The sequence below is a fragment of the Tenrec ecaudatus genome, chromosome 4, assembly GCF_050624435.1.
Source record: "Tenrec ecaudatus isolate mTenEca1 chromosome 4, mTenEca1.hap1, whole genome shotgun sequence".
Classification (NCBI taxonomy): Eukaryota; Metazoa; Chordata; class Mammalia; order Afrosoricida; family Tenrecidae; genus Tenrec; species Tenrec ecaudatus.
This window is the reverse complement of record NC_134533.1, coordinates 149,409,875-149,481,963: the sequence shown is the minus strand read 5'-3', so window position 1 is coordinate 149,481,963 and position 72,089 is coordinate 149,409,875. Positions and strand designations below refer to the sequence as shown.

Here is a 72,089-nt window from a genome sequence, read left to right as displayed (position 1 = left end):
CTTCAATGTGTAATGAAATAGTAGCGATAATCAAAAGTCAATATGGTGTATTTACTATAATAGAAAGATCCTGAAGTAGTTGTAAGTGCTGTTGTGTTGGTTCTGTGGTGATGATTTATTTTAGAATAATTAATACCAGACTAAGCCCAAGGAGCTGGAGATTAAGATGTGCCAAATATCCAGCTATTCCACTCAATTTCCCCTACCTACCTACAGCCCCCCTCCCACAAATATACAAGGGAGTACCCAAAAAACCTGATGCCCATTTGTTTTTCTGATGTGTGGGGTATTTAACTTTGGAGTTTGTTCCACCAGGTCAGACTGTTAAGCTTTCTATTTAGAGGTTCTGAAAAGATTGCATAACAGTGTATGACAAAAAGGCCTGATTTGTGGCAGACAGGGGACTGGTTTTGCCACCATGACAATGCACCTGCTCACACAGCCATCTCAATGCCTCACTTTATGGCAAAAAACCAGCATGCCTGTCTTGCCCTATGCACCTCACTCACCTGACCTCACTCCATCAGACTTCTTTTTGTTTCCTTGAATGAAAATGGATGGAAAGGACAGCAATTTGACAATGATATAGAAGAACTGAAGTAAAAAATGTGGGAGGTGCTGTCAGCCATCAAACAGATGAGTTTGAAAAATGTTTCCAAGAATGGAATCGCAGATTTGACAAATTTATTAAGTAAGCATAATGGAGAGTATTTTGAAGGTGATAAGGGATTTAAAAATATTTAAATGCATCGCTATGAAAAAAAGTCCATTGTGGTGGGGGAGGGTTGTGAACTGCAACATTTCTCAGAAACTTATGAAACTTTAAGGAGAGGTCTGGTGTGGTTGCGAATGCTGTTAAGTTCCAAATCAGAAGGCCAGAGGTGAGCCAAGTGCAGAGGCGAGGGCCAGAGCCAAATATGTCCGAAAGTCAGAGCAGGTCTTCTTGTTTTGACCAAAGCTAAATCCAAAAACAGAGGTCACGGTCGGCTTTGATGGAAACCATTTTTACAATTTTTCAGTCTACCAAGTCCCCAGAGAAAGCAAACAATGGTTGACTATGTCATACCCCCCAGCAAAGCAGGGTCTAAGGTATGTCCCACCCTAATCTTATACCAGAGAAGCCCTCCAAAACACAGTCCAGAATCTACAACACATCGCAAAATGGCTGCTAGCAAATGAGAATGTGACAAGAATCCCGTCGCCCAACTACATCTTAATTTCCAACTCAGAGCCACGCCAAGTACCACGGAAGGAAGGAGCACTGGCCTGTCCTGCACCGGTGTCCGTTGTAGCCACTGTCAATCCATCTCATTGAGAATCTTCTTTTCTATTTTGCAATGTTTCCTTTTACTAAGCTACTGGTACTTTTTTCTACTTTACCGCCTAAAGCAGATGGCACAAATGAAGCAGAGCCTGCGAAAAGAAAGGAAGCGTAGCTCGTGTGACCATGGTCAAGAGGATATTTTGCAGGATTCGTGGAGAGAAGAGGACGTCTGTGAAACACTAGGACAGGAGCGAACACTTCAGGGCAAGAATAAGCTGTTCTAGCTATAATTTCAGAAGGAAAAGCAAATCAAAGCAGTTGCCTTGTAGCTGTGTAGTTTATGGCTCCTGTGTGTGCAGAGTTGAACTGTGATCCACGAGGCTTTCAAGGTTCTGGACTTTCAGAAGCAGGTCACTGGTCCTTTCTTCAGAGAAACTTCTGGTTAGAGTTGGCCGTTTCCTGAGCAGTTGAGAGGTTAATCCGTGATTCTTACCAAACTAAAATCCCAAACCTGTTGCCATGTAGTTGATTCTGACTTATAGCTAACTTACAGGACAGAGTACAACTGTTACATAGGAATTTCAGAGTTGTAATCATTATGGACACAGACTGACCTACAGAAAGTCTGAGTAGTGCCCATGGTCATTCCTTTTAAATTGCTGAATGATCGCTCTTCGCTGGTGATGGAAATTGTGATGGTCAATGAAAACGAACCCTTGGTAACTCGCAGATGTGCCCAGGGCACATGCCATAGCTGTCAGGTTTCAGATCCACCTCCGCTGCATCATCTTTCTCCCTACGTGTGGCCAATAGGTTAGAACTACATGGAAGAAAGAAGAGGCTTTTGGCTCCCATAAGCATTTACAGTTTCAGAAAGCCCAGAGAGGAGTTCTAGTCTACCACACAAGGCTACTGAGTCAGAATCATTTCAATGGCAGTGGGTGGGTGGATGCGTGGGTAGATTTAGAGATGATAGAAATTCCAAAACTCATAGCTGTTTTGTGAAATATCAGTTTTCTAGGATAGAGTAGACTGCCCTATCGATTTTGTAAGAGGGTATCGTCTTTATGGGAAGAATCCCTGGGGGTTCAGTAGGTTACTTAGGCTGCTGACTTCAAGCCTGGCAGTTCAAACCCACCTGTGCCTTGGTAGAGAGAGGAGACTGCTGCATACTACTGAGACTTCTATAGTCTCAGTCACCCTAGAGGAAGTTTTATTCTCTCCGACGGAGTTCCTATAGAATCGAATCCTTGGAAGTGGGTAAAATGTATGGGAACTGATATTTTTTCCTCCAGTGGAGCCTCTGGTGGGTTTCAGGTGCTGGCTTTTCAGTTAGCACTGAACTAACAGGGCCCAGAGATTCTTCATACCCAAGGAATGAATGAGATGTACAATAGGCTGAAGTGAGATATACAACAGCGGAAAAAAGAGGGGAAGGAGAGAGGGAGGGGGAGAGAGAGAGAGAGAGAGAGAGAGAGAGAGAGAAAGAGAGAGAGAGAGAGAGAGAGAGAGAGAGAGAGAGAGAGATCATAGTAGCAGCTATGTGGAAGGGAGAGCAGGTAAGAGGATAACCAGCAATACCTTTGTGTGTGGCGTGTCTCTGTGGCTCCAGTAGATTAAATATTAGGACAGGTGTGCAATATGACTTTGTAGAGATTATCAGGCAGTTTATTAACTTGGATATTCACTTTGTTCTTTGTACTACCTGCCACACACACAATTTTATGGTGTCAGAATAATTAAGCAATGATTATTTTAAAAGACAACCGTACCTCTGAAGAAAGTACAGACAATTAATTCTTGTTAACTGGATATCTGAAATGTCTACATCTCTTTCTTTTTTTTTAAAACGTAGAAAATAACACCAGAAAAATCTACTGTTGATTTAGAAACGCACGCACCCTCCTAAAAGGATATTACATTGAGGAATTCGCCAACAGAATTGTGTTCATTTTGACCTCTGTAGATATTCTGGGAAACCTTGCCTTAGCGCCTAGTCCTTTTTTCAGCTCAAGAAATAGTTTTCCTTCTGTGTTCCTGAAAGCAGATGAGGGGAAGGAAGCAAATGGAGGAGGAGGAGAAAAACAATGAAACACTAGTTTAAAACATTCTCAGTTGGTTCTTGAAATTTGTGCGGTGGTTGTGTCGAGTACACGCCAGGAATCAATTACCTCTTAGATGAAATAGGATTCTTGCTAAAGTCATGAAAATTTTTCAAACCTTTTTCTTTTCACTTTTGAGTCTCATTTATGAAGTTGTCAAGAATGTAAGAAAAGAGTTCTCTTGTTCCTCAGTTCAGTTTTAATTATTGACACTGCTATTACATGAGCAGAAAGTAATATCTGAAACATTATATTGAAAAGAAGAGTATAAGTTAAAAGAAGACCTTACTCTACACTGGCATTTAAGTCCAAGTTCTGTCTCAAGCAATTATTTAACTCCACTAATTTAGATGACCTAACTAGATTTCAGTGTTTTAATCTGAAGAATGATGATCCTTATATTGTGTGATCTCTATGTTTTCCTTCAATGTTAGTATTGTATATATAAACTATCAAATTATTAAAAGAATCTGACCACAAAAATAACAGGATTAAAGGACACACAGTCATAGAAACATGACTGGAGCCAGGTCAGTTAAAAAGGCCTTCAGCACAAGTCCCTCTTTCGGTTGAGCGACCAGAGAAATTGACTCTCTTTCCCCCGTTTGTACCTGAGGAAGGCCGATCCCTGTAAAAGTTTGTCTGAGAGTGGGATCAGCACTAAGTTAGCAAAACTCAAGAATGAACTCCAGTAAACTTTGGGTAAGGTTTCATCTAAATCTATCCTTGAACTGCTCAGTACTTACATTAATCAATTTTGTTCTTTTTCCTCTCGCATGATATTCCCCATGGATAGGACTTTATATTATTTACAACTGAGTACACAGTGTAAATATCCTTACACAATGTTGTCACTAGACACAGGAAACCAAACCGATTCCTGGACACAGGATGATGAGTGTGTAAGGCACAAGAAGTCACACCCATCCAGGGTCCTAATCCATTTCAAGCGTTCTTTCTAGGATACAAGGCTCTGGAATTTCTTTAGAAATAATCCTGATTCCAGGCCCTGCACAGGCTGCTTCCCCAAGTCTGTTCTTCACTGCTGTGCATTTGCTTGGACATGGCAAGAGGTCGTCACCGTATGCCTACTAAAGCAACATGAGAGGTGGTTGGATGTGCAAACGGGGGTATTTACATGAATGTCAGATGCACTCATGTGCTGGATGGAGCTAAATGGAAAGGAAATGGTGGTGGGCTGTGAGCACCTCTATGTTTCTGCTATATTCATTGTGCCAAATACTGTTCCTAGATCAATCCAAATGTATTTTTTTTCTGATTGTCATTCATTAGTGGGGAGAGCTTCATAGCGGAAGCCATAAAAATATCTAGACCATGTAAATATCTGTGTAGGACTTTTCAAACCTAGCTAGTTCCTCAGTGCTGCATGAAAAGGTCCTTCCTCACACATTAAACCTAGTTTATTCCACAGAGCCGTGTTTTTAAGCAGGATGTGCCCTCCTGATGGGTGACACACCTTCCTCGTTTACATCAGAAGGTGGCTTTTGACTCTATATCCTTTCTCATCTTAGTTAGCATATCTTTTTAAAAATCATTTTATTGGGGGCTCATACAACTCTCATCACAACCCATACATCCATCCATTATGTCGAGCACATTTGCACATTTTTTGCCATTATCATTCTCAAAACATCTGCTTTCCACTTCAGCCCCTGGTATCAGCTGTGCATTTTTTCCTCCTCCCTTCCCATTCCCCCCTCCCTTGATAATTTTCTTAGCATATCTTATTTAGTCTTTTATCCTCCTTCAGAATTTCAAATACTCTTCAAGGTAATTGAGGAGATGTGTGACTTCTACTGCTAACATTTGTTAACTATGATATTTCATAGGTTGCTAATTCCTGAATGTTAACTTCCCCCTGCATACATATGATAGTTAATAATAGTAGTTACCATGTGTTGGTTAGAGAACTTAAAGAGAGAATTATTAAATGTCATTAAAGTATTTGACATGCACCCCCCCCTCAAAATCCTTAATACTCGTTAGCTTACAACTCTAATGCAAAAACATATTGAGGAAAACTTTTAACTGTATGTTCTGAATCAGTACCACCATTTGGTCAGAGCAAGTAGTCATGCTCAGAACCAATGCTTAATATTTCAGTGACTTAAAACGTTTTGGTTAAGTACCCTTGCTTGTCAGGGAAGCTTATAGGACTGTGTCTACTCTGCTTAGACACCATCTAGTCCTTTATCTCCTGGCCTATGGCTTATGGTTGCAGAAGTAGAGCAGAAAATAATCTCAGGGCTTAAACTTCTACTATCTTGAGGTTGTATGAGCGAGAGGTATAGAAAGGGACTTGTGGGTAGTATTCTTGGTTCCAGTTCAAATTCTCATACAGGAAATCATATATCCTTGATTGTGTCTGAATACGGTACACATGCCTTCATTATTTAGAGAAGATTCTAGGTTGAAGGCTGTTAGCTGAGATCTTGTACGTACCAAGGCCCTCTGCTTTGGGCAATGTTCTGGACTCAAGGGGTGGTATTTAGGAGAAACTGAATTATCTCCTGATTTGCTTCACTCTGCCAGCTCCGGCTGCCTTGTCCAGGTCCAAGAAGCTTATTGGAAATGCAGGTACAGTTTTTTAAGGAAAATGAAATCAGTTCAGCCTTTAAAAAAAAACCAACACCACTATGGTGTGCACAGCAGGAACAGAAAATAAAAAGGGAATTGAAAAAGGCTCTTCTGATTTAGAAGTAGAAGTTCTAGAAAAATGGAAGCTGAGGCTTACATAAGAAAGTTCATAAATATCCTCAATAGTTTTATTCAAATAAAGGATATCAAGAGCTATGTAACCCAAAGATAAGACTCTTATGATAAAGGGAGCATGTGACTATTGCATGTTGTTTCTTATAAATCATACAGAGACAGTTCAATTCAGGAACAGCTGCTATGTAAAGTATTGGTTTTGAAATTGATATCCAAATACATTGTGGCTCACATTGCATTCACTCCATCTTTTTCTTCTCTTCCTATTCAATGTCAGTAATTAAATTCCAGAAAGCAGTAAAGAAAAAGAGGTAGGATGAAGACACTTGTAGGGCAATTTTCCTCTTATAAAGAATTCAGAAAGAATGATGTAGGCCAATATGCTGTGCCTTAAGAGGCCCATGAAAAACATAAGCTGCCTGCCTTATTGGACCTTAGGGCTCTTTCAGGACCTAGAAGAACCTTTTGGAAATGAAGATAAAAGACATTTCATTCTGTTATGGATTTTTTAAGAGTATATTTGATACAGTGATAATAGAGGAGATTAAAAATAAATGTATTTTCTTTAAAGTAAAAAACCCTAAATATAGGTTGAACAGCAACATACCGGGAACTCTCAGAATATAAACGCTTACTTGAAAATTATTCCTATTTCAAGAAAAAATTGATAAAGATTCCCATGCCCAGATCTTTGGATGAATTTAGTTGACAAAAACATGCAATTAATTGGCATATTGAGCAACGAAAAGATAATTTAAAATATTTTTATAGGGTTAAGATTTCTATGAACTCAAATTAAAAGAGATATATTTTTTAAAACAAAGTTTTTGATGATTTGGGCAATTTATTTTGAGTGTATATGATACTCAAAGGGAAACAAAACATGGAATAAAGTTAATGATAACATTATTAATACTAATTACCTAGAATAAGATTGTACAGATGTATTTTCAATTATATGTGTTCGCATTGTTACTTTTTAAAAATGAATGATTTACAATAATATATGGTAGTTATACAGTTAAATATCTTTCTTCAGTACATATATATGTTATATAATACTAATTTACTTAAAATTTTCTGCTCAGGTTAGATAAAAAGAAATCTCTTTCAGATAAAAATAGTTGTATATACATATGCTGTTGATTCAGAAAACATTTTGTAAAACACGTTCTAAAACAAGCACAAATGATTGACTGACCAAGGCATTTTACCATGACAGAAAAAATTTAGCAATGATTATCAGAGTTTTGCTCTTCTTTAACTGTTTGAATAATTAATCAATAGAAACCCATTAGGCTGAGATCTTGATTCAAGTTGTTTACAAGATATTTTCTGAGCTAAAATTATTGAAAATACAAAATCAAAGTATAAATGAATCACACTTTTTCTATTAAAAAAACCTTTCAAACACCTGCTATAAAGGTCTGAATTCTCAAAACAGAAGCATATTATTTTATAAATGCATGTAATATTAAACTTAAATTTACATTAAGTTTAAGTACATGCATTAAACAATCTGATTTCTATCACAAAAACGAATTATATGACTATGAATCTACTTGTATTTACCTAAAATATGAAATTTGATTCACTGAGCGAATAAATCTAGAAAGCAATTAAGCTATCACAGCTATAGTTGAGCATTTTAGCCCTGTATTGACCAAAGCAATAATTAGGAAACTTTTACCACCAGTAGTTTTATTTAACTATTAATTCCATCTTCCCTAAACAGTTTTCTTTTCTTCCCTTTTGTATTGCTCCTTCCTTTTTTCTCTCATTTCCGCCTCCCTTCCTCACCTACCTGTTTTTCTTTCACTCTTCGTCTCTCCTTCACTCCTTCCTTTTTGATTCACTCCTTCATTCCTTATAACTTTCTCCTTTTTCTCCTCTTCTCTCTTTGTGCAGTACTTATAACTTGCCATTAAATAGACTGCAAGTTCCTTTTTTATGTTTAACACATTTCATTTTGAGACATAGAAATATTATAGCTAAACAAAGAAGTGGTTTCATACTCATCGGGTCAAACTTCGATGTGTTTGACCAACAGTAATGTGGGTTTAAAGTAATTTTTCTTAGTAAGGTTAAAAATAACATACATTATAAATGGCCTGGACTCCGGGAAGATGGCTGCCAGATAGGTACCTCACGCCCCGAGCTCTTAGGAGATCGGTGAGTGGGGAGAGTTGGGGACGGAGTAAGGGTATCAAATCTGTTGTTCCATTCCCAAGACCACTCAGAGCATCTCTCTGACCCAGAGTTGGAACCCCACCTGATCGCCAGGGCTCCACCGACACTCGTGGGCGCCTGCTCTGCGGGGACTAACGCCACAGGGCAGCCAGGTGCACGGCGGAGGCTGCGCCCACCCCTGCGCTCTGCACAAAACCTCCAGTCAGTAACCCCATCCTGCCTCAGGGTGCCCGGGTCCGTGTGTGCGCCAGGCGGCATACCCCACCCCCTACAGATTCGGGATCTACCGGGCACCCCTTGCTGTTCAGCGGGCCAGACTCTCCCACCTTCTCCTGAGCCAGGTGGAAGGAGAGGCTGCTGCCTTTGTGCTCCCCGCGAATTGCCAATCGGAGCTGCCGCAAGCTCAGAGGTCTCAGCCCAGAGGTGCCCGCCCACAGCGGTCCTTGCAGATCTGCCAGCCAGCCCCCTCCCTAGGCTTCCCACACCCCCATCCCTCGCCGCACACCCTTGCACTGGGACACACACAGCGATTTCCATCCTGCTACACCGCTCCAGGGCTGTCAGGTAGAGGACCCAAGTCTGGCAGAGGTTTTTACAGCTGTGTCATAAGAACCCCACGCCATTGGGGCTTGCTCACTGCATTCGCCCTTCTCCCTACTCACTTTGTCCCACCCTTTGGGCTCCAAGCAGTGTATTTGCACACCAGTCGTGGCCCCTGCTCACCTGCCTACCTGAAGGAAGTGCCCCTAGCCAGAAATAGAGCACCCAACCCCCAACCCATCCCCTAAATATGCTCCCCTGCACTGGGACCAATACTTTCTTTCAGACCGCAGCGTGCACAGCTGCAAACAGCCCCTAAGGGGAACTAAAGGTTACTGCAGTACAAACCATGGGCCAAGGCGAGAGGGAATCCCCAGCAGGACAAAGGTGAAACACCAGCACCAACTTCACAAAGAGAGAGCCCAGGACTCTGCGACACCCAGGAAAATGGCATCAATTTCCAACAAATCGAACCAAAAACAGCAAGCTGCTTCCACAGTTTCAACAAGAAAAGAGAAACAAAATCCAATGCCAGAGGAACACCTGGACCTAACAATAGTCATAGAAAAGGCAGAGGTTGACCTCCCACAGAAATAAATCTTCAAAATGCTACTTGCAGACAGGACATGAGGGAAGCATTACAGAAAAAGGATGAAATGATAGAGCAATTAAAAGCCCTGCACCAAAGGGAAATACAGGAGTTAAAGGGTGAGATTAAAAAAAAAAAAAAACTAATAGCAAGCTCACAGACATCGCCCGGAGAATGGAGGAGGCAGAGAACCACAACAGTGACCTAGAGGATTCGCAAGCAGAAATTAATAAAAGTGAAAAAAAAGTCTAACAAGTCCATCAGAGAAGCTAAAGAAGACCTCAGAGATATGCCTGATGCTATGAGAAGGAACCACATCAGAATTATTGGCCTGCCAGAGGAATGACATAAAGGAAACCAGCATCCAAAATAGTGATGGAATGCTTGGAGGAAAACTTCTCTAACTTAATGAATGAAAACCAGGTAACTATCCAGGAGGCCGAAAGAACGCCAGCAAGACTGAATCTCCAGAAGAAGTCACCGAGACATATAGTTGTTAAACTATCCAACTTTGAGGAACAGGAGAACATTATGAGAGCAGTTAGGGAAAAAATGGGCAACCACATATAAAGGCAAGCAGATAAGAATATGCTCAGACCTTTCAGCAGATACTATGAAGAAGAGGAGACAGTGGAGCAGCATATTCCGAAAATTGCAGGAAAATAAAGCAAACCCAAGAATACTCTATCTGGCCAAATTATCTATCAAAATTGAGGGAGAAGTGAGAGTCTTCCCGGACAAGGAAAGCCTTAAAGAACATGCTAAAAGGCATCAGCACTACAAAAGATCCTCACTGACCCAGTATGGGCAGAAGAACAACACTCACCAAGCACATAAAAGAGACTGCCACACAAAACAACTCCACCCAGAGACCATCAAAGGGAAAACAGCCCCCAAGGTAGAACTGGCTCAACGATGGAAAGAAGGCAAGAATGAACCACAAACGCACATATGCACAACCCACAGAAAAGAAAGGGAGGTAGGAAAACACCCAACAAAAGAGAGATTAAATGGCATTACAGGGTCCACAGATAGATGTAATATCCCTGAATATTAATGGTTTGAACTCTGGCCTTAAGAGACAGAGGCTAATAGAGTGGCTTGGAAAACACAAACCCTCAATCTGCTGCCTACAGGAGACACATCTCAACTTTACAGATAAAATCAGGCTGAGAATCAAGGGATGGAGACAATATCAGGCAAACTCTAATTCAAAAAATTCAGGGGTTGCCATCCTAATCTCAGATAAAATTGACCTCAAGTGCAAACCATAAAAAGAGATAATGATGGACACTATATAATGCTTAAGGGAGCATTGCATAAAGAACCAATAAGCATTCTAAACATTTACTCGCCAAACAAGCATCCAGCAGAATATGTCAAGCAAACACTGCAAAGGATGAAGAAAGAAATCACAGCCTCAACAATTATAGTAGGTAACTTCTATACACCGCTCTCTGAGAAAGACAGATCACTCGGAAAGAGCTAAACACTACAATTAGACAACTTGACCTGATAGATATCTACAGAGCTCTCCACCCAAACAAAAAAGAATTCTCATTCTATTCAAGTCCACATGGTACATTTACAAAAATAGACCACATGCTAGGGTATAAGTTGAATCTACATAAATTCAAGCACATTGATATCTTAAGGACCTCTCTCTCTGACCACTGTGCCATAAGATTGGAAATAAACAAAAGGAAGATAAAGAAATCAAGGGCAAACCATTGGAGAATGAATAACTCTCTATTGCAAAAGGAGAGTGTACTGGCTCAGATCAGAGATGAAATTAGGAAATTTCTAGAAACCAACAAGAATGAAAACATGACATAGCAAAACTGGGGCGCAGCAAAGACAGTCATCAGAGGAAGTCTCATAGCATTACATGCACACATAAAGAAGGAGGAGAGGTTTATGATTGATACACTGGCACAAAATTACAGCAACTAAAGCAGAGTCAGCAAGAAAATCCAACTAACAGAAAAAGAAAAAAAAATAATAAGAATTAGATCTGAGATTCAGGAAAGAGAAAATTAGAAAACTATGGAAAAAATCAATGCTGCTAAAAGCTGGTTCTTCGAACGGATAAACAGAAACAACAAACCTCTCACTAATTTGACCAAAGAAAGGAAGGAACACATCTCAATAACAAGGATGAGGTATTAAAGAGGGAATATTACAGTGGACCATAGTGAAATCAAAAGGACAATTATACAATACTATGAAGGATTGTACTCCAATTAATTAAAAAACTTGGAAGACATGGATGAATTCTTGGAAAAACAATCCCTCCCTCGATTATCCCCAATGGCCATCAAGAACCCCAATAGACCCATATCAATAGAAGAAATAGACAAGGCTATCAAATAATTAGTAACCAAGAAGGCACCAGGACCAGACGAATTCACTGGTGAATTCTATCAAGCATTCAGGGAAGAACTGACACCAATCCTACACAAACTCTTCCAGACCATAGAAAAGATGGCAAACTTCCAAATTCCTCTATCAAGCTAGTATAACTCTAATACGTAAACCGGGCAAGGATTCCACAAGAATTGAGAACTACAGACCAATTTCCCTAATGAATATCGATGCAAAAATCGTTGACAAAATACTAGCCAAGAGAATACAAAAACATATAAAACAAAGAATTCACCATGACAAAGTGGGAGTCATACCAGGGATGCAGGGATGGTTCAACATACGAAAGACCATTAGTATTATTCGTCACATTGAAACGAAGAAAAATAAGAACACATGTTATCTCAATAGATGCAGAAAAAGCACTTAACAATATCCAACACCAACTCAAGAAGATAGGTATGGAAGGAAAATTCCTCAGCATAATACAAGCTATATATGAAAAACCAACAGCCAATGTGGTAGTCAGTGGAGAAAAGACGAGATCAATTCTTGTGAAAAAGGAGACTAGACAAGGATGTCCCCTTGTCCCCACTCCTATTTAACATCGTGCTGCAGGTCCTGGCTAACAATATAAGGCAAAGAAAGGACATCAAAGGTATTCGTCTGGGGAAGGAAGAAGTGAAACTATCATTATTCGCAGATGATATAATGTTATATATAGCAAAACCTAAATGTTCCACAAGAGGAGTACTGGAAGCAATAGAGGAATATGGCAGGGTACCAGGTTACAAGATCAACAAACAGAAGTCTATTGCACTACTATACACATCGGGCAAGGACACAGAAGAGGAGATCAAAAAGGGGTACCCTTGACAATAGTCAAACACAAATTGAAATATCTAGGGATATACCTGACTCAAAAACAAAAGATCTGTACGAGGAAAACTACAAAACACTATTAAAAGAAACCAAGAATGACTTCAACAAATGAAAGGAGATCCCGTGCTCATGGATTGGCAGACTCAATATTGTAAAGATGTCAATTCTACCTAAGGCACTATATAAGTTCAATGCTATCCTGATCCAAATTCCAGCAACTTTCTTCAAAGAGTTGGAAAAACAGATTACCAACTTCATATGGAGAGGGAAGAAACCGAGAATTAGCAGAGAACTCCTCAAGAAGAAGGACCAAGTAGGAGGGCTTGCTTTATCCAACTTTAGCACCTACTACACAGCCACAGTGGTCAAAACAGTGTGGTATTGGTATAACAATAGATATTCAGACCAATAGAAAAGGATTGAAAACCCAGAAATAAAATCATCAGCATACAGACAACTGATCTTTGATAAGGGGCCCAAATGTATCAGATGGGAAGCAGATGCCCTCTTCAGTTCATGGTGCTGGAAAAAATGGATATGTAGCTGCAGAAGAATGAAGCAAGACCTTTACCTAACTCCATGCATAAGAATAAACTCAACGTGGATCACAGACCTCGAGGTGAAACCCCAAACTATTAGGGCCATCAATGAGGGAATTGGGACAAACCTGAGAACCTTGGCACAGGGATTGCATAGGCTATCAGAAATCGGGAAGGACAACAACACAGAGGAGGCACAAATTGACCAATGGGACATACTAAAAATAAAACACTTATATACATCGAAAGAATTCACCAAGAGAGTAATAAGAGAGACGACAGAATGGGAAAACATCTTTAGCAATGACACATCAGACAAAGGCTCTATTACTAAAATCTACAATACATTGCTAAACTACAACAAGAAAAAAAACAATTGTCCACTCAGGAGGTGGGCAAAGGACCTGCCCAGGAGTTTCACAAGGGCAGAAATCCAAATGGCCAATAAATATATGAGAAAATGTTCCAGATATCTAGCCATAAGAGAAATGCAAATTAAAACAACTATGAGATAGCACCTAACACCCTCAAAGATAGCCCAACTCAAGAAATCAGAAACTAACAAGTGTTGGAGGGGATGTGGAGAGATGGGAACTCTTGTCCACTGCTGGTGAACCTGTAGGTATGTACAACCATTATGGAAATCGATTTGGTGATATCTGAAACAGTGGGAAATTGATCTACCTTTTGATCAAGCAATCCCCCTACTGGGCATATACCCAGAAGAGACAAAAAACAAACCACGGCCAGACATCTGTGCCCCAATGTTCATCGCGGCACAGTTCACAATTGCAAGGAGTGGGAAACAGCCCAAATTCCCATCAACAGATGAATGGATTAAAAAACTCTGGTACATATATACAATGGAGTATTAGGCACTCCTAAAAAGCAATGATGAATTCATGAAGCACATCGCTGCATGGGAAGAACTGGAGGAAATTATGCTAAGTGAAGTAAGTCAAGCTAAAAAGGACAAGTACTACATGAATCCACTGAGGTAAGCACACACACACACACAGAAAAAAAAATCAAAAAGGGCATAGGAAAGAAGATGTTGTACACATACATCCCTGGGATGAGGCCCAGGTAATATGGCAGGGGCAGACTAAACCCAGGGATACATATGGGATACATATGGTAGCCCATTAAAAGGGAGGATAGAAAAAAGTATGGGTAGCCGGGGGGACGGGGCGCTAACCCACACAGGGAAAGAGAGACAAGACTTCAACCTGGAGCTCCAAGACAAGAACGCAACACATTGGCATGAAGCAGGGAACTGATGGAGAGGCCTGAGGGGCCAGCCACATTATCAACTGGACAGCACCACCCTCCCCCCATGAAGTATTCACTTCAGAGGACAGCACTGACGCTACAGCTCAAGAAGAGGGGAAGAGGAACTGGTCTGGTCAGAGCACACAGGAGACAACAGGGGGACATAGGGGAAAAAAAGAAAAGAAAAGAGTGATGCCCATCCTGGCTCACCAAGCCTGAGGACAATGTTCCTGCCCAGAAAAGCAATGCAGAGATGACCACAGAGTCGGCCCCACCTTGGGACACAGTGTTCCTCATTGACCCATAGCACCATTGGGACAACACTAGAGACACACAGAGGAAATTGTGCTTGCCATGAGCTCACCTCGCTGAAGCCAGCCTCTGGGGGCATGCAGCAGAGCAGCGGGGGAAGCAGAGCAATGAAGTCCCCGAGGGATAGAGGCTGTGCCAGGGCATGGCACCCCATGAGACTTGACTGGAAAGCACCTGTGAAGGAAAACAAACAGACCCTGAATTATTCATACATTTATGTATGTATGTGTGTGTGTTGTTGTTGTTGTGGCTATTGTTTTACTTTCTGTTAGTGCTTCGTGGTACTCAGTCTTGTGATAGTACATAGCATGTCTACCTGGAAGGGATAGGAGGAATAAACAAGCCAGAAGAGAGAACAATAGGACGACAGTTCCAGAGGGACATGAGGGAAGGGGTGGCAGGGGAAAGGAAAAGGATGTTAACATGTCCAGGGACAAGAGAATAACAAGTGATCCAAAATCAGTCTCAAGGAGGGTGTGGGAGGTCTGGCAGGGCTGAATCAAGGGCAATGTAACCGAGAGGAACTCCTAAAACCCAAATGAAGGCAGAACATGATAGTGGGACAAGAGGAAAGTACAAAGAAACAGAGGAAAGAACTAGGAGGCAAGGGGTAGTCATAGAGATTTAAAAACAGACATATAAAGATGTAAATATACTTATATACGACGAGGGGGAATAGATATATGTACATATATTTATAGGTTGAGTATTAAGGAAACAGATGGACAGTGGGCCCCTGCTCAAGTACTCCCTCAACATAAGAACACTTTGTTCTAACAATTCGGCAGTCTGAGATGCTCACATGCCTGGCATGATTGCTGATGACAATGGGTGCACAGGCAAACGTGGTGAAGAAAGCTGATCGTGCCTGGCTACCAAAATATATAGCACCTGAAGTAGCTGAAGACAATGGGTGCACAGCAATTTTGGTGAAGAAAGCTGATAGTGCCCAGCTACCAAAAGATATAGTACCCGAAGTCTTAAAGACCTGAAGAGAAACAAGTAGCCATCTAGCTGAGAGACAACAAAACCCACATGAAAGAAGCACACCGGCCTGTCCCAACTAGACCATTGGGGACAAAGTGAGTGCATAAGCAAAAGTTGTGAACAAAGCTGATGGTGCCTGGCTATCAAATGATATAGCATCAGGGATCTTGAAGGCTTGAAGACAATCAGGCGGCCATCTAACTAAGAAACAACAAAGCCCATAAGGAAGAATCACACCAGTCTACCCCGACACGAATGCTGAGGACAAAGCGGGTGCAAGTGCAGTGAAGAAAACTGATGGTGCCCAGTTGTCAAAATATATAGAATCTGGGGTCTCATAGTCTGGAAGATAAACAAGGGGCCATCTAACTGAAAAACAACAAAGCCCACATGGAAAATGCACACCAGCCTGTGAGATGACAAAGCATCGAAAGGATCCGGTATCAGGCATCAAAGACAATAATAATAATAATAAATCATAGCATTGTGAATGAGGAGTGCAGAGTGGAACCCAGGGCCCATCTAGGGGAAATTGGACATCCCCTTGCAGAATGGTTGTGGGGAGGTGACGAACCATTCAAAGTGTAGTGTAGCAACAATGAAACATACAATTTTCCTCTAGTTCTTGAATGCTTCCTTCCCCCTACTATCATGATCCCAATTCTACCTTACATAACCTGGACTGGGAGATGTACACTGGCATGGATAGGAACTGGAAATACGGGGAATCCATGACAGATGAGCCCCTCAGGAACAGTGATGAGAGTGGCGATATCGGGGCGGTGGAGGGAGGGTGAGGGAGAAATGGGAAACCGATGACAAAGTCTACATGTAACCTCCTCCCTGGAGGATGAACAGCGGAGAACTGGGTGAGAAAGACATCGGATGGTGTAAGATATGATAAAATAATAATTACTTATAAATTATCAAGGGTTCGTGGGGAGAGAGAAGCGGGGAGGGAGGAGAAAATGAGGAGCTGATGTCAAGGGCTTAGGTGGAGAGTGGGTGTTTTGAGAATGATGGCAACATATGTACAAATGGGCTGGACACAAATGATGTATGTCTGGATTGTAAAGGATTGTATAAGCCCTTAATAAAATGATTTAAATAAAATAAATAAATGGCCTAACTTCTATAGATTTCACTGTCTTTTTGTTTTTCGAAGTGTATTATCTAAACTGTTATGTTTCTAAGATTTGTAGGTACTTTCTTATATTAGCTTACTCTCAAGTACCCATATTTAGCAGAATGTAGCTAAAAATCACGTTAAATACTTTTTAAAGAGAGAGAAAGGACCAAGATGTGAATGAACTTGAAAATCCCTTTATCTTTCAATTTCATTTTCCACAAACTTGCAGATGTCTCCTTATGTGTTATAAATAATTGCCCTAATGGCCTCAGAATAGCTGTTGACTTAATCATATTTCAGAATCAACAAATATTACTGTGCTATAATTTCATGAACATAAAGTAAAACCTTATTTTGTCACTCAATTACAAAGGTTTTAAGCATAAAAGGGAGTGAAATCTTAATTTAATTCTTTTTTTTCAAATAAGCATCCAATAAAGTAATCAGTTTTTAATGTTCCTTTAGCTTCTGTATGTGTTGAATGCCATCTAATGATTCTAATCTGTAGTTACCCTATGGGACAGATTGGAACTGTCACATGGGATGTCCTCCGCATGTCCTAGGCTATAATCTTTATGAGAACAGATTACATAATCTTTCTTCCCTCAGAGCCACTGGGTGGCTTGGAGTCACAGACCACTCATTGAACAACTGAGTGCTGTAACCATTGCTCCACTGGGCTCCTTATTAATACACCAAATGTTGATGATTGCTATGTTTGTGGTAATTTGTTATTAGTAATATGTGTATTCAAATATATTTAATGATATTATTTAATAAATGTAGCATTCATATGATATAAATTTGTATCCTAATGTTTGAATTAAGATATACCATTATTACCAATAGTTACATTTTAGTCTATCACACACATATATTAAAATCAGTCAAAATAATGTTTTTCCATATAACTTATAGTTCAAAGTTTGCAGGCATTTTTACAGTTACCTGTTTTCAATGATTAGAATTAGGAGTTTTTAGTGAGCATTAAAAACCAAATAGAATTTAAAAATTGCTTTGTAAAGGAAGAGTGAAAATCCAAACAAAATCTTCAGAATGATGTCTTCTATCTAGTGATTGGCTCAATCTGGAAGTCTTGTTAGAAAATAACTATTGGTCCCTTCTTAAGAAATTATTTTGTTAGTAATCAAGGCATTTAAAATAGAATTGGTGATAAAAATTAACACCAGGCTGAAATTTAAGTTTAAAAACAAACCACAGTTTTCTATTTATAGCAATTTCGCCACTGAAATAATAGCTTTAATTAGCTGTGACAAATGAAAATTTTAGATGTGAAAAATGGAGATGTTCCGTGCCATGCTAAAATTTTATAGTGTAATTTGGGAAACAGAATAATCCTTTCTCTTTGTTTTATAGCTTTAGTGGTTGGCACATAATTTGTCGTATTGACGGGATTTCTTTGCATGTGGACAGATATTTTCTTGTCACAGACAACATTACACTGCAAGATGGGTCTTGAAAAGTCCTTTTTGAAAATTGAATTGAACAACTTGTTCCTTCTTCATAGTCTGGAAACACGGCTTAAATCTACCCACTTTGAGTGACGCTGCTGGTATTTGAAAACACTTGTTGCATAGTTCCAGCATCACAGCTGCTCACAAGCCACCACAGAAGGACAAACCGACAAACAAGTGGTGGGTCAGTAGTGGTACCTGGCACTATTCAGCTATCATGGTGGACTGGTAAATGTACCAGTTGTTCATTGAGGTAATTGCTCTCATATTCCATACCTATCTTCATTCTCTTCCTCCTGCTGTTGTTCCAGGTGAATAGAAATGGATTTTACTGTCTTAAATGGTTGATTACAAGCTTTAAGACCCCAGACACTACACAAAACTCTAGAAGACAGATTAGAAGCATTACGTTCATTATTTGATCAATTTATTGGGATGTCCCAGGAAGCCACACCATAAACCTCCAAACTAAAGAGCTAAAACTAATGAGCTCTTTGGCTGCTCTTAAGCAGCCACAGATGTGACCTTCCGCCCCAAGAATTATGTTGAATATGGGTTCTGTAAGAAGGGGGTGGGGCATTCCTAACAAGTTATAAACACAAGCATGACCTCACATTAATGTGGCATTAGAAATAACAAAATTTGACAAAATAAATAATATGGTTTGGCTGAACAAATCCAAGTCAAAAATTAATTTTAATTGATTTAAAACTAGCTATACACCCAGGCAACTTACAGAAGCTAGGCAAAATCCTACCCAGAGGATCTTCCACTTTTCCAGCCCTCGGAATATATGAAACATGGATTGGTCCAACATTCTTCTGTTAGATTATTAGACAGTGGTGCCTTGAATTTTGCTGCCCCACTGCATACTTAAAATATCAGTAGGGTTATCCATGGTGGACAGGTTAAAGCAGGACTTCCACAATAAGACGGAGCTAGGGAAAAGAAACAGGCTTCCCACTACTTAAAAATAGGCAGCTAAAAACCATATGATTAGCAGCAGAACACTGGAAGGCACTAAAATTATGACCATGGAAGAGCTGCCTCCTCAAAGCAAGGTTGACTTCAAAGATATGGATGAAACAAAGTTTGGGGGACCTCTATGTCCTGATGTGGCATAACTCAAAATAAGAAGAAACAGCTTCAAAAATCCATTAATTATCAGAAAACGGAATATATGAAGTATAAAATTCAAAATAAGCAGAAAGAAATGGAGCATGTAAAGAGTGATATCCTAGGCACTAGTGAGCTGAACTGGACTGGTTTCAGCCATTTTAAAGCAGAGAAGTACAGGGTTTATTTTGCTGGGAATGATTACTTCAAGAGGGATTGCATCACATTCATCACGAAAACATTTAAGATCTCTTTTGAAATGCCATGCTGTTTGTGAACGGCTCAAGAAGATTAGTTAATATGATTAGTCCTTCAATTTATTCACCAACACTAAAGATATTGATGAATAAATGAAAAAATTCTACTAACTGCTCTTGTCTCAAATAAAACAAACATTTAATCAGGCTGCATTGATACTTACTTGTGATTAGAATGGGAACTTTGGAAATAAATTGGAAGAATGGATAGTTGGAAAATATGGACTTTGTGATAAAAAACAATGTTGGAGATACCAAGTCCAAGCTTGAGTATATCCCATCTAAATTTAGAGCCCATCTCGAGAATAGATATGATGTATAGAATATTAATCACATGAAGTAAGCAAAAGGTCAATAAAAACCCAGGAAAGAAAGAAGTCAAAGTGGATATCAGAAGAGACTCTGGACCTTACAGTTGAACATCCTTATTGTTAGGTACCATCACGCCTGTTCTGGTTCAGTGTCCCCATATGCAGCAAAATGAAGCCCTCCCCGATCCTGTGCCATGCTCACATTTGTTCTTATGTGTGAGCCTGGTGATGCTACCATGTATCACTCCTTTTGTCACGGGTCTCCTATGCCCCACCATCTTACCAAACATGATGGCCTTCTTCAGGAATTGGTCCCTCATGACAACAAGTCCAAAGTGTGGGAGAGGATGTCTTGCTATCCTTGCCTGTTGAACATAGAGAAGTTAACGTGACTGGAAGAAACAATGATATAAAAGAGCAGTGGGGAAATGTCAAAGGACAGCTCTAGAAGATAAAGTATCACAAAGAAATGTACAAAGACCTAGACTTATGAAACCAAGTGAAAGAGCACCTTCAGTATATCTCTAGCTGAAAGATTTGATAAACACTCAAATCTAGATCGTAATATTGAACGATTATATGCACAAATGTTGAACTATGCAGGAAGCAACCAATGAACCTGTAAAGAAAACACCGAGTTGCTATGCTGAAAAAGAATTGGTCAATGTTAAACCATTTCCAGGTAAGAAATGAAGCTCAGACGAGTGATAAAATAAAGTTATTCAGAATCTTTAATCCTAAAGCTGTACGTGCATATATTTAATCCTGGTGGGTATACTAAAATTCTCAAGGGTTTGTCTAATGGTTGCCCTAAGTTAATGACTGACCACTCTGTGACACGCACCCCAAAATAAACAAAAGATCTCAACAAAGTTTTGAGAAACTGAACTATTGGAACCACAGCCTCCAGGAGGAGGCTTGGAATTGTGTCCTGAGCCTAATAAAACAAATACATCAGAATTCTGCATAGATGTAAACAAGACCCAAAATGGACGTAATATAGACAATGTTTTAAATTACTTGGCATATAAAGAACCAAAGCATTTCAACTCACAAGGGGAAAAAAACAATCACCAGAGGACAATGCTGAAATGATGAGAGCTTAGAATTATTTGACAAATACTTTTTAGTAGCTATTGCACAAACGAGAGGAGCATTGGTGGCAACGCGGATTACTTTCTGGGCCACTAACCGAAAGGCTGTTGGTTTGGACCCATCCACTGTTCTACAAGGAAACAATGACACTGTTGGCTTCTATAAAGATTTGGAGCCTTGGAAACCCGAGGAAGCAGTTCTCCTCTGCCTGACTGGGTGGCTATGTGTAGGAATTAGCTCAATGGCAGCAGATTGATTGTACAATTGTTTCAGCAAACAATTATGGGCACTTTTAAAAATGTTAATATTGACAACAATATTAAAACATTTATTTGGTAGTCTAAGAGACAAGAATAACCAAGAAAACCTTGGAGTAAAATGCAAAAGCAAATATTAAAAGTATATAGTGCCAAAGTGATATGTGCAAAGGACAAGCCAATAGACAAGTAAGACCAAATAAAAGGACTAGAAAGAAACCGGCATAAAAGATCTCTTGGACTTACACGTAAAAAGAATGGCTGCCATTCTACTGGGGAAACATTATGATCAATGGAGCAAGGATATTGGTTATACTGTTGGGAAAAAAGTTCCTCAGTGCGTCTCGTCTGGTTTTCTGTATATAAAATACAGGATGGGCAGAGCTACGGAAACAGCAGTAACTGGATTGACGATCGGTTAGGGGCACGGCAGAGGAGGATGGATAGCTAACAACAAGGAGTCTGAGAAGACAATGTTCTGACATTGATGTTGTGGTGATTGTACGAATGTTCTTAAAATGATTGAATAATTAAATTGTATGGTATGTGAAGTATATGTCAACAAAACTATTTTTTTATTTATTAACAATTTATTAGGGGCTCATACAACTCTTATCACAGTTCATACATATATATACATCAATTGTATAAAGCACATCTGTACATTCTTTTCCCTAATGATTTTTTCTCCTCTTTTCTTTTTTTACATTTTATTAGGGATGCATACAACTCTTATCACAATCCATACATATACATACATCAATTGTATAAAGCACATCCATACATTCCCTGCCCCAATCATTCTCAAAGCATTTGCTCTCCACTTAAGCCCTTTGCAACAGGTCCTCTATTTTTCCCCCCCTCCCTCCCCTCTCCCCCCTCCCTCATGTGCCCTTGGTAATTTATACATCGTTATTTTGTCATATCTTGCCCTATCTGGAGTCTCCCTCCCCCCCCCTTCTCTGCTGTCCCTCTCCCAGGGAAGAGGTCACATGTGGATCCTTGTAATCAGTTCCCCCTTTCCAACCCACTCACCCTCCACTCTCCCAGCATCGCCCCTCACACCCTTGGTCCTGACGGTATCATCCACCCTGGATTCCCTGTGCCTCTAGCCCTCATATGTACCAGTGTACAGCCTCTGCCCTATCCAGCCCTGCAAGGTAGACTTCGGATCATGGTAGTTGGGGGGAGGAATCATCCATGATCCGGGGGAAAGCTGTGTTCTTCATCAGTACTACCTCACACCCTAATTAACCCATCTCCTCTCCTAAACCCCTCTATGAGGGGATCTCCAGTGGCCGACACTTGGGCCTTGGGTCTCCACTCTGCACTTCCTCCTTCATTTAATATGGTATATATGTACATATATACATACACATATATACATATACACACATACATACACACACTTATATCTTTTTTTTTTGCATGATGCCTTATACCTGGTCCCTTGGCACCTCGTGATCACACTGGCCGGTGTGCTTCTTCCATGTGGGCTTTTTTGCTTCTGAGCTAGATGGCCGCTTGTTCACCTTTAAGCCTTTAAGACCCCAGACACTATCTCTTTTGATAGCCGGGCACCATCAGCTTTCTTCACCACATTTACTTGTTCACCCACTTTGGCTCCAGCCGGTGTGTCGGGAGAGTGAGCATCATAGAGTTCCAATTTAATAAAAGAAAGTATTCATTAATTGAGGGAGTGTTTGAGTAGAGGCCCAAGGTCCTTCCGCCACCTTAATACTTAACCTATAAATATAGACACATAGATCTATTTCCCCATCCTCCTATATATATTTGCATGTACCTGTCTTTGTCTAGACCTCCATAAATGCCCTTTGACTCCTAGCTCTTTCCTCCATCTCCCTTGACTTTCCTTCTGCCCTACTACTATGCTTCGTCGCCACCTGGGCTAGAGTATACCTCTTCTCTAAGCAACCTTACCCTTGATCATTTCCCACCAGGCCTGCCACTCCCCCCTCTCTACCATTTGGGGTCCCATGTTTTTCCCTTGTCCCTGTGTTTGTTAACATCACTTCCTTACCGCCCCCACCCCCCACCCCAAGTCCCCCCAGAACTGTCGGTACCGTTGTTTTTCCTCCAGATAGTTCATCCAGCCTGTCCTATTCAGACAGACCTGTGGATACACTAACATGCACGAAAACAAGACAGAGGAAAACAAAGCAAAAGTATATAACCAGACAACAAAAACAAACCACTGACATAGAACAGAACAAAACAGTTCACAAGAGAATAGCTTGTAGTTAGTTCAGGATTGTTTGCTGGCCCTTAGGAGCGTTTTCCAGTCCAGTCTGTTGGGGCACCATGCCCTGGCCCCAAAGTCCACATTCAGCATTCCCTGGGGACCTTGCCACTCCATTCCCTTGCTGTTCCGCTGCACTCCCCCAGTGATTTGCCTCGGTGTGGTGGGATCAGGTCAGGTGCAATTCCCACACTGTGTCTCCGGTGCAGTCCCCTGAATCGCCCTTAGTCACTGATTGGCATCATTTCTCATAGTGGGGCCAGCCATGTTGTTCTCTCTGTGAACTGGCTACTCTACTCAGGAACATTATCCTCATGGCCTGGTGGGCCAGGCTGTGCTCCACTCTCTCCTCCTGCCCCTTCATCGGCAACCATGTGCTCTGATCAGATATGTCCATCTCCCGGAGCTGCAGAGTCAATGTCGTCCTTTGGAACAAATTCTTTTCGGGGGAGGGGCAGGAATCCACTTAATTTATGGTGCTGGGGCCAGCCTCGCACAACAAAACTATTTTAAGAAAGAAAAAGATCACATCCCATTCTCACTCTATATACAAAAAAAATCATCTTACGGAAAACCATAAAACATTTTAGCAGAAAATTCTTGGAAATATCTTAAATTTTGTGTTTGATATTTTAAATACTATTTATTTTTTCTTTAAAAATAAATCCTTTATTGACTCTGAAGATACATTTTGTCCTTCTATTCTTTTTTTAAAAAATCATTTTATTGGGGGTTCTTACAGGTCTATACCAATCCTTACATCCATTGTGTCAAGCACATTTGTACATACATGCAAAACCCGTATTTTATATACACACACATTAAAATTTAACACAGGTTGATCAAAACACCATGAAGAATGTTAGAAAGTTGGGGGCGGGGAGAGAGAGAACCTCGTTGTTATTCACTGTAGCTAAAAAGATGTAGTGTCTAGATAAAAACAATTCACCTAAATCACTAAGAAAATGACAAATATACCAAACAAGTTCTACCAACACAAAAGGAAGTGAAAGTGAAACAATAAGTAAGCAAAGATGATCAATCTCATGAGCAATAAGACTTCGTTCAAATGACTGCAGTTCATATGTCCACCCAATTCTTAAGCAAAAAATAAAATATAAGACAATTTAACGTCTTGGTTCATATGTGAAGCAACGTACACTTCTGTACATTGGTAGTATGATTAAATTTCTTCCAAAGAGCTTGGTATTCCATCAGAAAGCTGAATTTATGTATCATACATGGTTCGGGACTATAAGACTAAATGTATAGGAATATTGGGAATAAATTACAGAAAATAAGCACAATGGGCATCAATAGTAGAATGGAAAATACATTAAAACGTGGTCTTAAAATGGAATGCTGTTTAGCCGAAGGACAGCTACTTGCTACAAGAGCAATGAGTCTGTCCTAAGCCTCATATTAGGTAAGCAATTAGAGAGAAGGAAATCATATTCCTAATGGCCCAAAACAGTCATAAATGACAAAATCTTTAAAACAAGGAAACAAACAAAATGGAATGGGCCTGTCAAAGTCAGAGTGATGAAAACTGGAGTGCAGAGTGACACAGGGGTGCAAATGGGAGGAGAACCCTGGGGACTTCGAAGACCTGACTGTTCTCTCATTCTTGACCATGGTAGTGGAGATATGAGTAACATAACTTATTAAAATTATTTCAGTTATACACTCTTTGATATGTATGATATATTTTACAGTAAAACAAACAGAGAGTGGCTGAGGGAAATAAATCACTTTCTATTAAATCTCCAAACTGAATCACTCTGCTTGTCAAAAATGCTACATTGTGATACATGATATTTGGTTACAATTTTTTCTCACTCTGACACTTCCCCCTTTTGATTTTTTTGTCACTTCTAAGTGACTAATATGATTATAATTTTGTCTGAGCATGTACAATTAAAAGGATACCACTTTACTACTGTAGTACTATGTAACATTTTCCAAAACTGCTGGGGGTTGAGAAGATGTTTTTATAGTGTACATTTGCTCATATCAAGATATCTCTATTTTACAGATTAATATGATGGTATAATGCTATCTCTCATGACACCGAAGTGTCCACATAGATTTATTGGTTAGAAATGATGGTTTAGTATGCAAGTCAAGAGTCTAATTCCAGTAAGCCGGTATTTCATTTAAGAGATACTAAACAAGAACCACACCAAATCACACCCACCGAAATCTACTGTATTTTGACTCGTTGCAAATCTACAGGACAGAATAGAAGTGCTCCGTAGGGTTTCCAAGATTGTCAGTCTTCACAGGCGTTCACAGCCTCATCTCTTCCCGGTGGAGTTGCTGGTGGCTTTGAACTGCTGCTGGTGGTTAGCAGCCTAAGGCTTAATCCAGTGTGCAAACAAAGCTCCTTAGGAAATATGACTCATTCACAAAATGACTAGATTTCAAAGCCAGTAGTGCTGGCGTATTATTCCTCTTTTTGTGCAGTGTGGTTAGATGGCAAACACATATATGCTCAGGGCTTTGCGAAAAAGAAAGAAATCCCCGTTGAATTGTTTAAAACACCGGTTTCGGTAAGTCGCAAGTAAAGAGAGTTCATAGGAACAAACCAGAGTCTCACTTTTGAATTTCCTTCCAAACTGTCTTTTAAAGAAGACTCTTTAAGCCGTCACGTTTTCACAACATGGCATTTTCTTCATCCCCAGGATTTCTAATACACTGTTCCACCCTTTAAAACCCAAAACTTGGCTTTCGGGTTTCCTTCCTGGAAGTAACCGTCTGAGGAGTTCCCCGCAGGCGTTAAAGAATCAAGCCTGAGCTTTCAAAGATTTGCTTCTTTTTCCTACACCTTATAAAAGCATGTTCCTAGTTTACCTCAACTTACACCCTGATACATTAATCACTGGCAAATTAATCACTAGCTTGGGTAACAAAGCAGCCAATAGACGTTTGCTTGGCCACAGATAAAGCTCATGAATTCTCTCTCTTTTCCTTGTGGGTTGTGAAGGGGTGTTAGTGAAAGAGGGGGCAGCAGTGTTCGCGATGCTGTACAATAGTTACAGTGTTCACTGACAAGCCCTGCTCTGTGCTTGTCCCTCAGCTTGGCAGAAACCACCCGTCCCTCTTGGGAGAACGCTGCTGCTATACACTGGATTTACATAGGAAAACATGCTATGGATCTACGTGGAGCTGGAATTTTTAAAACTTAGAACTCAAAAAAATGGATCAAGTTTTCCGTAAATATTCTGTAAGAATAAATATTTAGAACACAGTTCGAATAATTCTTATATAGCCACCTATGCACCGATGGAAGTAAGTATGTGGCAAACAGAAAAAGAAAGAAACAGATGATTTGGACCCACTGAAAATTAGAAACTCATATGCATTGTATGGTTTCACCAAAAAGAGAAACCAAAGACTAGGGGGGAAAGTTTTAACAATGACATGTTGGTCAAGGGACTAATCTCTAAAATCGATAGAAAACTTTACTTCAACAAGGAAAAGACAAAATATCCCATCAAAAGATGGGCAGAAGACATGAGCAGACTCAAAGAAGACATTCAGGTGGCCAACAAACATATGCCGGAATGCGCATGATCATTACGTATTCAAGAGATGCAAATCAAGGCAATGAGCCATCACCTCATCCTACGTTAACAGTAAGGTCCCGAGCCACAGATGCTGGCGAGGGTGCTGTGAGACTGGACCCCTCAAACACTGGTGAGACTGTAAAGTGACGCAACCACTGTGGAGACCTTATGACACTTCCTCCCAAAGTCGGGAATAAGAACCATAGGACCCAGAAACCCACCCTATTTGTTATATACTCCAAAGAGATACATGTACATCCATCCATAAATATACACACACCCGTGTTCAATGCAACACTAATCACAATAGCATGAACATGGAAACAGTCCAAATGCACCAGAGTGAAAGCATTTATAAATAAGCTTTGGTCCATACAACGAGGTAGCATGCAATATTACAGGATGAGGATGAATCTGTGAAGCACTTTATAGTATGGATGAACCCGGAGGATATAATGATGAGTGAAATTGTTGTTACACGCCACCAAGTCATTTCCAACCCATAGTGACCCTGTGCAGAACAGAAGGCAGCACTGCGCTGTCCTTAGCACCCTCACAATTGTTCCTTTGCCTGAGCCCATTATCTGGAGCTACTGTGGGTGAAATTAGCCAAGGTCATTCTTTGATAGTTACCAGGGTCGGGAGTGGTACTTGTGGAGAAAAATGAAGAAATCACTGGTTAGATTGTAGGCGAGTGTTTACAAGTGAAGGGGAAGGGCATATACAATAAGAATCAGTCTAGAGAAAAATGAGAGTAGCCGAGGAAGACTCTGGGAGGTTTGTAAGAGTTAAAGCAACAGACACGAATATTATTAACTATACAATCCTGCGATAGTAGTAATCTACTAGTAAGTGTGTGGATACAGGCTGAACAAGTGTGGGCAGAAGAGCAGTATATCCACAAATACATAGAGATTTGACAGAAGATCTTTGTATGTGTCTAATTACCTTCGCTATAAATATATCCACAAATGTGGAGGAGTATGCAAGGAATAACGTTATGAAAAGTTCTTAAATATAATCAAATAACTCGAAGGAATGTACTCATCCTAGAAGATCTTGGTGAAGTTGGATGAAATATGCAAATGATCTCAAAATAATAAGAGCGACTAAACTCACTGGTTGGATAGAGACTGATGGATCCCCCAAGAATAAGGCCTTAAAGACCCCCTTTAAATATGGTCATTCAGATCTTGAGCTGAACTAGACCCTGTGTTAGAATAACCAACCATTTGAGATCCAAAGGACAGCATTTGCCCAATGCCAAAATTCACAAAGTTAAGAAAGAACGAAGAATGGAAATAGGAAACACAAGACGGAACGGGTTAAGTGGTGAGGAGATGTAATAGCTGAATTGAAACAAAAAATATATATGAATCATAAAATGTAAGACTAATGATCTGCTCTGTAAACTTTCACCTAACTCAAAATATTTTATAAAGTATATGTGTGACTGTTCCCTGTCTCTGTCTCTCTTTCTTCCAATCATTCATGTTGGCTTCAATTGAGTTAACGAGATGAAATTAATCTGACTCAAACATATCAGCTTTCATTTGCAATACTTGCAGGTAGGCCTCTGAAAATACTGAAATATTTTTAAAGTCTCCCAAATGTATAGTACAGTCAGTACTTGAAACCTTGGGAGAAAACATCAAACAAAACACCAAAAACAAAAAGGGCAACAACATCCTGATTAAAATCAAACCAAACCCACTGCCCTTGGGATAATTCTGATGAATAGTAATTGCATGTTGTTCTTATGAGGGGCTGTAGCATCAGTTCCAACCCATAGCGACCCTACGTGAAACAAATACCACACTGCCAGGTCCTGCCCAATCCTTCAAGGCTTTCCTGTGCCTGTTTGACAGCCTCTGTGTCCGCTGATCCCGTTAAAGGCATCCCTCTCTTTTGCTGCGCAGTTCCTTTGGTTGAGTCTCTCCGGACATGTCCCAAGTAGGTAAGAAGTGCCATCATCTTTGCCTTTGAGAAGTACTCTGCCCATACTTCTTTCAAGGCAGAGTTGTTTGTCCTTTTAGCAATCCCTGGTATTTTCAATATTCAATGTCTAGCTCTCACGTGCATGTGAGAGGATTGAAATGCCTTGGCTTGGAGTAAGTGCACCTTAGTCCTCAAAGTAACATCCTTCCTTTTCAACACTTTAAAGAGGTCTTGTGCAGCACATTTACCCAATGCAATGTGTCCATTGGTCTCTTTATTTGTTTATTTAGAGATCATTTTATTGGGGACTCTTACAGCTCTTATAACATTCCATACAACAATGTTATCTAGCATATTTGTACATATGTTGCCATGATTATTTTCTAAATGTTTACATTCTGTTTGAGCCCTTGGTATCAGCTCCTCTTTTCACCCTCCCTCTCCCTCCCTCATGACCCCTTGATAAATTTGCTGCTTCCATAGCATTGATTGTGGATCCAAGCAAGATGAAATCCTTCACAACTTCCATCTTTTCTCCATTTACCATAGACCTCCTGGTCCACTTGTGAGGCTTTTGGTCTTCTTTACATTGAGTTTTAAAAGAGTGAAAAATGGGTGTTCATTGTATTGAGACACCCTGCCTAGTTATGAAACACCTGAATCTCAGATATCTTTAGTTGTAAATTTTTCTGTTTCTTTCACATATTGCTGGCATTTTTTTAAGTGAAACTTTGAATCTCATGCTATCATGCCCTAAGATGAGAAATCACCTGAATCCTTTGCTCTTTGGTCCCCCCTAGCCGCCCCCCGCCCCCCCGGGGAATTCTGGTGATAGGAAAACAGCAGCAGTAGCCCCTAGACATTTACTTGTTTCAAACATGACTACTACCCGAGCAGTATCCCAAAATGTCCTTTTCTATCACCTTTTAAAGAGATCTACTACTCCAATTATGTATTTTAAACTGATTTGTTGCCTCCTTAAGTTAACACTTTCCCACAGACTTTCAGCTCTAATTTAGGGTTTGAGATTACAGGGGAGGCAGGTCAGGATGATAATGTGAGAACTTTGAAAAGTCCTTTGCTCTTCCTGTTGTAACCGGACTGACTACTGCTTTACTTGCTGCTAATGACTCTGATTTACATCAAACATCCTTTAAAATACCACTTTTTTACTTTATATGATTGTATACAAATCAAAAGAAATTTGGCTTAGGCTAAGTTTTTTCCTTCATTTTTTTCTTTAGCAAATCTGTTATCTAAAATATAGATATTTTCTATGGGTATTATGTGAGTATTTTGATTATTTCTTATAATGTTTCATTAAAAAATCATATTTTTATGTTTGTGATGAGACCATCTGCTATGTTGAACTGTTTTATAGTTTTTGTATTCGTAAAACTGTCCATGGATTTCAAATGACAGTAGAGTAGTACAGCAGGAGGGAAGGGGAGCTGAGGTATCATAAGAAAAGTAATATTAAAATTTCTGTTTGGGTCCCCCGAAGAAGCACGGGCTTTAGCTCATTAAGGCACTAGTTAATTTGGTTCTATTCTTTCTGCATTTTAAAGCAGAAAATTGAGGGACTCTGGGGCACGAAGAGAAATTACATGGGTATTGTGAAGAAGAAAAGAAATCTCTGAATATTCAAATAGTATGCTTTTGATCCGTCTAGACTACTTTAATGGACCTCATTCACGTAAACTAAAAATCATACGTGGTATGAAAATGATGATAAATATTCCCCTGGAAAACCGTAAATGCGTACTTACGAATATCTAGTATTCGTGTAAACTATGGGTTGTAAACAGTAAGAAGACAACAATGATCCTCAACTGAATATTTTTAAATATTGTATATATCCATTTATATTAAAAATGTAGTTTGAATAACGAGATAAATAGGAAAATAAAAACAAATAGGAAAATAAAAACGAGATAAATAGGAACATTTTTAAAAAATCAAATACATACTAACAGGAGTATTCCCCAAAAGATTAACAAGAGTATGCCTAAGACCAGTGGACCCAGAGCTACTTGTCAGACTACATTTAAGCATAGTGCAAGCAGAAACACTTAAGTAACATGTAAGCCAGTCTGTCGCCACCTTTGGCACCTAAACAAGACTCATATTTTTAGAATGCACATTTATTTTCAAGAATAAATCAACTATCTTTGTCACAGATTGAGCGTTATTTAACAGCAGAAGCATATCTTTTTCCTTACACAGTTCCTAGAAAATAAGTACATATTTTGTAACCAGTCTATGAATAATCAATGCCTTCTCCCAAATGGGAGACCAGAATATTCCAAATTTCAGCCTCAGTAAACAAGTGTGTATTTGGATGTCTGTCTAGGTTGATGTAGACACATTTTGCACACCATAAACCATCTCATGAAAAGGTTTCTGGAAACTGGGGAAAAGGGTGTCTTCATTAAGGATTATAGTTAAATGTTTCTCTGCTAAGACCTTTTACCAAAGGCTAGTTCCAAACACACAGCAATTTATTGGAAAGAGAAGTATTCCTGTTTTATTAGAGGGACACTAGATATTTCTTGTCAGGGGAAAAGTATTCTAGTTAATGTTTTTGTCCTGAGACTAAGTACCAAAGGTTCATTCAGAAAGTAGACCATGAAGTCTCTAAATATACTCTCCCAAAGAGCAGCATTCTGTGGAAAAAGAGAATATTTGTGTTGTTATTTACCAGCAGGATTGTAGATATTTCTTATTAGGTAAAACAGTTATTCAAGAAGATTGTGATGAACAGAATTAAGAGGAAAAAAATAAACCTATTCTAATAAAGGAAAAAGCACAGTTGAAAACCAAGTGTATTTGTGTATGTGCACATGTGAGCGTGTGTGTGTGTGTGAGAGTGTGAGTGTGTGCATGTGTGTGCATGTGTGAGTGTGTGCACGTGTATGTGTGTGAGTGTGTGTTTTGTTTGTTGAGTAGTGTCGTGAAGAGGCCCAAGGAATTTGACTTCTAAATGCCGATGCCGCTGGTTTCATTCAGCATCTTAGTTTTCTAAAATAAATTTTTATTGTGAAATAGATAAGGGTTTACATGTCAGAAGTTAATTTTGTGTTCAATAATGTAAAATGCTTTTCAACCCCCCTGATAACTTTCCCTGGCTACCCCCTTTAATCACTCTTCTCCTTCTTGAGAAGTAAGGCCTTCCCCTTCACGGGAGCTAACAACCGTTAGCCCAGGAGTGTCAAACTGGCGGCCCGCGGGCGGCATGCAGGCCCTCCCCCCCCCCAGGTAATTTTTTGTGGCCCACGATGTTCTGAAATAAAATATAATGAGGGAATTGTGTTTACAGTATTGCCTCGATCTCCCCTAAGTGCTATTTTCTTCATAACAATTTTCTATTTTCATTTTATTTCAGAGCATCGTGGGCGACAAAAAACTGCCTTAGGGGCCACATGCAGCCCGTGGGTCGCCAGTTTGACACCCCTGCTTTAGCCTATTGATCCAGCTTCTCTTCCTTGCCTTCCCACCACTCTAAATTCCTTCAGGAAGAAAAATATGTATGTCTAACACAGCTGGGTGAATCATGTTTCAACCAAGACCTTCACACTACCACGCCAACCTAACACATACGCACAACTCAAGTGAAGAAAGATTCATTAGGATTCCATTCTTGGACACGGGAGAAGGAGTGGGTCTGCAGAAGGCCACTGAGGTGACCATGCCATTTTTTCAATGACATCTTCTGTCGGTGAGGTACTTTGGCTTCTCACAAATGGACTCAGATGGATTCTACCACAGATTATCAGAACGAAGGACTCAAACATTTAAATGTTATTTATTCTTTAATGAATGTTACAGATAAATATTAGGAATTTATAAGTTGCTTTATATTTTGAAACATAAATATTTGTAACACTCAAAATCTTGGGGTTTGATTTGCTAATCTGGGGGGTTTGTGTTCTTATATAATTCACCTACAATTTGGCTTCAATTAATAGATGGCTTATGATACCTGGGCAGACTGTAACACATGCAGACGTCCTCAAACTCTGCCCGTGGGCCACACGGGGCCCGCCGAAGACCATTTATCCGACCCGCCGAGTGTCTTTCCCCCTTTGGTTTTTTTACTTCAAAATAAGAGATGTGCAGTGTGCATAGAAATTTGTTCATAATTTTTTTAACTATAGTCCGGCCCGGCCCTCCAACACGTCTGAGGGACAGTGTTTAAAAAGTTTGAGGAGCCCTACGCAAGCAGATGTACAAAAAGCAAAAGTGTTTTGCTCCTGAAAAGAACGGTCATTTGATTTTACAAATGATCATTTATGTAAATTAATTTGCAATCTGTATTCATCAATTTTACAGTGACACCGTATTTTGACCCTGCACCCGGTTCCCGAGAGTACCCTTCCACCTCGCCTTTCCTGTCGGGCCCATTCCGCTCCCTGTCACTGCCTTCTTGTAACCCCCAACTGCGGTTCGTCCTTACGGTTTGGTGTGTTGGTCTCTGCAGGCCACCTACTTCTCTCCCCTCACTCTGCCATGCTGCCGATAGGTGAGAACAGGACCCTCCGCGACTCATTGTCCAGAGAGCGTCTCTCGCTCCACTCACTGGTCTAGTCAGTGTTCCTAGGGGAGGGACTTATTGGCTAGCCAGGTCCTTCTGGTTCCCCATGGGTCACTTCTGCTTCCGCATGAGTCTCTTCCAGTTCCCACGGTCTCTCCAACCCCCAGCCCCACCATGAGCCTGGCCCCCACTCCCTTTCTACTTCCTCCAAGCATACTTCTTCCGGTTTACAGATAAGCGGGGTGCAAGGAAATGCCAAGTTTTCTTGAGTTCAGCTTTGGTTTGGTCTTTTTCTCTGTTGGTTTTTTAACGTTTGCCGAACTTTTGAAAAAGGTATTTTGGAAGTAAGGTCACTAAACAAATTGCTAATCTGGTCATTTCCAAAACTACTCAAGAGGCTTTTGAAGTGCAGCCGTGCCTCCTGCCTCCATGCTATTACATCCCTGGTACAATTCTGTTGGGTTAATGAATACCCAGCCAAATATTCCAATTCCAATTGGCGGCATTCATATTGAGCCTTAGGCAGGTCGTGAGGCCTCCAAGTGGTGGTCCTCTAATGCCTGGCTTGCTGTCTAGAAAATGTGCCAGGCCTGGCCAGCCGTTAAGGCTGGGGCACCACACCGCCAAGGATAGGCACATCTGTCTGAGGCATTCCGGTTCCAGAGGACTCCGGGAAGCCACCTCTTTAACCACTTTTGCTGTTTGTTTTCTAGACGGGCAAATAGGAGTCTGTTCCCAGGGGAGCACCTTTGTACTGTGTCGTGTCTAATTGGCCAGGAATTGACCCACAGATGCTACAGGAGCAGAAACTACTATCCTTCTGCAATTCTATCTTACCCCAGTGCATTCTAGGTGATAAGAAATCCTGGGCATGGAATGGTACACTCTACCTTCCTACTCTGATTCGGCTAGAGCGTCTCTGCACGGGGAGGAAAAGTAGGCAGAAGTCCTTTGTCCAGGCATTTTTCCTCTGGAAAAAAAGTAAAGACCTTTGTTCCACATGTACCAAGAACCTTATAAAGGGCCTGGTGCCTGGGACTGAGAGGCTCTCCGCCCCTAACCCAACTAAACTGCCCTCTGTCACTGACCTCATAGAACCTGAGCAGGAAGAGGGCCTGACAAAGGGCTTCCTTAAGTAGAGGCAGCCAGAGAATCAAATGACTCATAAGGTTTTCACCCTCATTGAACTCAAGGAGATTAAGAGCAACCTAGACAGTTGCTCAGACAGCCCAGAACTGTACATAGGTCATTTTCAGCCCCGCATCCTGGTCCTATGACTTGGCTTGGAATGATGTATTGATAATTCTAGGACAGACTACGAAAGACTTTGAGAAAGAGAGAGTACTAAAGGACGTTAAGGAATTTGCAGATAGTTTACATGTGAGGGATAAGTATCCAGTAGGAGAGACAGCTGTGCCTCCAAATGACCCTGCCTAGGATTAGAATGATGCCACTGAAAGGTGGGCATGGGAACATTTTCTAGTGTATATAAAAAATGGACTAAAGTCAGGGCAGCAAATGGCCATCAACTACACTACCGTAACAGCCATTAACCAGGAGCCTAATGAACGTCCTGTAAGCTTCTTGGAAGAGCTGAGAGAAGCCCTAAATAAGCACACCACAGTAGATTTACACTCAGATGGAGGGAAGGTCATACTCAAAGACAAAGTTCTCACACAGTTACTTCTGACATCTGAAAGAAGCTCCAGAAGTTAGTGCAAGAGCCTGGAAGAACTACCCTAGAAGACATGGTCACTGGTGCCAATGCAACCTTTGACACTTGAGACAGAGAGCAAGAGGCTCAGGCTCAGTAGGACATAAGAAGTTAAGCATCCACAGGTACCGGGCGCCATTGCTAACCAATGCCTATCTACTGCCTCCCAGTTTCCAGAGACCCCTGCACAGGGTCTAAAGTGATCCCTCTCTTGGCATGTGGACCCCTGAGAAAAGGAGAGCCCTAATAGAAATTGGCCTCCATGCGGACCATCCCATCGCTGCAAACAAATTGGCAACTAGGCAGCGTTCTGTCCTGTGGAAAAACCCGAGAGGGAAGTGGCCCTGGGTAAGTCTGCAGCTGTTAACTGAAGACTGGAGTGGCCCTGCCCAGAGAGCTCAGCAGCAGGAGATCGCTGTTACTGGTCTGGAGCCTTGGGAGAGCATAAATATGACAGGTAGGTCTGTAAATTTCCTCCTAGCTAGTAGGGCCACTTACTCTGTTTTTACCTCCTTCCCTGGACTTCCAGTCGAACGCACATGCACCATCATAGGAATGCCAGGGAAACTTTTAGTCAAACATTTTACAAATTTTTTTATGGAACTCTTAAGGTACCTCTGAAATACATTTTACTTCTCCCCTAGTTTTCTAATAGTCACTGAGGGTCCAGCTGCTCTTCTCAGCCGAGATACATTGTCTAAGCTCCATACATACATAGTCATACATATGTAGTCACAGGGCCTGCTCCTAGCCCCTCTAGAGCTTTCCGGACGTCACTCATTTCAGAGGAGCAGCTAAGCCCTCCAAGGAACTGTGGGAAATTGTCATAAACCCTGACGTCTGGAACATAGAGGTTCCTGGAAGAAGCAATTATGCAACTTCTGTAAAGATTTTGCTAAAAGATCCCACCGAGTTTCCCCACCAGCAGCAATAACATTTAAAGCCTGAAAGCATCAGAGGATTATAGCCCCTTACTAGCAAATTCCTCCAGCAAAGGACTTTTAGTCCCTGCTAATTCCTGTGTAGCACCCCAATATTACCAGTCATAAAGGAAAATGAGTCTTAATGGTTGGTTCAAGACCTCAGAGTAATAAATGAATCCATGATCCCACTGTACCCAGTAGTACCTAGCCGTTATCCACATCACCCTTAGGTGAAATTCCTAGCTCCACACAGTGGTACAGCATCCTGGACTTGAAAGATGCCTTTTTCTGCATCCCGCTGGAGTGGAAATTAGAATGGGCAGTCACACCAATTTTGTAGGACTGTTTTAGCTCACAGGTACGGAGATAGTCCCTATTTCTTTGGTCAAGTCCTAAGCCAAGTCCTAGCTGGTGTTATTCGAGCAGCAGACACAGTCCTGCACTATGTGAATGATCTCATCTGCTTTGCCACTCCAGAGCAGTCCATTTCTCATAGTGTGCAAGTCCTAAACTTCTTGGCAGAGAGAAGCTATAGCGTCTCTAGGGCCAAGGCCCAGGAAGTACAACAGGAGGTATCGTACTAAGGACCAGTCTTATCAAAAGGAAAGAAAGGGCTCTCTTTAGAAGGAATCAGAGCAATTGTGGAGCTACCCAAGCCAGAGATGCAGAGACAGCTATGAGTATTACTGGGGCTTACTGGGTTTTGTAGAATTTGGGTTCCCAACTATGGACTCCTGGCAAAACCTCCATAGGAAAGCCTGAAAGGGAAAAGTGACTTAGAGCCTCTCCTTTGGGGCACAGAGCAAAAGAATGCTGTAGACCAACTTAAGGTTCTTCTGCTTCAGTCCCCAGAACTGGCCTTCCCAAGTCCTACGAAAAAGTTTTTTCTATATGCCTATGAGAGAAAGGAGGTAGCTCTGGGTGATAATCTAAAAATAAGGACCCCAGCCTCAACCAGTGGCACATTTATCAAAGAGACTAGATCCCACCTCAGCTGGCTGGCAACCTTGACTTTGCTCAATAGCTGCCATGATACTCCTGGTCCAAGAAGCAGGTAAGTTTACAATAGGAAGAACATTAGCGGTCCTGACTAACCATAGGATCTCTGCAGTTCTACAAGCCAAAGGCTATAACTGGCTTTTTGATAGTTGCCTATTAAAATACCAAATCCTTCCTTTAGAGACCCCTGACAGCACAATACAAACCTCCAGTAATCTCAATCTAGCTACGTTACTCCCTTACCCTAGGGATAACTCTGAGCCCCTCTTTTCCTGCTTTGAGCTACTGTCTATTAAAGACCTGCCTCGGCCAGACCTTAAAGACCAACTGCCTGCTGTAGCAGACTATGTCTGGATCTCTGACAGTAGCAGCTTTGCAACCGATGGAGGGCGCAGGGCCAGTTACACCATCGTTTCCCTTGACCAAGTCATCAAAGTCAGTCCCCTGTCCTGGGAACTTCAACCAAGCCCAGCTTGCTGAACTTACAGCTTTGTCATGGGGCCTCAAGCTAACAGAGGTAAAGAGATTAATCCTGTGCACAGATTCTAAATACGGCTTTTTATTTCTTCATGTGCACTCATCAATATGGCAAGAGAGAGGCTATCTAACCACTCAGGGAAGCCCCGTTAATTATAGGGACCAAATCAGAATACTTGGAATATTCTATTTCCCCAAACCTGCTGAAGTGGCAGTAGTGCACTGCTGGAGGCACCGGAAGGGAGTCTCGGAAGTTGCTGTGAGCAACCGAGCAGCTGACAGGGCAGCCAGGCAGGCAGCACTCAGCACAAACCCTCTAGTCTCCATAAATGCCTTAGTTCCCCAGAACCACCTTCATCGTCTGTATTCCACTCCCAAGGAAGTCGAACAGACTAAAACTCAAGAATTCTGCCTTCAACCTGATGGAAGGTGGTAGAAAAATAACAAACTTCTATTATCACAAAGGTTATGGTGTGTGTTAGTCTGGGTAGACTAGATAAACAAACTCATGCGTACAAGAGAATTTTATAGAAGAGCAATTGTCCAGATCAAGTCCATAAGTCTGATATTAGCCCATAAGTCCGATACCCGTCTATAAATTCCTCTTCAGACTCAGACAACACATGCAATGATGCTGCGTGCAGGAGGATCACAGGCCAGTGGGTGGAAAGTTTTGTGGATCCTGTGATGGTGTAAGCATTTCAGTGCTGTCAGGGGTCTCCATGTGGCTCCTCCAGCTCCAGGGCTCTGGCTCCATCAGCATAGCCCCATGTAGCTTGTCAACAGGAAAGTCTCCCAGGGAGAGTGTGTGTCCCACCTCCAGGGAGGAAGGCAGGGATTCCCAGAATCCTCAGTAGAAGGCCATGCCCACACAGAGAACTCATTGGCTATGACCTGATTGACAGGCTAGACTCCACCTCTTCGCAAGTTGACAGGAGATTATGTAACTGCCACCCGGTGGAAAGATGCAAAATCCACATGTGACCTCTTCCCTGGGAGAGGGACAGCAGAGAAGGGGGGAAGGGAGACTCCGGATAGGGCAAGATATGACAAAATAACAATGTATAAATTACCAAGGGCATATGAGGGAGGAGGGAATGGGGAGGGAGGGGAAAAAAAAAAAAGAGGACCTGATGCAAGGGGCTTAAGTGGAGAGCAAATGCCTTGAGAATGATTGGGGCAGGGAATGTATGGATGTGCTTTATACAATTGATGTATGTATATGTATGGATGGTGGTAAGAGTTGTTTGAGTCCCTAATAAAATGTAAAAGAAGAAAAGAGAAAAAAATGATTAGGGCAAAGACTGTACAGATGTGCTTTATACAATTGATGTATGTATATGTATGAACTGTGAAAAGAATTGTATGAGCCCCAATAATTTGTTAAAATAAAAAATTTTTTTTAAAAAGATGCAAAATCTTTCCATGACACCACACATCTTAGCTATAAACTATCCTTAACACTGCTTACTCAACAGTCTAGCCTCAAATATCAAGTCAATAACATCTCACTGCCACTTGCCAGACCAGCAGTCCCCAAAGGATGCTTAGAAGTCACCCTTATCAGCCTGCTCAACACAAAGGATCTTACCCTGGGGAAGATTTGCAGGAGTAAATTATTCAAGTCCCAACCATCCAAGGATTCAAATCTCTCCCTGTGTTCATGAACACCTTTACTGGGTGGATTGAAGCATAACCCACCTGCACGAGAAAGCTCATGAAGTATCTAAACAGTTACTTCAGGAAATAATTCCTTGATTTGGGCTTCCCAAATCACTACAAAGTGCTAATGGGTCTCCTTGCATTTTTCAAATCACTAGGCAGTTTCCTAACACTTAGGAATAACATCATCTCCACTTGCCTGGTGCAATCTTTAAAGAATTAACCTTCAGGACACTGACGCAAGAAACTCAGATGCACTGGTAAGATGCACTGCCAATAGCTAGGCTGCATCTCAGAATTACCCCATGACACCCTACATGTCTAAGCTCCTAAAAAGTTTTATATGGGCAGCCTTTCCTCGTAACAGAACCAGGTGTAGGTACAGAGTATCCTTAATACAGAAATATGCCATAAGAGTAGCCAATGCCAAGAGGCTTTCCATCAATACAGGTTTATTCAAGCCTAAGGGGACAAAAATCTCCCTTTGTGCCTTCCTGGAGCCCTAGTTTCTTATTATAAAAACCTGGAAGGACAGGCCTCCCAACTTCCAGCTCCAACCAGTCCTTTCCCAGTGATTCTAGCCCCACTGCCACTAAGGTTTCAGAACAAAGCACATGGATCCACCACTCACAAGTAAAACTCTGCAAGCATTGGAACTAGGGTCCTCAGACACAGATCAAACACAGCAAGATAAGTGCACACGTGTACCATCGGATGGCCTTAAGATGGTGTTTTGTCGGTGCCCTGAGACAGATCAACGCTTGGCAGAAAACCTCACCTCAAACACACAACAGTCTTTAGTAAATGCTTTGACATAATTCCTGTGTTTAAATTAAACTTACAGGCTATGCCTGCCGATCCAGTGTTCATACCTCCTGTGATTTCCTTTGGAATCTTCCAATGTGAGACTAGCCCACACTTCCATGGGCATTGCCATCCCAAAGCTCTACCTGGCCTCTCCCAAATTGTTCACCTGTTTTGTCTCTTCCAGGAGTCATCAGATTACTAATGACCCTGAGCCAAGTTTGCCATCCCCAGGATCACTCATGTCTGGATCACCTCAACCCCATCTACTCTGGCCCCCTATGTGAATACAACCCTTCCCAAGAGAGCCGGAAAGGTGTGGCCCCAAAGCCCCACTTCATGTCCATTTGACAGCAGGAAGTAGTCAGAGATGGTCTCCACCCAGTACCCTCAAAGATTTGTGTCCATACTCTTTCAGTGGGGAATGACCAATTGCTAGATTAGGGAAAAGGGGGAGTTGTCTCCCCCACATACATACCTAGCAAAAATTTGGCTGGCAGAATCACAATAAAGGGATTGCAAAGAAACGAGGCGCACTAAGTTGACATCTATGGGAAAAGCCAGGAGGGAACATGTTCAGGGAACCCAAGTCACCTATGCCCAGGCGAGAGGTACACCTGGGCACATAGACTAGGCACCAGCGACATGACATGACACAGGTGCACCTCACCCAATAAGATTGGTCAATATCCTCACCCACACCTCCCCAGCTGGAGTGGATAAAAAACACAGGCTTATGGCAGGGCTCTCTTCTCTCCTCTATCTTTCAGGTTCAGACTGCCCACGGAGGGTGAGATTCTTCCTGCGTGTGGGTGCACACGCACCGCACCTGTGTTCCCACTTGCGGCTCACTTGCCCTTGGCCTCTGGGGATTTCCTGCTCTTGGTTCCACACACGTGTTTTCATGCTCCTGTTCTGGTCTTCTTTTCCCATGGTTTTTCTTGCTCTCCTGAAGTGCCCATCTTCATCACGAGTTCCCCTGGGTTCCCTGCACGGCCTTGAACATTTTCCAGCAATAGCATGTTCTCTTTGAGACTGTCATACCAGAAACATCTCTTTCCCCCCTAGAAGTCACTTGGGTTACCACAGTGCTTTTGCCGTGTGAATTCTTTCAGTTTTGTGAAGCAAGAACGGAGGTAAACCACCTCAGAAGCCTAACACAATCATGACACTCAAGGTTGTGGTTCAAAGTCACCAGCTGCTCTGTAAGGAAAAGCTGAGGCTATTTGTTCCCCACTCTATCTGCTCCCACGATGATTTGCAGACTTGGAAATGCTATATAAGTTCGCTGCGAGTCATAATCTACTCAGCACTAATGAGTTTAGTCTCGTTAGGGTATCTTTTAAAAACACCTAATAAAACAGTGGCGTCCAGGGCATCAGCTTAGTCAGTTAAATTCAAGACAGAGAAGTAAGCTCAGAAAAAAACACAACAAAACCAAACTCATTGGCACCTAATTGATGCCAACTCACAATGACCTTGTAGGACAGGATGGAACTGTCCCTGTGGGTTTCTTGGACTCTAACTTCTTATGGGAGAAGAAAGCCTTGTCTTTCTCCATAATTTTATGGCAATTTTATTTTTGTGCTTACAAGCTATAATCTTGATAAAATTTCTCAACAGACACAGGATGACCATGAAGGCTTGATAGGAAGAAGTTTTAAAAAAGGAAACTGAGTTGGTTAGAAAAAGGCCAGGGAATTTACACAGGATTATTTTTTCCTGTTCATGACAATGCTGAATGAAGTAGCTCATTCTTCAGAATTTTCGTGAGCAGAATTTTCATGTTCCCCAAGTGCAAATAATATTGAAAGAAAAAAAACAACAATTTGAGTCACTTGACAATGCCAAAACTTCCATGTTCCACATCAATTTGTGGGGGAAGATTAAAGAAATGGAAAAAGACCTAGATGGAGGATATGCCAAGAAAAAAAGCTTCATATTTAGATATTTTTTATTTAAAAGAGGTTTCTATGATTTTTTTAACACAACTTTTCTATTTTCCTTGATATGCACTCACCCTTTCATCAAATGAACATTGTGAACATTCAACTGATCGAAATACATAAGAGTGAGAATCATCCACAATTCAACCACTAAGAAATATGATTAAAAGGCTGAAATATTACTACTAAAATAGTTGAACACAATCTTGAAATATTTTTATCTCTTGGTGAAGAATTGTAGTAAGGTTAGAAAAAAATGGTGAACTAGATTAAATACTTAAAATCCTTAATAATAACACATCATAACCACTACCTCGTTGATGCATTACATCCCGCCCTACACAACTGTTACAGATTTAAAGCAAAGCTAACCCCCTGGATTCCCGCAGCCACATAGGAATCCTCTTCAACTCCTTCATCAAGTCCTTTGGGCTCTAGTTCCACTAAAGGCCTCCGGCTTGCCCCTCTTTCCCCATACTGGCCTTGTCTAACCTTCCATCCTGTAGGCTTCAGCCTAAGAGAAAGCCCCACGGCTAGTCTCTGCTGCCATGTCTGCAGATCAAGGCCTCTTCGTTTAATGGACATTTAAGAATCAATTTATAAACAGTCATGGAATTCATGATTATCTACCAAGCTTCCATTTTGAACCACCGACTTTCTAGGCACTGCAAAAAGGGCAGTCAACAGTCAATGTTTCTTTTCTCATGCAACAACTTTTGAGCTCCAGAATTCCCCATGTATTCTTCTGCTTCCAGTGCTTCTACTCAGGTCATTGTTTCCCCCCAGATTGTCTTTTTCCTCCCTTCTTAGCCTTGCTTAATAGCACTGTTCCTTTGAGATTTGCACAATGGTTACCTCCTCAAGGAAGACTTCTCCTTGAAGTGGATTAAGAGCATACACTTCTGCTTCCAGACATTTCTAGGCTTTCTTATTTCTCAGCTCCCCCCTCCCCCACTGTGTTGTCATAGTTCATCACTTTTATGTCTTTCTTTATTAGACTGAGAAATCCTCCAAAGAACGCATTCTACTTCAACTCTAATGTATCATATTACATCATGATCCTATAACCTACCAGGGCAAGAGCAGAATATCGCTTGGATTTTATTTCTTTTAAAAGGAAAAAGAACATGAAAAAGAGCCTCCTCACGTTTAGAAATCCAGTCTGAGATGAGCCCCTCAGGAACAGTGGGGGAGAGTGGCGATATCGGGGCAGTGGAGGGAGGGTGAGGGAGAAATGGCAAACAGATGACAAGGGCTACATGTAACCTCCTCCCTGGAGGACGGACAGTGGAGAACTGGGTGAGGAAGACGTCAGATGGTGTAAGATATGATAAAATAATAATTACTTACAAATTGTCAAGGGGGAGGGGAGAGGGGGAGTCAGGAGGGAGGAGAAAATGAGGAGCTGATGCCAGGGTCTCAGGTGGAGAGTGGGTGTTTTGAGAATGATGTTGGCAACATATGTACAAATGTGCTGGACACAAATGATGTATGTACAGATTGTAAAGAGTTGTATGAGCCCCTAATAAAATGATTAAAAAAATAAATCTAGTCTGTATTTTGCATTCTATGTGCTTGAAAAGCATTTTTCTTGTTGGTTGGTCTGGGATTTTCCTAATTAAGACAAAAATCAAATAAGACAGAACAGGTTTTATATTCTGAAAATAAAAAGTCAATATCAAATCTATTTTTAACTATCTAACTATGTGCTATACTCTTCAAATTTTATACATTTTTCTAAGCTATTTTTTTCCTTCTCAAATGTATGTCCCATTATTGTTATTTGGGTCATAAAACATCCAGCTGGTTTTCCTCAGGCAGATGAAAATGTGGGTATATTGGTAATGGTGAATTACATTATACAGAATAAGTTTTTATTTGCTTCAACCATTGGTAATTTTCAGACTCTCCTTCAAATTTAGGCATATCTTTCAGGTCTAGTCATCTCTGACCCCATTTCTTCGCGCCAAGGAATCCAGTTAGGGTGTGTGTGGCAGTGGTTTAGATCTTTTAAAGGGGATGTTTTTCTGACATTCTGTCTGGAGAAAGAACATTGAACCCACATGTGTTGTTTCTCTTCTTGCCACTGACATCCAGCAGTCAACATCTGGTCTGTTTTTAGTTTAGTTTTATTTCCCCCCCCCCGCCCATATTTCTTCCCACCCCCACTTCATTTGTTATAATGTGGCTTTTCTATTTTTCTAAACTTATCCCAGATGCCAAGACTATACACCCTCTAGACCTTTATTTTATATTCCTGATGGGTCAGTGAATGATTATTACCACTTTTCTTTATAATATGAAGGATGAGAATGTTTTTTTATGTTCTCTTGGGATTTTCTGAAGATGAGTTTGTGTTCAAAACAAGATATTTTAAAGTGAATTTTTATGCTTTCCTAAATAAAGGAGTATTTTAAAAAAATAATTGATAAAAGCTGCCTTAATATATCAGAACAACAATACATTCTTTGTCTTGGCTCAGGATAACTTGACTTGATTTTGCCAAGGCTAAGGGACTCATTTTGTCAGTGCTGAATTCATTTACCTTCTTAATTCTTATATAGAATATATAATGGTGTCTGTGGCCTGGAGGTTGCGCCCTTCCCCCCCGTAACAATTCTTTGAGTTTTAATAGAAAGAAATAAAGTCACATATTCAGATTTACCTTGAAGTGACTTACAGAGACAACAGTGATCACCTTACTGAATGAAATGCTCCTATTATTAGGGGACAAAAGGCTCTAATCAGCCCAGTCTTAATTGTATCAAACAAATTTATCTGTCTAGCTTTAACCTTTGTGGGCTTTTTGAATATCAGCCCACTTAACTCTACAAATGGAAAGTATCAAGACCACCCTGAATAAAACAGTAAATATTTTTGTCTTTAAAAAATCATTAAATAAATATTTATTCACAGGAGAAAAGCTTAAGCCAAAGAAATCCACACCCAACAATTAGCTAATTTACCCCAGATGACAACAGTGAATAAGAATTATAAAAAGAAAAGTATACCGTTAATTGACAATTTGACCTGGATATGAAGTTATGATTGAGTTTCTGTTGCATGGAGAGTAGATTGCCAACTACTTTATTTGGTTATAACTATGTAAGTAGCCCATTCTTAACCAGGTATGCTACATGGGGCATTCCAATCAAAAACATGCCAGATAATGCCAATTGCAATGAAACCAAAATGTCTGATTATAAAGAAGTTAATGTTCATTAGCTGTTTCACCTAAAATTAGTATTGCTGACCTTTCAAATTTCCTCCTATCCTCTTCCAATAACATTTCAGGAAAGATGTTATAAAAAGGGGGATATAAATTGGCATGTAGATTGTACACACCTCAAATTCATGTGTAATTTTAAAACACAGCTACTATAAAAATCACTCTGTGCGTCATTTATAATTCCTGACACCACATTTCAGAATTTTCTTTTATGAAGCTGAATTGGATATATATGATTATAGAACTGATTACAGATGATATGGGGCTTGGCATAAGGTTTGTTGTGTATTGGCAACTCCAATTTATAAATCTCCTATTTGGAGGAAAATAAGTTAAAGGGAAATATGCTTTAATGATAAACATGAGCATTTTTCTCAGAAAATGAAGAATCCCAAATTTTGTTTGACATCAGTTTCATAACTTCTATAGAGATCAGAATGTTAGTCCCTTTGCTCAATAAGGTTCATTATCTTTCTATGGGGCTTGACTAGCAGGATGATCATGGAAGGCTGTCTTCATTTTACTCTATCTTTACCAAGTGGTAAGTGGGGGGCAGGAGCTTCAACCAGTAGTAAGTAGTTGGTAGATTGTTACGAGTTGTTGCTTAATTTATTCTAATTGATAGGAACCCATGTGTACAGAGTAGAAATGTCCCACTGGGTTTTCAAGGCAGATCTCCAGAAATGATATTTTCTGAGCCACCTCTGAGTGTATTCATACTGAAAACCTTTTGGCTTCAAGTTGAGTGTGTAAGTGTGCCACTTAGGGACAGCTAGCAAGTTAGGTATTAAAAAGCCAAGCTTCCCAGATGATGCCAATTATTATGACAACAGTGATGAGCTTAGTGATGCAGAACAAATGTGGTCTTGTATATACTTTGCTTCCCAGACAAGTTCTCAACAAGTCCAGATTGACTTCTCCAATTGCCTTTCCAGAATATGATTTTCTACTTCCTAACTGGTGGCAGATATTGTTTACTCCTATAGATGCATTTCAAAAAATCTCTTTCCTTTACAAGCAGAACATGAATGATTAAAACTAAGAAACAAACAAACAACAGCCTTGGAATTTCTTTCTTATCTCTCTGTATAAACTTAATTTCAAACTTATGTTTCTTTGAATTGAGATCTGATTGCTAACGCCATGAGACTTACCCACCCACTCTCCTCCTTTGATACTCATATTTTTAAATGGTAGAATATACACAGCAAGAAGCGAAGCAGTGGGCTTGATTTAGAATTTGGGGGTGGAGGTTTCTTTTATTATAGATTCATTGGGTTGCATAGTTTCTTCTGGTTTTGAGCATTTTAACTGTAGATATTTTTTTAAGAGCCTGTTTCATTTGTTTATTTTTATTCTAACTTAATAATTTAAACACGGTTTTCTAGTAGGTAAAGAAGAAAAGCCATGCATCTCACACTTTATGGGCTGAAATACAGGCAACTGGTTGGGGAGGGGCAGGAGGGAGACCAAACCCAAGGATGGACATGTCATTCCAACACAAAGAAAGGGAAAGTGGGGGAGGGGAGAGAAACAAAAAGAGGGAGGTGATGACATGGGGACAGGAAGGCACTAATCCATCCAGGGTGTGTGTTTTGTTTGTGTCTCCTTAGAAATGGGAGTGTGCATGCAGGTCCCACCACAGCACCCCAAACCTTGAGGGTGATGTAGCCACATGGAACAACTCATGCACAGAGAGGTCTACAGGGCCTGCTCTATCAGAGCCAAACCAGCACCTGCCTTGCCTACCCCACCCCACTCCTAAAGTAGGTGCTACAAAGGACAACACTAAACCTACAGATTGGGGAGAGAGGCCGGTCTGCCACACCCTTACAGAAGCAAACCAAGAGAGAAAAAAGAGAGAGCAAGAGCTAGACCCCATACTGGCACTCTAATCCAGGAGGATGATGGCCCTCCATGGAGCAGCTAAGGCACCGAGAGGACTGTAGGAGTGACAACAGCTCAAGATGCAATGTCGCCTGGCTGGAGTCACTAAATATACCTTGACAGAGGACAATGCTGGGGACACATGGCAGGGAGTGAGTCCAGTTAGACCACCCCCACAGTGGGGGGAACCCAGAAGGGCACATAATAGATCAGTAACAGGGGCAAAGAAAAGCCACAAGACCCCTGAGGAGGCCCCCACGTAGACTTGTGGATAGGAGGTGCAGTTCCTGGAACACCCCCCCATCCTAGGACTGGTGGGGAGACAGTCATGAAGGTCAGCAGACGGAGAGACCTGGAATTAGGTATGCTTTCTTTCTTTCTTTTTTGCTTGTTTTTCTTTCTCTTTTTTTTGTTTGTTTCTTTTTTATTCAGTCTTTTGTTTTCTTTTTGTTTTGTCCCTGTTATTGTTGCTTTGCCTACCTATATAAGATAGGCATCAGAATCAAGCCCGAGAAGAAAGCAATGGGACCTATGGTTCTGGAGGGACTTGCCTGGAGGAGAAGGCAGGGAAAGAGGCAGTGAACAAACAATGCCATGGACAGGGGAACAAGTAGGGAATTAAAAGCAATGATGCGGAGGACATAGAGATCCCAGTGATGTCGGAGCAACAGCAACCTAGCTGAGACGAATGACTAAGAGGCAGAAGAAGGTGAGCCTGATGGTGGGGCAGGAGGAAGGAAAAAGGAGAGGAAAGATCTTGAAGCAAACCTATGGATTGGAATATAAACATAAGTGTGTACATATGTAAAAATATTAATTCATAAAAATAGAGGTCTTGGCCTTTGGGCATCAGAAGACCACAAACAAACAAACAACAACAACAACAAAATTATTGAGAATGAGGGGAGTCAGAGCAGAGACCCAAAACCCACCTATAGTCAATGGGACATCCCCTCACAGAAGGGTCACAAGGAAGGGATGGGTCAACCAGGGCACAGTATAGCACCAATGAAATACACAATATTCCTCTGGCTCCTTGAGGCTTACACACACACATGCACACACACACCACCCCCACTATCATGACCCCAGTCCTGCCTTTCACTGTGTTCTAGACAAGATCGTGTGCACAGGTAAAGAGAGAGAGATAAGAGCTCAGGAGAGGAAGGGGGAACCGATAACAATGATTGACACATAACCACCAGCCCAGGGGATGCACAACAGAAAACCTGGGGGAAGGGAGACAGCAGTCAGTGTAAGACAGGCAAATAATAATAATTTATAATTTATCGAGGGTTCATGAGAGTTGGGGGAGGGAGGGAAAAAGGAAGAGCTGCAGCAAGGGCTCAACAGAAAGCAAATGTTTAGAAAATGATGGTGGTGACATATGTACACCTGTGCTTGATCCAGCTAATGTATGGATTGTGATAAGAGCTGTAAGAGCCCCCAATAAAAATTATCTTTTAATTTTAAAAAACCTGAAAAAGTATAAGAAACTCAACACCCCCCAAAAAAGGAAGTTATTTTGAATTTAACTCATGTAGCACAAGTTACGGTTGATTTTAATGAAGAAAATTGATAGTTACATGGTATTAATAGACAAAGCATCCCTCTCTGGGTCTAGGAAATAACCAATAAATACGTTTACATTGGCACAGATTTCCAAAACAGGGAGATGGGTCCAGGGCCAGCTCAGTCTTCAATTGCCAATAAGTGCTGGCTTCTCGTTCTAGCCTCCTGAGAATTTTCCCTTCACAATAAGCAAAACATTATAAAAAAATTATGTTTCCCAGCTTTTTTTCCCTGGCGGTAGGCTCAGAATTTCTTTTTTAAAGAAAATTTCCAAAGTTCTTGCTACAACACTTTATGGATATAACGATGCAACTATTTACCTACTTCTTGTTACATGAATGGAAGTCTCCTCCCACCTCAGCTATATCTAAATGCCAACAGAACTAGGCAGGAGCCTGGAAAAGACTGGTCCAAATTCTTGTTTTTCCCCCCAAGATGTGTTCCCTGTGCAGAGCACTGCTGTGGTGTGGACTTTCGTCCCCCTACTGTAAGCTCTTGAGGAATGGGGAGGTAGCAGAAGAGCCCAGAAGGCACTGCAGACTCGAATTCTTTAAGAAAACCCTGAAATGTTCCTGAGTCTGTGCGTCTCAACCTCCCGCATAGGGGTCATTATTCATTCTCCAAGCAAACTCCAGGAGACAAAAGGCAAAAGGAAAGGGAAGGCGACTTGTTTTCTTGTCTTAGAAATCCATGAAATTCGTGGGAAACTGACATTATCGTTCCCTTCCACAAAGTGTTTGAAGGTCTCCGCATGGCATGTAATCACTTAGTTTCAGTTTCCCAGAACTTTACCTAATCAATCAATTAACCTTAATTGCCGTCTAGAGAAATCAAAAAAGCAAAATTTCAAGTTTTCAAAGAATTCCATTCATTAAAATAAAGGCAAGAGCCAGGCATATGCAGAGTAATATTTTTACTAAGCACCAGACTTGTAATTTTCCAACATCTGTAGGGAGTTAAGAAACAATCACTATGATCATTTCAGTTACTCTGAAGCCAGCAATATATGAGTAATCTTAAGTGTTTTATGGGTCCTGCAAAATCATCAAATAGGATTTCATAAGCGTTTTCAGTAAGAACCACACCTTTTTTTTTCTGTGCATGGAAAAACCATGTCAAATAGACTTTCAATGAAGCCAACATTGTAAGTAACAGACATGCCGTTTATTTTTAGAGCCTGGAGGAGGGAATTGGACACTTTTCAGTCTGACTCAAACACACAGAAATCACCTTCCTGATCATTTATAGAGCAAGATCGCTGTCTCCACTCAACACAGAATATAAAATATAAAGATTCTAATACTAGGGACACATTTAATAAATGCATGGGTGGGTGTGTTCTCTTTTGACATGATTCATTTGCTCTCCGCCGTATCTCATTAATGAGGTCTTAAATCAGCAGGAATAAATAGGTGTGCTCTGCTCTAACTTCACCTTGGGCCAATGGTGGACACTGCCCTATTCAGTGACAGAAGTTTATGTTGGCTTCTTTTCCTACCTATTCAATGTCCCTTTAGTGAGGCGGATCCTCCTCAGATTTCCAGCTGCCTGTCGGCTCCCTCCCCAGTTGGCAAGGCTCCTTGTGGGGAGCAAAGGCTGTCTGAAGGAGAACTGCTGGCCTAGGGCTACAGTTAGGAAATGGGAGGTAGGGAGTAGTAGAAGAGGCACCTGAGTACTCGGCTACCCTCGAGCACTTGCAGAAGGCAGGAGGTCCTTTTTGCTTCTAATTAACAGCCAGAGAAACAGTGAATGAAGGGCAGTCTTGTATGTAACAGAGTGGGTATAGTTTTGGACAGGCTTCCCTGCCCTCTCTCCAGCAGCTCACTCCCTTCTATCTAGACTCACAAATCTTTTTAAAGGGGGGAAATTGCTTTCATTCAGTTTTACAAACACAGCACTAGAATGCACGTGTCTTTAGGAAAAGGGAGCATGTTGATTTCATTTTTTCTATGGTATCTGTAACAGATATAAGATTACCTGAAAATAACTCTTCATATAGAGACATGAAGAAATAGCATAAAGACACCAAGATTGCAAAATAATTGTTTCTAAGTCTTAGAAATAGGGAAAATAGCACACACACTAAGGTCACAAGAAGCATCGAATAAGTAATTATTTTGGAGAGCATTGGATTGAGAGTTTCCCACTAGATTTACAGAGACTAAAAAAGTAAGTTGTGTTTTAAGAGCACTCCTTAGTGAACCCTGGCTTGATATCTAAAGAATAGATTAGAAAAATGTTGGCAATAGAAATTCTAGTACCATTTTATTCACTGGACCCCCATTATTGGAAAAAGAATTTACCCAGTAAGATTCAATACATATTTGTCAGAGGGAGGAAAGCAGGAGGGAAGGGAGGAAAGGAAGTAAGGAGGGAGAAAGGAAGGAGCGGGGGGCCTTATTGGATCCACCCAGGAAACAGGTGATGTGTCGTTTTCCATCGTCTAGCAAGCTGCCTTGAGGAGTCTGTCTGTGGTATGCAGCAGCGGATTCACAAACCACGCAGCAGAATGGCTAAAAGATAGCTGAAGCAACAGGGTCTGCTTTGAAACAGTTTGTCTTTCTAGGTTCACCCTTCGCCATTCTCTTTGGCTTCCAAATACCCACCACTACTTCATTCTTCCTCTTGGAACACCCACATGTTTGTCTGCATCCTCCTTTTCACTCACAAGTAGTGACTGGTTCTCCTTTTAATCTCATAATTCACATTAAAGACTGCAATTGAATTTTATCCAGAAGTCTGTACTCCAGCTGTATCAGCTAGCCGGTACCTCAGGCTTGGCAGCAAGTTTTCATGTTCAAATATGTTCCGACTCATACCCCTACCTAATCTGTCAAATCTTGTGTTCGTGGAGCAGTCAAGTGCTGAGCTGAGGTTAAAATTAGGAGAGGACATGGAAGGGTTCACCTGGGTGAAGGTAGAAGCAGCCAAGGCTGCGGCTATTGGAAGAGGAGAGAAAGGAAAGAAATCCTTGGGATCTGGGAGCTCAGAATGTTGTCATTGTTGAGCTTTGGTGCCATCAACGGGACAGCAAGCTCATGGATCACAGAACAAAACACGACCAGGTCCTGCACCATGCGTACAGCTGTCCTCACATTTGAGCTCCTCATTGCGGCCTGTAGCCATCTGGTCGACCGCCTTCGTCGCCTTTACTGACCCTCCTCCTGTGCGAGCATGATGTCCTTCTCCGGGAGCTGGTCTCTTCTGGCAACATGCCCAATGCCTGTGAGGTGAAGCTTTGCCATACTTTCATCCAGGGAGCTCAGAATAGGCCTGAGAAAGTCTGGCCTTGGCCTCTCGCTTCCTGCCCCAAATGATTACTGTAAAAAAAAAAAACACGCACATTTTGAGAAATTCACGATTGTGCAAAGAAAAGCAAATTGCAAACTAGTTTTAGTAATATCTCGATGAAGGGATTGCCATCTAATTCTGTAAATTATTTTTTTGAAAGTCCAATAGGAAAATAGTTCATTCTGGAAATGTTTATTATTTCTGATTCACCCCCTCAATCAGTTGTAAGGGAAGCTGCCCTTGCCTTGAATTCCTTGCTGAGTAGGTATAATTGTGCTCTTTTCTAATGCATTAAATATGGTAGAAATTGTATCTGCCCCACAAATGATTAGGATTATTTCTCTAAAGTGTTTAAGAGAATTCCCGCCGCATAGTACATATCCAATAAATGTTATCAGTGATAGTGGCAGTAATTACAGGAGATGGCAATGATGATGATGATAATGATGATGATGATGACGATGATGACGACGATGACGATGATGACGATGATGACGATGATGATGATGATGATGATGACGATGATGGTGACCATGATGATGATGACGATGATGATGATGATGGACAAGAAATGCTTTTCTCCAAATCTACACATGGACTGATGGCGTCTATGATGATTTCAGAAGCTGGTGTTGATTAGCGTCTCTGCTCCATAGTGAGTGACATGTGGGTCTGCCAACCACAAGATCAGCAGTGTCAGAGAACCGGCTGTTCCGCCGGAGAAAGATGGGTATCTATTCTCCTATAAAGAGTTACAGTCTGGGAACCCCACAGGGGATGTTCTACCCTGTCCTCTAGCGTCATGAAGAATCTGAGTTAACTCAATGGCAGTCAGTTTGTTTTAGTTTGAAAGTCTCCACTCAGAAAATCAACTAATGATAGTTGATACTGGTGATGACCAGCACGAGTGTTTGTTGTGTGCTAATATGAAGATTAAATGTAAGAGACAAAAGTAATAGAAAGGAAAATGACTAAATGAGAGACATTGTAGCAAATAATTTATGAATCAGAGATACTTTGAGAGTGAGTAAAAGAGAAGCCACCACGCCCAGTACCCTGCCTGTTTTTTCATCTTTCTTGTCTCGGATTTGTTCTTTTCAATGCCTGCTAGATTCCAACCCTCACATCTTAGTTTAGCTTTAATTTCATTCAATTATTTATGTCATTTATGTCCAAAGAATTTTGATTCATTTTGTAAAACTATATTTCATATTATACTAAAACATACAACAAAATATATAGCTTTAAGACTTCTTTCCAACTCTGGCTTGAGCTCTTTTACAAACACTGATTAACAGATTCACATCTATATGAACTTTGTGACTTCTGTGGGAAAAAATCCTTAATCCCTCTTACATATGTCAACCTTATAGTTCATCTTGAAAAATTTTTGGGATGTCAGTGTCTGAACCAGTGAGTGACATGGCTGAGGAAAGTGTCAGGAAGACCAGTGTCCTCTATGGGAAAGTCTGTCCTTGCTATACCTGGTCTTTTCCAAGAAGTGACCAGCGGGCATTCCCTCTGCTCCACCCTCCCACCCCCCCCACCTCCATGCTCAGCCAGTCAGGCCAGAGGGCTCTCAGTTCATTCTGGTTTGACCCCTTGCTGTGGAGTTGCAGAGACTGAACCAAAACCTGCATTTTAGCAAAAGCCACAAAAAATAGCCCCCCAGAAGAATCTCCTGAAGATTATGTCGATTCTGATCCACTATATCTCAAAACATCATGATAGAATGAGGAAATGATTGAAGCTGTTGATTTCTTTCTACAGAGATGAACAATCAATGTCCATAAAAGCAGCAGTCAGAAAAGAAATTCACTGGAGAAGGGTGTGGCCAAAGATCTTTTTAAGTGTTATATAGCAGAGATGTCATTTTGATGACTAAGGTGCATTGAACGCAAGTCATGATCTTGGTAATTGCTTCATATACATACAAAAGTGGGAAAATGTAAAAGGAAGACAGAAGAACTACAAATAGAATATTCTTTAGGAGCAAGGATAGTGACATTTCAGCTTGTTTGTTGTCTTAAGGAAAGACAAAACAAAAAAACAAACTCACTGCATTGAGTCGATGTCAACTGTAAGTGACCCTACAGGACATGGTAGGAACCATCCCCCAACGCTGCCATGCCCCCCCCCCATCCCCACCTCACCATTTCGAATTTCTGAGACTAACTCTTTACAAAACTAGAAAGCCTTTTCTGGAAAAATTCATCAAGATCAGTGGTTCTCAACTTTCCTAATGCCACCACCCTTTAATACAGTTCCGCATGTTGTGGTGGCCCCCCAACCATAAAATTATTTTTTTTTATTTTCCCCCACCCCCACCCCGATCGCCATAAAATGATTTACATTGCTTCTGTATAGCTATAATTTTGCTACTGTTAGGAATCAGGCAACCCCTGTGAAAGGGTCATTCAACCCCCAAAGGGGAATGACCACAGGTTGAGAACTGCTGATCAAGACTGATAAAGAAAAGGGAAATCCTCAAATGAGATGGCGCGACATAATAGCTACAACGGGCTCTAACACATTGCAATAGGTTTTGTGTCAGATTGCCTGGACCAGGGTTCTCAGTGATTTAGCAGTAATCCCTCATGCTGTGATCTTATGGATCATAATCAATTTCATGATGGGATATAACAGCACCATCAACTTTGTGAGCAACCATCATAGTGGTGGGCAGGCTTCTTGATCAGATCAGCCTTGATGTAACTGGAAATAAGACTCCTTAGAGGTGTGGCTCGCTTCATTTTAAGCAGACTTCATAGGAAATCTCATCACTTTTGTGGGTCTGGATTTTGCATCTGTTTCTCTGAATTCCTGCCATATTTTCTGCTGATCCTAGTTGCCATCAGTCAACTGATGCTGACCGTGGATTCAGGTGACTTTGCATCCATTAGCCTTTGGTCTGCTTACTTCAACTCCTCACTTCTTGGTTCATCAGCCTCTTCATGAATTATAACAAGTATCCTGCTTACCACCTGATCCACAAATTTGAATTGGACTGGACTCACACACTTCTACAATGGTGTGAGCCATTTCTTGATATAAATTTCTTTCTAGATACATACACATAAAAACATCACTGATTTTGCTTCTCTAAAGAGCCCCGTATAACACACAAATCAATGATCATGAAGTTCACACTGGGTGAGGCATCATTGTGTTCTACTATACATAAGGTCACTATGAGTTAGAACGTCTCAGTGGAAAAATAACAACAGCAGTAATATAATTGCCTGAAAACACTACAGTAAAGAACTGAGGCCTCACAATGTATATTCCTTAGGTTCACAACAGGCTCTGTGGCTATATTGTACAAAGGATGGAAAGACTTATTTTGATCCATTATGCCCAGAGGGAAATAAAGAATACATACCAACATTTGTCAGGATTGAAGAAATAATTAGCCTTATACTCACCAAATTATGAGTTTGGGTAATGAATAATATAGATAGATGTGTATATATATATATATTGTTATATAGCTATTGATATATCGGTATTCAAGGGAATAACCAAAGAAACCCGGAATGTTTTTCAACCCTATATATGTAATTTTTAACAAAACAACCTTATCGTTTTCAAAGTACTCTCCATTACATTTAATAGATTTGTCAAGTTTGTGATTCCATTCTTGGACACATTTTTTAAATTCATCTGTTTGGATGGCTGGCAGCACCTCCCTATTTTTTTTCTTGACTTCTCTGCCATCAAATCGCTGTCCTGTCATGTCCGTCTTTATTCACAGAAACAAAAAGAAATCACACGGAGCAAGGTCAGGTAGGTAAGGTGCTTGGGGCAAGAGAGGTATGCTGATTTTTGCCAATAACTGGCGCTCTGAGATGCTTGCATGAGCAGATGCTTGTCATGGTGTGAAAACCAGTCCCCTGGCTGCCACAAATCAGGCCTATTTTATTGCTCACTGTTACTCAATCTTTTCAGAAGCTCTAAACAGAAAGCTTGATGAACAGTCTGACCTGGTGGAACAAATTCTACATGCACTGTGGGTCAACATTTTTGTCTGTTTGGGAAGTTGAAGGACGTCCAGAACAAGGTTTGTCATCCATCAACTTTGCTCCTTTTTTGAAATGAGAAAACCACTTTTACAGTTGAGTTTTTGCCATAACATTCTCTTTGTAAGCTGTGTTCAACATCACAAAAATTTCTGTGGCATTTTTCCCGACCAGGAGTCAAAATTTCACAACCATATACATGTTTTCTAAAATTAACCATCACAAAAAAAAACAGGGTTCAAGTGAAACTGCTTTTATGAAAAATTCACTGTGACCAGAGAGAACCTTCCCAGGCGATGCCACTGGGTGCACTAACTCAGACCACTTGCTCAGTGCTTACCTAGCATGAAAATGCGTACCATGAAAGTTCTGTTCTGCCCAGCGCAATTCCAGGTTTTTTGGTACCCCCTCATATATATATATATATATATATCAAGTAATCCTGAGTTTTCTAAAACATCTGTTTTGTTTAGTAATTGTCTTCTCCATTGCGAACATTTCAGCAATGATATCTAAGAAAATATTGCATATAACTAAGATGAAAATTAAAACTTTCCACCCTATTTCTAACAAATTAGTATTAAATCCTTGACTTTTAGAATTGTATTTAAACATATTGTTATTGAATCATAGTCAGGAAGTGGTTTCAGTGATAGTATACATATTTAAATTTCTCTATAATAATACATCCTAGGTTTGTTTGTAAGTTCCCAATCCCCAGACTAAAATAATTGAGATATAATATACCTTTTCGCTGAATAACAAAATGCCTTTTAAACAGAAATCTTACGAGGTACAAGAAGTAACTTTATCACCAGGATTTAGTGATTTTATTTGGTGTGGTTCTCCTCTATGCAGAAAGGGCTATATTTTCTATGAAATGTAAATATTTTATATTCTGCTTTTTGTTCTAAATTAGACCATTCTAAAACAAAGTATTTTTAATGGGTGTATTTCTTCCCCATCCTCTCTCTTAAAACTCTTCTATTTGGGCCTAGAGACAAAAATTGAAAGAGCTCTGTTACTTCAGTGTTCTATATCTAATGTGAAAAAGTGCTCACATAACTTAAACACTAACCTTTTAAAGTTTAAAAATCATCACTCCCAATAATAAAAAAACTGAATTAAATTATTATTAATAATCTTTCTTGGACCCAGTAGAGAACTGAAATTACAGAAAATCATCACTGAAATCTGTAGGTAGAAAAGCTGTTTTAGGTAGAATAATATCTCCCTAAAGATGTGCACATTCTAACCCCTGGAACCTATGGATATGTGATTTTGCATGTCAGCGGGGGTGGGGGGTTAAGGTAGCAAGTGACAATATGGTTTCTAATTAGATGACTTTAAAAGTGAGAACTTATTCAAGATTTTCAATTAAGCCAACTGTAATCAAAATGGTCCTTAAAAACTGGAAGATATAGAGATGATAGTGTGAAAAGTACTCAGGCTACCAATATTGTATTGGAAGACAAAGGATTGGGTATGTAATGTAGGACTGCTATAGTGTCTAAAAGGTGGTAAAAATGAGAAATTGTTTTTTCACTGAACCACTTAGAAGGAATAAAGCTCTAACATCTGCCTTATTTTAGCTCAGTACAAATAATTTCAGGTTTTTTACTTTCTGAACTGAAAGAGTGTAAATGATGTTTTAAACCACTAAATTTGTGGTAATTTGTTCCACAGCAATAGGAAACTAATACACAGGAGAAACCATGGAGTTTAAGTTGAGTAGCATGTCTGGAACAAACTGTGGAACAGAAATAGGACAAGTCCTAGAACAAACTGGTAGGAACATGAAAATGGTCATTTTTTACACTAGCAAAGGATCCATGTAGCTTCCCAGAGAGTGAGAAACTCATAGGACCACAATATTTTCATCCGTAGGAAGCCAACCAGGTTCTCATGGTAAAGAGCCAGGAAAGATTCCATGTGGCTCTGGCAGAAGGGAAGTAAAGTCTTAGTCCCCTTCCTTGTGAAAGGAGCCTGGAGGATTCCCTATAACAAAGTATAGTGTACAGAGGGAAAATTCTTTGCTTGCACCTGATAGGGTCTCAAAGAGTCAGAACACATTTGTTGGTCATGGGTAAGTAATTGGTAATCTGTCCAGAGAAGGAAATTCCTTCGACTCTAGTCTCCTCTTGTTTTCTTGTCTCATAGGAGCAGAAGAAAAAAATAAACAACACACACATACACACACACACACACACACACACACACACACAAACCTTTTTGAAGGACACAGCACAGAACAACAAGCCAAATAAAGGACGGAGATTCAATCATAAAATTATAGAATATTTTCCCTTCCCCATACCTTACCACTCCATCAACTGAACTCTAATATAAAATAAGAGTAAATTGCAGTTGAAAGAACTGAAGGATGCAAACTATCTATGAGAGAGGAAGCAAAACAAGTTCATCAGAGGAACTGGAAAGCCTTGGGACCAACAGCAACAGCAGGTACTGAACGTAGCTAGAATTCTAACTCTATTAACCAAAATTCTAAAAGTAAAGGCCTATTCACATAAGTACCACTACTAATGAATAGGTCTGACTTTCAACACGAAATTACAGAACACATAAAAGAATAAATTTTTAAAAAAGGAGGAACTGATACCAGGAGCCCAAGTGGAAAGCGAGAGTTTTGAGAATGATGAGGGCAATGAATGTATAAGTGTGCTTCACACAATTGTTGTATGTGTGGATGGTGATAAGAGTTGCATGAGTCCCAATAAAATTATTAAAATTTTAAAAAGAATAAAACATAATTTGAAGAGTTAAAGCAATCATCAGAATTAGACACAAATGTCAGAATTATCAGACAAGAAATTGAAAGTAACTATAATTTGTGCAAAGGGTCTTTATGGGCTGTAATGAACCGAATGGCTCCTAGCAACATAATTTGTATGGAAGACAAAGTTTAATATATGGAGATCTAGTGAAAATGGTACAATAACATTCAAGAAAGATACGTCATCTAAACAGAGAGATGTAGACTCCAAGAAAGAATATTTTTAATGTTCAAACTCAAAAACCCTGTAACACAAAGGAACAGTGGATTTGAAAAATTTATGAGTAGAACTAATAAAAGATTCAATGGACCTGAAGACAGGTGAGCAGAGTTTTCTAAACAGAAATATAAAGAGAAATTAAGTTAAAAACTCAGGGAAATCTTCAGAATATATTGTTACTTTATCTGGGCGCACTCAAGTCTTCTCTGACTCAGAGAAACACAATGGAAAACCGAACAAACCACTTCTCAAGCCGGAGCCAACCTCACAATTGTTAGATTTGAGTCCATTGTTGCAGTCACTTTGTTGAAGGTCTTCTGCTTTTGCAATGACCACTCTACCAAACGTGACTTCCAGGGACTGGTCTCTTCTGAGAACATGTCCAAATTACGCGAGATAAAGTTTCACTAGCCTCACTTCTCAGGAGTATTTGAATGGTGCTTCTTCCAAGACAGATTTGCATGTTCCTCTGGCAGTCCAGTGAGACTCTAGATATTCTTAGACAACACTACGATTCAAATGCATCATTCTTCTGTTGTTTTCCTTATTCATTGTCCAGTTTTCACACGCATCCTTGAATTGGGTACATCTTAGTCCTCAAAGTGACAGTTTTGCTCTTTAACATTTTAAAGAAGTCTTCTTCAGCAGATTTGCCCAATTTCATAAGTCATATGATTTCTGGACTGCTGCTTCCATGAGTTGTGATGGTGGATACAAGCAAGATGAAATCCTTAACAACTTCAGTCTTTCCTGTGTTCACTATAGTGCTTTGTATTGGTTCAGTTGAGAGTATTTGGTTTTCTTTAGAATGAGTTGTAATCCATAATAAAGTATATAGTCTTGGTTTTCATCAAGTGTTTTAAGTTTTCGTATTTGCATATCACAAGCTGTTAATAAACTTGCCTCTAATTCTGGTACCCCAACTTCTTTCACATAGTGCATATTCTCTGATTATTTAATCAGCATGAAGTTAAAATAAGTATTTATATGACCTCCTAAGCACATTTTCTGATTTTAATCAATTCACAAAATCCCTTGTTCTTTCAAATGTCTATTTCTTGGTATATGTATAGTTTCTAAATGAGCACAATAAAGGTACTAACATCCCCCATTCTTCTCAATATTATCCATAGCTTGTCACCCACACATTGAATGTGTGGTAGTTACATAATCTGCTGTCAATTTATTGAGGATTACAAGTGAAGGGGTGGAGTCTGGCTTGTCAATCAAGGTATAACCAATGAGGTCTCTGTATGGGCATGGCCTTCTCCTGAGAATTCTGTGAATTCCTGTATTTTCTCCTTAAAGTTGAGAGACATTTTTCTCTCTCTGCTTACTTCCTGTGAAACATCCCTGAAGAGAAGCCACATGAACCTACCCTGATGCAGCCCTGGAAGCCGGAGAAGCCATGTGGAGACCCCTGTGAGTGCTGAGATGCTTATGACATCACTGGATCCAAAGACTTTCTACCAGCTGGCTGGAAATCATCCTGAATTCAACACCATTGCATGTGCTTCTTGAGTCTGAAGAGGACTTTATAGATTGGTATCAGACATATGGGCTAATATCAGACTTATGGGGCTTGGAGTGGACTGGGTTGGGATATGTTCTTAATGTAAAATTACCCTTTATATAAAACTCTGTCTTATACACATATGAGTTTCTATGGATGTTTCCCTAGTCTACGCGGACTAACACAGAATTCATGTGTCTAGTCGATAAAACATGAGTAAACATCTTTCTTTTCTACCAAGACATGTTGTGTAGCACTTCTTCCAAGACAGATGTGCTTATTCTTTTGGAAGTTTGTGGTATTTCCAATATTCTTCACCAGCACCATAATTAAATGCCTTGATTGAAAATACCATGATGCAGATATGAAATAACTTCATCTTCAAAGAGACGTCCTTGCACTTCAGTGTTTCAGAGAGGTCTTGATTAGCAATGAGTCCGTTTGATTTCTAACTGCTGATTCCTTCCATGAGCATTGTCTGTGGACCAAAGAAAAAGGAGGAGCAGCATTGAGCCCATAAGGCAGAGCAGAGGGCTTCCTGGCCCTTGGAACAAAGCACAGGCTCAGGGCTCACATAGCTGAGGGGCTGAGGACCAGAGGAAGACATGCTTATCAACAGGGTTGAAAAGAATTGTTGCAGATAAAATCAAAACTGTGTTCTTAACTGTCGCGCGCTCAGTCTCGCCAGCAAGAAGGACGCGCCACAACAGGATTCTTCCACAGGCGTTTAATGCGGGTTCGATTTGCAGATGCGGAAAAAGACCCCGAAGCCCCAAACTACTGCTGCTTATATGCGCTCTATGGGGACGTGCTGTGCATTGATTGGTGCGTTCGCCAGAACCCTTATTAGCATACTCCAGGGTGGAGTTATGACTATGTCATCTAAGCAGTGCGCATGCTCTAAGTGGTTGTTTACCACTTAACTGGGCCACCGCCCTGACTGCCCGGCGCCATCTTGTAATGGCGGCGAGAGCTGCGGCTTCCCACACTTAACATTTTGTATCGTGTTAGTATCCCTAATAAACCCCATAATTGCGTGTGTTATCTGTGATGTTGTTATAATCATTGCAAGAGAGAAGTAAAGCATCCTGGGGGAAATAGTTGCTATCAAAATTGGGTATAGGGAGTTGGCTGCCACCTTGGATCCAGGGTCCACAGTCGGTGCTGCGGGCCACTGCACAGGTTCTGGAAAGTTCTGGATTGCTAAACAATCACAGGCTCCAAGTGCAGCAGCACAGGTATCTCTCACTCCATGAGTACCTGAGCATGGAGCTGCTGCAGGAAGCTGCCATCCCTATTCCCAAAGGACACGTAGCAAAATAACCAGATGAAGCTTTTGCAATTGCGGGAAAATTAGGTTCAAAAGATGTAGTGATAAAGGCACGGGTTTTAGCTGGTGGGAGAGGAAAAGGAACATTTGAGAGTGGCCTTAAAGGAGGAGTGAAGATTGTTTCTCTCCAGAAGAAGCAAAAGCTGTTTCATCACATATGATTGGGAAAAAGTTGTTTACCTAGCAAAGTGGAAAAAAATGGGTAGAATAGCAATCAAGTACTGGTCTGCCAGAGAAGATATCCCAGGAGATAATGCTATTTTGCAATAACAATGGGAAGGTCATTTCATGGGCCTGTCTTAATAGGTAGTCCTCAAGGTGGTGTCCACATTGAAGATGTGGCTGCTGAGTCTCCGGAGGCCATAGTTAAAGAACCAATTGATATTGTAGAAGGCATCAAGAAGGAACAAGCTCTCAGCATTGCACAGAAGATGGAATTTCCACCTAATATTTTGGATTCTGCAGCAGAGGACATGGTCAAGCTTTATGCCCTTTTTTTCTGAAATATAATGTAATCATGGTAAAGATCAATTCCATGGTAGAAGATTCAGATGGAGCTGTGGTTTGTATGGATGCAAAGAATAATTTTGATAGTAATTCAGCCTTTCACCAGAAGAAAATCTTTGCCCTACAGGACTGGACCCAGGAAGATGCAAGGGACAAAGCTGCAAGTGAAGCCAATCTCAACTACATTGGCCCAGATGGAGCCATAGGCTGTCTGGTTAACGGTGCTGGCTTGGCCATGGCTGTGATGGACGTAAAACAACTTCATGGAGGGACTCCAGCCACCTTTCTTGATGTTAGGGGTGGTGCTACAGTTCTTCAAGTGACAGAAGCATTTAAGCTTATTGCTTCCGATCAAAAGGCACAGGCTATCCTGGTCAACATTTCTGGAGGAATCGTGCAGAGTGATGGCATTGCACCGGGTATAGTTATGTTAGTCAAGGATTTGGAAATTCAAATATCTGTTGTCATACGGTTACAAGGAACACGCGCTGATGATGCTAAGGCACTAATAACAGACAGCGGACCAAACATTCTTGCTTGCGAGGATTTGGATGAAGCTGCTAAAATGGCATTAAAACTCTGAAATAGTGACCTTAGCCAAGCAAGCCTGGGTGGATGTGAAGTTTAAGTTGCCCATCTGAACTGACAACCCAGTGGATGGTGGGAGGTGTTAAATGTGCTACAAACATTGAAAATACTGAGTCTGTATTATTACTCCTTTTCTTTTCAGTGTGTGGAGGTTGTAATTGCCATGTAGGGAAACAAACTTCTACAAAGTGTTTTGTCTGCATTTAATTCTACCGTTCAGGGTGAGCTGTTTGTATACAGCGTACATAGAATGCAGTTAGTTCATTTTTGGTTTTGCAACTGTTTCTGCTTCTATAGAATGCCACTTGTGATATGCCTGTGTATAAATATTGGCTACAGAGTTTTTCATTGATGTTTCCTATGAATAAAATAAATATGAAGACAAAGCTTTATTCTTTAAGTTTAGAAGTATATTATATCTAATAACTAGCCTCCTTGCTGGAGTTCTATATTAAAACAATGTTTTATATAAGAAGTGGGTATGGGAAACACCAAATATAAGCTCATTATGTCAATCATTATTTATAAATAGCTTTCAAACATTGCTCAGAGTAGCCTTTTAAGTATTTTAGTGAGGTAGCTATTTCATTATTTGTACATTGTTTTAATCACTATGAAACATCGATAGCTACAAGTCTCCATGATTCTGCTGTATTATTAAGAAGTACCTATAGGTCTGTATTAAATAAAGGCATATTTACTAAGGACATGGCAGACAAAATTAGGACTGTCAATTAAGGTTAATAAAAATCTCTAAAATGTTTTTAAAAATTAGGGAATAGGATAGAGGGTAAAAGCCTGTTTGACCTCCGACATATGGCAATCACCCATGGGCTGGCATGGGGTTGGATTCCCAATCTCCTTTGTATAGCCAGAGGAGGTCAGACTTGGCTCCATCACATTTCCTCATCCAGGTAGGGTCAATGGAAAGCCACCAGCAGAGGCCAGAGTGTCTCTCAGAAACACAGGGACTGCTGCAGAGGCACGATGGGCGGCCGCGTGTTTGAGCTGGAGCATGTGGCCCTCGATGAGCAATAGGTGTGCCAGGAAATGGTATCTTCTCTAGACCTCAGGACAAGAGGGATGAGGCCCGAGACACCTGAGCCTGCAGGAACATTTAGTCTTTAGCCAATAGCAGAGACACCTGAGCCTGCAGGAACATTTAGTCTTTAGCCAATAGCAGTTTTATCAGGGCTCTACAAATAGCAAAGGTACTCAGTGGGGTGTGGTAGGGCCAATGGGGGACAGAGTACAGTGAGTGACAGCTGGCAAGGACTTCCGCACAGCAATAAGCCGGGGGGAGCCTGGAAGTCTCTCACCCACCAGGGATCCTTAGCAGTCATTAAGGTGATCGTTCTTAATTCTTGCCTTTTTTAGATATTAAAACAGCTGTCTTCTTGATACTCAATCTGCCTTTCTGTGGTGTCCACACTGGCTGTAATCTGACTGTAATAAAAAAGACATATCCATTATTTTTGAAACCCTCGTTATAAAATGAAATTTCTAAATTAAATATTTCAATTAAAGGGGAAACGCTTTTAGAGGCTTTAAATGTCAACTGGAGAAAGCACTGGAAAGACTGTAAAACGTTTTATCACTCATACGCAGGAGCAAAATGTAGTTAAAGATCATTATTAAGATTTTTAAAGTCTAGATCAAGAATTCCTATAGTTATTTAGAACATAAATGAGTTACATTCTCAGAAGCCAATTATTCAAATACTTAGAAATATATCTTTTAGGTTTTTTATAAAAAATTTATCTTCAACATTTCTATTTTGATTATACATGATAAAATCTAATTAATGTTTATACACATCTCCAAATAGAGGTCTCGAAAGGTCCTTCAATTTATCCCAGTTGTTTTTTTTAGCATCAACAGCACTGCCAACTGGTTAGATCTGCAAATCATGGGAAACAATTCCAGAAGTGAAAGAGAAACTCAGGTGAGGGGGCATTCAGAAATCTCTTTCCACGAGCCATCCAGGGGCTTCTAATGCATCTAACATTTGAGCACCAGAAAGTGTCTGCACTAGAGGGCCCACTCTAAGTCACTCACATCCAATTGAACTCTTTATGGTTTGAAGGCATCTAAGTGTTCCTACTGCTTATTTAGTTTGGGGGAACTTTCTTGTGGGAGGAGGAGAGTCTTGTGAAGAAGGCTGCCAAGGCCAAGTCACCTCAAATGGCCCTGTCACAATCAGGGATCAATACCCACGGTCATCTCCTAAACCAGAGGGTTGAGGTAGTGGGGTAGGGACAAGGACTGTGGCTAAGAATTAAAAGATTGTAGGATCAGATTAAAACAAGGCAAAGTCAAGGCAGCAACATAAATCAACCAACCTCTTTTGCAACCAACCTCAGAAGGCAAAGGACAAAGAGCTTCCTGCTGGACCCAAACACTCTTCTGTGAGGTAGGAGCAAAGGAAAAATGCTTACAGGATGCTGAGACCTATAGTGTCTACCTGTTTACACTACCTGCTTAATTTCAATAGTGAAAGAAGACCATATGCTCGCCCTTCGCAAGCCTTGATCAGCTGATTTTAGAATTCAGGAAGAAGTTAAGATTCGATGTTAGGAGACAAACAGGACTAATTTTTCAAAATGGACTTAGTTGAACTCGGAACGCTGCTTCACACTGCCTGACATGCTCACCCGTGAACCACAAGTTCAGTGGTTTGAACACACCCACTACCCCGTGGGAGAAAAGTGTGGAAGACTGCCTTTGTGAAGATTTCCAGCCCTGGACACCCCACGGCCAGTGCTACTTTGTCCGAGGTGGTTGCTGTGCGCTCAATTCAACTTGGCAGTGAGTTCGGTTTGGTTTATTTCTCCTCAACTATATAAAGTGGAAGCACAGTCAAAATTCTAGGCTGTTGATGGAGAGATTGGCCATGGATGAAAGCGCTGATGACCTACTTTCAGAAATTCAGCAATTGAGAATCCGGTAGCGAAGAAGTCTACTCGGACACCATTAGGGTTTCCAGGAGTCAGAATTGAATTGGCTGTAGCTGTTTTTGCATAAAGATACTTGTCCCATGCAGTGCAGTGAATTATTTAATGTGCCTCTTCTTGCCATAGTCTCCCATAGTAATGGTAGTCATAGTAATTCCCATGAAACAAATTTTTATTTTTAATTGGACTATGTCTGAGAAGGTGGGGAACATGTAGGCTCCAGGTGTGTCTGTGCTTATTAGCAGGGCTCATGGTGATGGCCAATACTGGTTATAAACAGAGCTGTCTTAGGAAGAGGAAGGGGGATCTCACTACCAGCAAGAGCCAGGAGTACAGTGTCCTCTCAGGATCCTGAAATTCCTCTTGACACCAGAGGATCTGCAGAGGAACCACGACAGCAGAACTGAGAGTCGGAGCAGTGGACTGTCCCGCCCACGGAGGAAGTAAAGCTGAGTGCTTTTGAGCAAGGAGGCTGACTTGTGGAGTAGGGAGACTCTGGGCTCTTAATTCAGGGAGCTGCATTTGCTGACGCACAGAACTGGCACTGAGAGCCTTCAGTTTGAGGTTTACAGCAGAGTGATGTACTCTTGAATCCTTCATTGGCAACCCCCAACAAATCTTGTAACATGCCTCGCTGAACAACTACATGCTGGTCATTTCCACCTGAATTATAACCTGTTAGCTTTCATAATAGACACCATCATCATGAACATTATGAGTTCTATGTGTCCATTGCAATGAGTTTTAGAACCTACATGAAACGCAGACACATCAATAGCTTCATTGTTTATTTAGAAAGTATTTCAGGAGAAAAGATCATAATCGTAGATTGCCTCTGTCAAATATCCTTCAGATTGACCAGGAAACTATCAGGGTGTTGCAGTGATAGGATTGAACCACTTGAGGGCAGCAAAAGAACATGTCATGTCTGTCCTAGACACTGGAACCTCCAAAATACAACACACCTACAGAATGTTTTTATTTTTAAATGTTTTTCAGGTACTTTTACCTTTGTTTAAAGCAGTGGTTCTCATCTTTCCTAATGCCCCAGTCCTTTAACACAGTTCCTCATGCTGCGGTGAACCGCCCAACCATGAAATTATTTTGTTGCTACTTCATAACTGTAATTTTGCTACTGTTATGAATGGAGCGACCCCTGTGAAAGGATTGTTCGACATCCAAAGGGGTTGTGACCCACAGGTTGAGAATAGCTGGTTTAAATCTTATTATACATATTGTCTCACTTTCTTAGTTTACATTCTAGATAGTATCATTCATGTAAATGGAATAAAAACAAAAAATTAATTTAAATCTTTTTGGTTTAACAGCTCCATTTCACTGTGGCTTTTGACAGAGGTAACCATGAGGTATTACTCAATTCAGTCAAGTTTGCAGGTTTTTCACCTCAAATCATTTTTCAGATTCATGTGTCTTATCATGTCCATCCACATATAGATTCATACATGTGTTTGTTTATTTACTCCGGGTTGTTAGGGAAAATACAGTTTTGGAGTTATTACTGTGAACACCACACCTGGCCTGTCCTTTTGAAGTACTGGGGTGGCTTGCATGTTGCCGTGTCCCCAGGATCTAAAACACCGGTAGAGCCCATGCTAGGTAGGTTTCAGGACAGCTCCAAGAGCACAGATGAGAAAGAAGGAACAGGAGTGCCACTTGTGAAAAATTCGTCATTGTAGCAGTTGCACTTTGTCTGAGTAGCAGTTGCACTTTGTCTGATCACAGTGCCAGCCTATGCATGAGCCCCTCCAGTGGCAGGACCCTCAAACGGGGGTCGGGGAGGGGGGAGAATGACCTCCTTGGATTGGACAAGGATACAAGGAAACGTGCGGGATCTTCATCAGCTGACGTAGCCCAACGCAAAATGAGAATAAGTTCTGCAAACATCCATTGGCCATCAGGATGTGGAATGCACAAAATATGAATCTAAAAAAGTTGAACGTCCCCAAAATGCAATGGAGCACAAAAAGACACGCATCCTAGGCATGGACGAGCTGAGCTCTGCCACCACTGGTCCTGCCCCGGTGCGCGCTCAGTTTCAGCAGGGTTCCAGAAGTCATTGCAATGGCCGCACAGAACTCAGTTAACATTCACAATTATGATGCTTTTTAAGGAAGTTACAAACGCTCAGGGTACAATTACCGGGCAGGATAGCTTCTTCTCACCTGAGACAGTTAAAGTTTATTGTGCCAACCTGGCCTTTGGGGTTAATTGAAGGGTGGAGAGATAAATGACTTGCTGCCCCTCGCCTTTCGAGTTCTCCGGTCTCTTGCTTTGTGAAGGTCAGACCAGGGTGCCACCGCCTTAGCCAGTTCCCTGCTTCAGCTTTTCCTGCAAGACATCCCCAAGGAGAAGTCGCATGTACCTACCCCAATGCATGCCTGGTGCTGGAGCAGCCGTGTGGAGACCCCTGCCAGCACTGAGATGCTTGCACGTTCACTGACGAGGCTTTCCTCCTGCAGTCGGCGTCATGGTGTGTGTTTTGTGAGATGGAGGAAGACTTTGTGGATTTGTTAGGCAGATAGGCAGGGAGGGGATGTCCATTGACGCATGCCCAGGAAAACCAAGCATAGAACAAAAGTCTAGGTTTTCCCACCAGTGGGCATGGGTGGGCATTATACCTGGATCAGCCCACCTAGGCCAGGTGATTGCAATTCAGCCAGTGGGATCAACCTGGAGTTGGTCACCCTGCCTCCCCCGGGAATCCTTGAAACGGCAGGAACCGACAGGGAGAGAGGTCTTTCTTGGAAGAGAACTTGGGAGAGAGATCTTTGCGTGACCCGGAGCAGTCTCTGCCAGGCTGCATGGTCGAAAGGAATCCTATGGGTGCCGCGTAAAACCTGAAGCTTCTTTTAACTCTCATTAAATTCACTTGGATCACGAGCCAGGCTTCGGCGTGAATTCTTTCTTGTGCAGAGCCAAGGACCGAGGTGTAACTCCAGCCTGGAGAGCAAGAGATCTTACAGATTGGTGTTGGACATATGGGCTAATGTTGGACTTGTGGGCTTGGGCAGCACTGGGTTGAGATGTTTTCTTGATGTGCACTTAACCTATATATAAAACTCTCTCTTCTACATATGAGTTTCTGTGGATTTGGTTCTCTAAAGCACCCAGATTAACACACACATGCTTGGGCATTGTACAGGCCTCTTGGCCCCTGGCTGCTTGCACAACGTCGCGAACTCAGTCAGGGCTGCCAATAAGTGCACCAAGGGCACCTAACAGCGCCGTAATCCTCAGCCTGAAGACTAACAGCTCTAATTCTGTAGGCCAGCAAACTGCCCTGCCCCTGACCTCCATCCCCAAACTTAATAAGTGTTTAAGTACTTCACTCCATAAGCCAGTCTCCTGCCTGAAGGCACTCGGCATCTCTTGCTTCGGAGACTGGGAAGACCACCACTCTGTCTCATGCTCTGGCTCCTGGTTCTGCAGTTGCTGCTCCTCTGTCATTCCTCTGGTGTCACAGCTGCTTCTGGGATGGAAGAGATTCCAGGAGCATGAACCTCAGGGGCTAAAGAATGTTCTCCACTACTGGCTCTTTCTTCTAGCTGGTAGCAAGAGCTATCCCCTTTTCGCCTTCTGAGCTGGCCTGAATTCACACAATGGCAATCTCAATTAATCCTCTTAGCAGTCACTTAGAACTGACTCCTGTCAGTATTTCCCTTGCCTTCTCTTACGCAGGACCCCTGGCAAAGGTTACATGCTGGGTTACTGACTGCAGGTGGGCAGTGCAAAATCACCAGCCTCTCCTGTGAAGAGTTACAGTCTCAGAAACTCACAGGGGCTTCGTTCTACCCTAACCTACGGGGCCACCATGAGTTAGAATCCGCTTGATGGCCCCGAGTTAGGTTTTTAAAAATCTCTTACCTAGTCCCATCAGGTAAAAGTCATTTGGTGGGAGTTAGAAAGAAGGAGCATATATCAAGAACTGGTGGTATTGAGAGAATACGTATGCACTAATGACAATGGTGGGAAAAAAAGAGGCTCCAAGAATTGATTTAATATCAATTGAAATGTTTTTAAGAAACTGTTGGAACCCTGAAAACACTCGAATATGTCAAGGAATTTAGAAAACCTGGACGACCAAATGGAAGAGATCGATATATCAATATGTGTGCCCATTCCATAGAAAGGTGGCCTAACAGAATGTGGAAATTATTAAACAATATCATGAATATCACTTGGAACTATAATTTTATGGAAGATTGTTTTTAAAGTTGTAGCACTGAGCTCCAAAAATTCAAGCTGAACTCAGAGGAAGACTGTATGGCACACGGTTGCAGATTTTCATGGACAGCAGAGGATACCAGAAGGATGTTTCTTGTGTTTTATTGACTATGCAGATGTATTTGCTTATGTGGAAATATGGATAACGCTATGAAGAATGGGAATTCCTGAACCCTTTTCTCAATCTTCTTTGGAATCTACACATACATAGAGACAGACATTTGAACAAAACACTGGGTATTGCATGGTTTAAAATCGGAAAAGGTGTGAGTCTGGCTTGTATCCTTTCACCATACGTATTCAGTCTGTATGCTGAGATCATTTGAAAAACGGAAATATATAAAGAATGCAGCCTCAAAATTAGAGGAAAGTGCCTTAACAGCCTAGGCTATGCAGATGATACAATTTTCCTTTCTGAAAATGAGGACAACGTGCAGCACTTACTGACGATCAAAGACTTCAGCTCAGTATGGATTGCTTCTCAATGCAAAGAAATAAAAAACCATCACCACTAGAACAATCGAGCACATTGTGACAATTCGAGAAAAGATTGGAATTGTCAAGGATTTCATCTTACTTGAATCTATAATCAATACTCATGTAAACAGCTGCCAGCCAAGAAAATAAATAAGAATTGAACTGTGAAAATCTCTTTAAAGATTTCTTTAAAATGTCAAAGTACAAAAAAAAAAAAAAAAAGCCAAAGTACAAAGCCATTGTTTTGAGGACTAAGGTCTGAGGACCCAAGGAAAGGTATTGCCAATTGCCTCATATGCACGAGAATACAGGAAGAGCTGAGAAGAATTGATGCGTTTGATAATGACATTCTCAAAGAACATTGACTATACCATGGACAGCTAGAATAACAAATCCGTTTGAACATTTTTAGAACAATTATCTGTTTTGTAGAAGCAAACAGTGAGATTTAACGTCACGTACTTTGGACATGTTACCAGGAGGGACCAGAATCGTGGAAAGGACATCATGCTTGGTAAAGTAAAGGGTCATTAAAAGTGGTGAACACCCTAGCTCTGATGGATGGATGCAGAGGCTGCAGCGATGGGCTCTCACACAACCATTGTGAGGATGCTGCAGGACCAAGACTGCCAGCACTTCATTTTGTGGCATATTAGGCTGCTCTGAGTCACACAACAGTAACACAATGGCACCTACACCCACCACCACTGAACTAGCAGAACTTTTAGGCACATTCATAAAATCCTTCATCTGTTGCCCCTACTGACCTGTAGGAGTACATTGTCAATTTCTTCATCATTAGCTTGCATAAAATTTTAGGAAGTTCCATAATATCTGGATATAAAAAGAAAAAGGAATGTCTTGTTACATTTGCTAAGAACACATCAATAATTTTTTAAATAAGATAATAGAAAACAAAGCTGTATATGCACTGGAGAGCTCTGTATGGTAGTTAAAATTCCAAACTTACACTTCTCCCACCTCCATTTGGCTGTTCTCCACTAGAAACTCCTGTGGGGAGCAGAGGGTGGCCACATACTTTATGGCTGACTTCTTGTCCTAGCTTGTCAGCTCCTAATGTCTTTTACTCACAAAGCGGCCTCTGACTTTTGTGGATTGAAGAGAAGGAGGAGAGATAAAGAGCCCAACGACTTCTTCTGCCCTTGGCATCTCTGTCCACTGACAATGGCTGTGGGTGATTGTTTTAGTCTGTGCACTTTAGA

At 41.0% G+C, this 72,089-nt stretch overlaps 1 pseudogene; it reads left to right on the top strand.

The window, feature by feature from the left end:
- Positions 1-27,240: 27,240 nt before the first annotated feature.
- On the top strand, positions 27,241-63,243 carry LOC142446079 (succinate--CoA ligase [ADP-forming] subunit beta, mitochondrial pseudogene; annotated as a pseudogene).
- The last annotated feature ends 8,846 nt before the right edge of the window (positions 63,244-72,089 follow it).